Raw genomic sequence first — 72089 nt, forward strand, 5'->3', positions numbered from 1 at the left:
CAAAACAAAAAATGGTCAAAATGATGAACTAGGGGTACAGTTGAGTCAGGTGTTCTGTCTTTTCCCCATTGTCAACATACTTGCCAGAAAGGGCACTCTACCTGCCAGAAAAGGGCACAACTGAAGCTAACAGCAAAGGGCCGAAAGCTCTCTCATCCTCCGAGCAGTGAGGTATTAAGTCAAGTGCGAAGCACGAACTGGAAAGGGAGCAGGATATTCCACTCCCTTATCTGAAAAGGTCTGGTCACATCCAAACTGGCCAAAGGCATCATCAACCGATGTCAGCTGTAGATTTGCTACACACCCACTTGTAGCGCAACCCTTCTGTGGGAAAGTTCACTGTTGTAAGCAAAAGAAGAAGAATCTAGCAGAATGCTAGGGGCAAAAGCCTGTAACTTCCTGTTTATCCATCAATTATCCAGGGAAAGGATAAAAAAAAAAAAAAAAAAATTTGAAGAATAGAGAGATGTGCGCTGAGAGAAAAAGTGAGAAAAGGGCTTTTTAAGAAAACAAGAGATTGAGTGCCAGAGTGATGTGATAATCACAAATAAGAAAGGGTGGGAAACAATACCCGAAGAAACAAGCTCCTCGTGAACTGAGAGGTCTCCCACTGGTGGTACACATCCAAGTGTTGTGTCTGTTTTTTTTTTTTTTTTGTCTCGATTCTTGTTTTGAGTCGTTTCGAGTGTCAATAGATGTGTTTAGATTGTTTTATCTTTATTTTCCTTTGTTGAGTAACATTCCAAAAAAGTTGTGGGATTCTTCAAACCGTTTTAAAAGGAGTACAAAAATTTCTTAGCAAGTTTTGAGCAAATATATAATTTGAAACTGTGAGTATTACATTTGGAAAAAAAAAAAAAAACTAAAGAGTCTTTAGTATTTTTGTGTTACATTGGAGTGTTACATTTGAGATTATATTAATTAGAGTGTTATGTTTGGGAAAAGTACACTAAGAAGTTTTTTTTGAGTATTATGCTGTTATGTTTAGATTAAGTATACTATAGAGTTTTTTAGTATGTTACATTAGAGTGTTATGTTCTTGTTCGTAATGTGAGATTTGTCCTTGTTAAAAAAAATGTGAGATTTGTTTCAAAATGAGGGAAAATCTAAACCTTTGTGATTGTTCAAATGTGTATTTTTACATTTAGAGAAATCAATTTTTATCCCTCAAAAATTAAACTTAAACATTTAAGTGACTACTATTTTATGTAATTTCCACTTAATGGGACTTTTGGGCTAATAAGAAAAAAAATGACTAAACAGTTCATAAAATCACATTTTAAGATTTATTTGTGTTTCACCCAAAATATTTTACTTTTAAATTATTTTATTTACTTTTTAACCAACCAAATAATGAAAAATAAATAAAATATTATATTTTACTGTAAAACAAACCTGGCCGTTAAGAAGTAAAATATAGCACTTTGTTTGAAAAAGTAACAGAAAAAATTAAAAAATTACTGAAAGTTATTATATTATTTTCTCTATTTTTTTATATATTATTTTATAAAAAAAATTTAAAAATTTAAAAAATAAAATTCAAATCACCTTTATTTAGGTAATTATCAATAGATTTTAATGATTGGGCTTAATTCCCATCAGGTCTTGTTGAAAATAAGGCCTCGTTCGGAGACAAACTATTTTAATAACTTTTTTATTTTTTGGCTAAAATATGAGATAAAAAAAACTAGTATGTTTAGGTAACTTTTTTAGTTTTTACGAAAAGATGTGCAAAAAATATAGAGAATATAAAATTTTTGACTTTTTGGTATAGGTTGTTGGCTTTTTAATTTTTTTTGTGACTTTTTGACTTTTATGGTAAAAAGTGATGTTGCCAAACAAAACCTAAGTTATAATCAAATCGTCGCTAAAAATAATTTTTTATGACAATTTTTTTGTATCTGTCTAAAAATTAACGTAGTAATTTTTTTGTTATTGTTTTTATAAATTGTACCTAAAACTTATAATTAGTGACTTTTTTGTTATCAATTTTTTGAACTGTTGTTGAAACTTGAAAATTAGTGACTTTTTTGTGATGATTCTTTTAAACTGTAGCTAAAACTTATCATTAGTGATATTTTTTGTGATAAAATTTTTAAATTATGGTTAAAAATTAACAATTAATGATATTTTTAATAATAGTTGATAAAAAAATACCATTAATTTTTACAAAAACTATTAAATAATAAATTCATTTATTAAGATCTGATCCGCTTTATTTATCACTTACAAGTATCAAAATTTGATACCACCGCCAATATGAACCCAACTTCCTTATGGAAGTATCCGTGTCTCATGCATCCAAACTTATTTTGTCGGGGTGAAGTGTTGTCACTTCAGTGGTATTGTTGTACGATGCAAACCAAAAACTAATATTAATTCTCAAAGGGAAATATTTGGTTCGTTTGGTTTGTATTTTTAAAAAATTTTTAGAAAATTTTTTCTATAAATAAGTTTTTAAAAGTAATCAAATCAAACAAATTTTTCAAAAAAATTTTCTCAAAACTTGTAAACCAAACAAGTTTTCCAAACAAATCTTTCTCTCACACACATCAAATCAATCACTTTTTCCAAAACTCTCTGTCTAAATAATTTTGTAAAACATCTTTTAAAAAAAATCAAACCAAACAACTTTTCGTACTTTTTATCTCTAAAACACATCTCTCAAACACAAACCAAACATACCTGAGAGGGTAATTTTTGGGAAAAATTGGGCCGAGCTTCGAGTTGGGCTTTGAAGCCCAAAACGCAAAGGACTAAGTAAAAAGGTCGTAATGGATACTCCGGCCTAGGGGGCAAGGTTACTTCGGCCCAAGGAGGTGAGATTACTCCGGTCCGGAGGCAACTCGGAGTCAGGCCGGTCTCAGAGTTAGTCCGGTCGCAGTATGTTCTGGGAAGGCCGGTTTCTGAATTAGTCCGGTCGTGACATACAATGGTTAGGTCGGTCAGAACTTGTTACTTGGAAGTTTGATCTAAGCACACCAAGGTTGAACAGGGGCATCCGAAGTAAGGAGTTAGAGGAGAAGACCGAGCTAAGGATAATTCGGCCCTCTGTGGCTCGGTATAGCCAATTTTACTTCGGTCAAATGGAAGTTCGGCTATAAAGAAAACCATCCCACTTGGTTTAAGCAGTGGGGGAGGGTGTAAAAGGATAAGCATTATCCTTAGGAGAATGAATCCTAGGAGGACTCTGCATGGAGAAGTACAAGTCCTACTAGGATTGCGCCACGGGAAACTTATAAAAGCCCACAAGCATCACCTTGAAGGAGGTAATTGAACGTAATTCTTTCTGAGAGCATAAAACTTTGTCTATTTATCAAGTTTACTGACTTAGGCATCGGAGAGATTTCCGGCACACACCCGCCGGCTAGCTTACGTTTGTGTTTTCAGGTGACAAAGCGACGTCGTACGGAGAAGCGTGGACTTGGTCAACAGGATTATACGAGGAGGATTATTTCCTCCCCGTACAATTGGCGCCGTCTGTGGGAATAACAGACAAGAACAAAAACCTCTTGACTAAGCTTCTCCTTTTCTCATTCAATGGCACACATTGAAGACTTGCCGCAGTCCGCCGTCGACGGACTAACTCCAGAGGGGGGCGCAAGGCGTGAAGGATTACCCTCTGTCCCTCCTATGGCAGATCTGGAGCCCCAACAACATAATTCCAGGAGGAGTGGCAGGGGAAGGCGGAATAGCAGCCCTCGACATTCTCAAAGTCCTGACAGGCAGAGGAGGAGGATTGATCCTCAAGCCTTGGAAGACCGCGTGAAGGAACAAGATGAACTAATTCGAAAGATGGCGGCGGACATGGAGGCTTTGAAACGCCAGATGAAGACTAAAGATGTGGCGACAGGAGAGGGGCGCAAGCACAAGACGCCCCCTCGCCACTCAAAGAATCGTAGTAGGAATGCTACACCCTCCCAAGGAGAGAGCAGAAGCCTCAGGACAGGCGACACTCACTCCTTATCTTCAAGGACTCGTCACTCCAGGTCTGAGAGGACGAGATCCGAAAGATCGTACACAGAAGGAAGCACGTATTGGCCTTCACATTCACACCAAACCAGATCTAGACAAACAGAGCTGCCCAGGTCATCCGACTTACGAACCGTGCTCGAAGAAAAAGCGCGATGCAAGGAGGATGCCAGGGCAAGGGATCCACACCGAGTTTCGGCCTTACAACGGTTGGCTCCTCGGACGCATGGAAGCGTCGAGGTTGGAATGCCAATACCACGACCGGCCTACAAACCAACGGACAAGGCATTGGCAAGACTGCAGACTTCGCCGTTTGTCCCAGCGATCGAAAACGCGCCCCTGCCATCAGGCTTCCTTCAACCGAAATTCAATACATATGAAGGGAAGACGGACTCGTATTCACACCTGAGCCACTTTCGCCAAATCATGGCTGTGTACAGGCGAAACGAGGCCTTAATGTGCATACTCTTCCCGTCAAGTCTTGGCGACCTGGGCTTGACTTGGTTCAAGAAACTCCCAGAAGGCAGTATAGCCTCCTGGGCTCAACTGGCGGAAGCGTTCGTAACGAGGTTTCGGACAAATACTAAAACACCGGTGGAGATAGACCAGTTACTCTCCATCGACATGGGTGAAAAAGAGACCCTCAGATCTTACAACAGTCGCTACTGGGAGACATTCAACCAGATTGGAGACTGCCCCACCAATCTAGCCATTGCGCAATATAAAAGAGGCCTACCAGTAGGGAACCGACTAAGGGATTCGATTACCATGACGCCACCCCTCACCATGGAGGCCCTGATGGAGAGAGTGCACCAGCACATCAGGGTAGAAGAGGATGGCACACGTGCAAAAGCAAAATCTAGTGCAACCGTGGTACCAGAAAAGAAGACCTCAGCAAAGGTCAATACAGTAGATCGACAGAATAAAAACGGGCGTGGCAGACGAGATAACGGAGAAGACCCAGACAAAAGATGGTTGAGAATCCGCACTGCCATAACAACGGTATTCAAAAAACCAATATATCGGATTCTGAGCGAAATAAAAGACGAGCCATTTGTCAAATGGCCAGCCAAGCTAGGGGAAGCTCAGAAGAATTACGACGACAGATCACGGTGCACCTTCCACAAAGAAAAGGGGCACCGAACTGAGAATTGCACGCCACTGAGACAGCACTTGGAAGAATTGGTGGCAGCAGGCCACTTGGACAAATACATTGAAGGAGGAGCGCAACCGGCCCCCCAAGATCATAATGACCATCCCAATAGAATGCCAATCGATGCACTACCTCAAGGCATTATCAATGTAATTCATGGAGTTTTTGAACCTGAGCGCGTATGCGAGCTCAGAGGTTCAATCAAGAAGGCTGAGCACTTTAGGGAAGTATTAAGTGCCCAACCTGCCATCAAGAAGGGGAGGACAGAAGCAACAAACGTCATGTCCTTTTCGGATAAGGACTTAGAACGAATTTACTGCCCCCATAATGATGCCCTGGTTGTCACTCTCCGAGTCAAGGATTTTGACGTCAAGCGGATTCTGATTGACCAGGGTAGTTCATGTGAGATCATGTATTACGACACATTCAAACAACTAAAGCTACAAGACAAAGACTTGGCGCCTGCAGTTTCTCCCCTGATTGGATTCAACTCCATGCCAGAGTGGCCTGTTGGCAAAATAATCCTTCCAGTCAGAGCAGGAAGTGTAACAAAACAAGTGGAGTTCTGGGTATTGAAGGTCCCCTCCACCTACAACATCATCCTGGGCAGAACATGGCTGCATGCCATGCGTTCGGTAGCGTCATCATACCATCAGGTAATGCGGTTCCCCAATGACGCCGGCATAATTGAAGAAGTCTATGGCGATCAGATCATGTCAAAACAATGCTTCGCCACAGCGAATGGAAGCCGAGCGGCCAAAGGATACGTTCATTCGGTGGAAGAGCCAGAAAGTAATGAACTATTCGCAGACGTCGGCAAAGAGGCTGATCAGAAAGCGATGGAGGACTTGGTGGAGGTAAAGATAGATGAAAAGAACCCGGATAAGTTCTTCTTGCTTGGCTCATCGTTGTCCAGCGCTGAGAGATTAGAGGTCTTGGAATTCTTGACCTCTAACATCGAAGTGTTTGCCTGGACACCTTACGACATGCCAGGCATTGATCCAAACTTCATCAGTCACCAACTCAATGTCCACCCATCCGCCAGACCTGTCATTCAACGCACACGCAGATCGGCACTCCACCACGCCGAAATAGTGGCAGAAGAGGTAGGCAACCTGCTGGAGGCAGGAGCAATAAGGGAAGTGCACTACCCAAGATGGATCTCCAACACAGTCGTAGTGCCAAAAAAGAATGGTAAATGGCGTGTCTGCGTCGACTACAAAACAGTCAACAAGGCGTGCCCCAAAGATAGCTTCCCTCTACCAAGGATAGATCAATTGGTGGACCTAACGGCAGGGCATAACCGACTTAGCTTTTTGGATGCATACAGAGGCTACCACCAGATCGCCATGCATGAACCAGACCAGGAGGTCACATCCTTCACAACACCAAGGGGGTTATATGGCTATAAGGTCATGCCCTTTGGCCTAAAGAACGCAGGGGCGACATTCCAAAAGATGGTCACCAAGATGTTTGAACCATTGTTAGGCAGAACAATGGAGGCTTACATCGACGACATGGTGGTCAAAAGCAAGGATGAGAATGACCATCTAAAAGACCTAGGCGAGATGTTCCAGATCCTGAAGAAACACAAGCTGCGCCTCAATGCGTCCAAATGCGCATTCGGAGTTGGATCTGGCAAATTCTTGGGCTTCCTGGTGACCAACCGAGGTATAGAAGCCGACCCCTCTCAGATCAAAGCAATCCAGGAGTTGGAGAGACCAAACTCAGTCAAAGAAGTGCAGCATCTCACTGGTATGGCGGCTGCACTCAACCGGTTCATAAGCAGATCGTCGGACAGACTACGACCGTTCTTCCAAGCTTTAAAAGCCAAATTTGAGTGGGATGAAGAATGCGACCGAGCTCTGGAAAGCTTGAAGGAGTACATGTCTTCCCCACCACTACTCGTTACCCCAGTACCTGGCGAAGAACTCTTTTTGTACCTGGCAGTCTCTCAGCACGCAGTCAGCGCAGTGTTGGTTCGTGCAGAAGGAATACAACACTTGCCCATCTTCTATGTCAGCAAGACATTGTTGGGAGCCGAAACGAGGTACTTGCCCTTGGAGAAACTAGCATTAGCATTAATGATGGCATCCAGAAAATTGACACATTACTTTCACGACCACACCATAGTCGTCCTCACAGCCTTTCCACTAAAAGCTCTGTTTGAAAGGGCGAACTTTAGTGGGCGAATTTTGAAGTGGGCAGTAGAGTTGGGACAATTCGACATCAAGTTCCAACCCAAGACCGCAATAAAAGCCCAATCTTTGGCAGACTTCGTCGCAGAGTTTACTCCTGGAAGTCATCATATCTGCCCAGTCGACCTAACTGACTTAACCGAACTAGGGACGGAAGTTGACGCCGGAATAGCGCAACCCCTAGTAGAAGGTAATCAATCAAGCACCAAGGCAGACCATACTAAGGACAACAAGGAAGAGACAAACAAAGGCTCACCAACAGTTCAAACAGAGGACAAAGGACAGACAGCCAACATGGACCTCGAAGAAAACACTATTCTTGACCTCACGACATCGTCTGATCCTTCCACTTGCTGGAAACTATTCGTTGGAGAGATGTGGAAGCTCTTTGTGGATGGAGCATCCAACCGACATGGTGCAGGGCTTGGCATAGTCCTCATCTCTCCAGACGGCCTGGTTATAGAGCAAGCAATCAACCTTGGCTTCCCAGCATCCAACAACGAAGCGGAGTATGAGGCGCTTCTCGCAGGACTCAAGTCAGCACACATCATGAAAGCAACCGAAATACTGGTATACAGTGACTCTCTGCTGGTGGTAAACCAAATTTCTGGCGAATACGAAGCAAAGGACGACAGAATGGCCAAGTACCAAGAGTTAGTCAGAACGGAGATCAAGAAGTTTGATGTGGTAAGGATAGAACAAATTGGCAGGGAGGAAAACAACCGAGCGGACGAGCTAGCAGGCCTTGCCTCAATGGCAGACACATCAATCCCTCATCCATTACTCATCGACTTCTTACCAAGACCAAGCATAGAAGACCCCGAAGCAGAAGAAGTATGTTGCGCAGAATTAGGCCCTTCTTGGATGGATCCCATCATCCTATTCCTAAAAAACGGCATCCTACCAGAAGAGAAAAAAGAAGCCAACAGAATAAGGGCAAAGTCGCAGCGGTTTTGGCTATCTCCATCTTTGGCATTATACAAGAAGTCGTTCTCTGGGCCTTACCTCAAGTGCGTTCATCCCAGCAAAGTAGAAGCATTCCTGTTCGAAATACATGAAGGGGTATGTGGAAGTCATCAAGGGGGAAGGTCGCTCGCTTACAGGGCTATTTCACAAGGATATTGGTGGCCATATATGCAAGCAGACTCAGAGAAATATGTGAAGAAGTGTGAAAAATGCCAGAAATTCGCGCACCAAATACATCAACCAGCAAGAGAACTCCTACCCTTAACTAGCCCATGGCCTTTCGCAATGTGGGGCTTAGACATAGTAGGACCACTTCCAACAGCACCCGGGGGCAGAAAATTCTTTCTCGCAGCAACAGACTACTTCACAAAGTGGGTGGAAGCAGAAGCATTGGCGTCAATCAAAGAAAAAGATGTGAAAAAGTTTGTTTGGCAGAATATTATCACTCGGTTTGGCATACCAAAAGCACTGATCTCAGACAATGGAACTCAGTTCGACGGCAGAATCTTTAGAAACTTTTGTGAAGAATACAAGATAGAGTTCTACAATTCCACACCGGCATATCCTCAAGCAAATGGGCAGGCCGAAGCATCAAATAAAGTCGTCTTGGATGGACTAAAGAAAAGGCTAGAGAAAGCAAAAGGCAAGTGGGCAGATGAACTTCCTCACGTCTTATGGGCTTACCGCACCACGCCTCGGCGATCAACTGGAGAAACACCATTCTCCTTAGCCTATGGCATGGAAGCAGTAATCCCACTAGAAGTTGGCCTCCCCACAATTCGAAGCGAAAATTTTGATCCAGACCTAAATGGAGAAGCCATAGCCTTAGAACTCAACCTTGCAGAAGAAAGAAGAGAAAGAGCGTTAGTCCACATCGCCTCATACCAACGAGAGTTAATCAGAAAATACAGCAAAAAGGTGCATCCAAGGTAATTCAAGATTGGGGATTGGGTACTACGCAAAGTAATGGGAAACACCTTGATCCCAGGAGACGGCAAGTTAGGACCAAATTAGGAAGGTCCTTATAAGGTGGTTGGGTTAGCAGGCAAAGGGGCATACCACCTAGAAGACAAGGATGGCAAGGCAATCCCTAGGCCATGGAATACGGCCAATCTCAAGTTATTTTACTTTTAGCCTCTCTTTTTCAAACATATGTACTTTTCTCTTCCTTCAATAAAATAAGAAATTCTTTTTAGCACGAATTATTCTTTGTAAAAGTTAGCTTGAAAGACTAAGTATATTACAAGCATTCTATTCTAAGTTAGCTGGAAAAACTAACTTCGAGGTTGGCTGGATTAAACCAACACCCTTCCTAAGCCCAGGATAAGGATCCAGGCTGCAGGACATTTGGTTGGAATAACCAAATATTATAAATTAGCTGGAAAAACTAACTTCAATAGTTGGCTGGAATAAACCAACACTTGTTACTCTTCAGCCGAAGTAAGTGTATGGCTGAAGAGTGGTTGGCTGGAATAAACCAACACTTGTTACTCTTCAGCCGAAGTAAGTGTATGGCTGAAGAGTGGTTGGCTGGAATAAACCAACTCTTGTTACTCTTCGGCCGAAGTAAGTGTATGGCTGAAGAGTGGTTGGCTGGAATAAACCAACACTTGTTACTCTTCAGCCGAAGTAAGTGTATGGCTGAAGAGTGGTTGGCTGGAATAAACCAACTCTTGTTACTCTTCGGCCGAAGTAAGTGTATGGCTGAAGAGTGGTTGGCTGGAATAAACCAACACTTGTTACTCTTCAGCCGAAGTAAGTGAATGGCTGAAGAGTGGTTGGCTGGAATAAACCAACACTTGTTACTCTTCAGCCGAAGTAAGTGTATGGCTGAAGAGTGGTTGGCTGGAATAAACCAACACTTGTTACTCTTCAGCCGAAGTAGGTGTATGGCTGAAGAGTAGTTGGCTGGAATGAACCAACACTTTGTACTCCTCAGCCGAAGTGATTATATCGGCTAAGGAGTGGTTGGCTAGTAAGTATAGTTTAAAAAGACAAAAATGGAATAACAGTTGGACTAATAGAAGACATTACAAAGCACAGGCATACACATCAAAACCGGAGTAAGAGTTGCGTAAAATTTTCATTCAGAAAAAAGTCATTACAAGGGGGCTTAGTTCGGTTACAAAGAAAACAAAAAGTACAAAGTCAGGAAAAAAGATCTTCGATCTCGGCATCGAAGGCAGCATCGGCATCAACCTGAAGACCGGATTCAGGAGCAAGGACGTTTTCAGCAGGAAGAATGGTTTCGGCCGGAGCCACGGTTTCACTTGGTTGATCAATAGTTGGACCTTCCACCACGGGCTCCGACCGAACTACCTCATCTGCATTCACAACCGAAGTATCCTCAGGGGCAGAGTCTTCATCAGTGTCTTCATCATCTGAGCCCTCAAGGAACTGCTGTTGCATGGCCTTGGCATACTCCATCAGGGAGTTCGGTATAAAGTAGGCTGGAGGGTTGAAAACCTCGGTCTGAGGATCATGACCGAGCTGCTCAACGGCTCCCCTCCAGCCGCACTTAAAGAACAGCTCCTTGGCAGCATTGCATTGTTGGGCATAAGCATCCTCTGCCCTCTTGAAGCCTTGTTTGTCAGCCTCCTTTACCTTCTCCTTTATTTCGGCATCCTTCTTTCTTTCGAGCTTCACCAGCTCGCGCAGGTATTTGTCCTTAAGAGCTATGGCAGTCTTCTGCCTTTCTGCCTCAGCCGAACTAACTAGTCCGGTCAGCCTGCTGTTCTCAGCTTGAAGCTCGGCCATTTGCTTCTTGATTTCTTCTACTTCGGCCGACTTCACTTCGGCTTCTGCAACAGCATCCCTTGCAGTTTGTCTGAGTTCCAGCACCTTCTTGTGAGTATGGTAGTTTTTTTGAATTGCCTGGCAAAAGACGAGGACTTCTCATGAGCCGAGATAAAAGTTCACAAAATTATTAAGAAAAATGAACAGAGCGGCATACCAGGATCATGGACTTCGTTGCAGACCGAATGGACTTTAATTCGGTGTTTAGCTGCTTTCTGTGATGCTCCATATCCTTGGGGAGGCACACTCCCTTAGCCAGGTTAAAGGCCAACTCGTGATCTTTCTCGGCGACAACCGAATCAGCATCCTCGACATCTCGGTTTTTAAAAGTCAATTTTGGTACCCAACGGGTGGCAGTTCGGTTGGTAGGTTCCGGTTGGGGGCTCGGTGGCAAGATTGGTGGAGTAACAGTCTCATCTTCATCAACCAAATTTGGTTCGGACTCGCTGGTTCGGGTGCGCTTGGTGCGGCGCGATGAAGACGGTTGTTGAGTGGGGAGGGCCACGACGGCAGGCTGCGTTTGGCTTGGTGACGGTACTTCGGCCCTACTTGTTTCGGTCAGAAGCACCCTCACTCTGCTCTTCTTGGCCATTTCCTCTTCGGCAGTCAAAGGAACTAATCTTATTTGCGGCAAGTTTGGGTCCGGCTCTGGTGCTTCCTCAAGTAGGAAATCGGTTACTCTTGCTTTTCGGCGCCCGCTATATCGGTACGTCGGTTCAAAATTTAGAAGCTTGGCCCAACTTCTTTCTTTAATCCGTAGCGCGGCTCGCAAAATTGCAAGGTTTGGATAACTATACAAGGAGTGGAGATGGGCGAAGTCTGCAAGAAAGAGAAGTGTTAGTTCGGCTATTAACTAGCAAAAACCGAAATAAAATACAAATAAGAAGACCGAAGTCAGATTACCAGGCTCTCCCTTCTTCCAATTTATAGGTCGGCCAGGAATTTGGGCTTGAAAATCCTCGAAATTCCCAGAGACCCAGAAGAAGTCATCATCATTAAGGTCTTTGTCCGGTGTGTGCTTAACAATCTTCTCTCGGCGGCGGCGGATCCTAAGGTAGTAGACCCACCCAGCATCTTTCGAGCCGATGGAATATTGATGGAATATTTCGGCTAAGCCGAGGTTTAAACCAGTTTGGTGGTTTAGTGCGGCTATTCCCATAATAATACGGTATGTATTGGTGGACAGTTGGGTAGGGCATAACCTAGTTTGCCTAAGGAACTCACAGATCAACGGTTGTACGGGAAACCGTAGTCCGGTTTCTATTATGGATTGAAGGGTAAAGGGGACGAAGCCTTCGTTATCCCAGGGTGTGATGTCTTTTTCGGCCAAAGTCAAATGGACGTCATCCGGTATGTCATAGTCCTTCCTGAATTCAGCCATCCCACCAGGGGTCTCAACTAAATACCTATACTTACCCATTTGTTGTATAATTTAACGAATAAGTTATTTCGGTGCGATAATCGTGCTCAGAAGCTCGGTTGAGCGCACGCAGGAGTGCCTGGGTAACCTAAGTCTGCAAAGTAAAAAACAGAGGGGGTTAAAGCACTGATCAATGGACCGTGCTACAATTTGCAAGCAAGGTATAAAAGCCCTACTTCGGCCTCAAAGAACTGGTTCTTTCATCTGAAGGTCTGGTAGCTCGGTTGGAGCAGGTTGTTCGATAGACCGGTTTAACGTCTAGGGGCAGCTTTCTGAGTTCGGTCTAAAAAACTAAGAAAGCTGGTTTAGTCCAGAGGCCTAAATCGGTTGCAGTGTGAGGAAAGTTACTTCGGTTGAGCCCCTAGGGGCGGCTTTCTAAGTTCGGTTTAAGAACTAAGAAAGCCGGCTTGGCCCCGAAAGCTTAGCTCGGTTAAAGACCGAAGTACCTAGTTCGGTATGTGCACGTTTGTTCGGTGATCTTATCTTGGCTAGAGTGGTTCGGAAGAAACTACTGATATTCCTACAAGTTCTAGTTCGGTTATTGACTGAAGTGATCTACCAATATTGGACAAACAGTATCCTAGTCCGGTTGCTATGTGATTTTGGATCTAAGGCTGGTTTTCTACATAATAGTTCATACATACATGGGGTTCTACTGGTTTCTTCATAAAAGTAAAAAAGCAAAGCAGACAAATGGAGAAAAATGTTTGCAAAAAGCATACAAAACAGAAACGGATGGTAAAACAAATAAAAAAGAGCAAGAAGGGTAGGCTTACTTACCAGATTGGAGAACAAGAAGCTGAAGATGGAGCAGTAGCAGCGATGAAGAGCACAGATTTGGAAGCAAAAGAAATGAAGACAGAGAGAGAAGGTAGGGTATGTGAATACAGGTGAATGATTCAGTAAGGAAGGGGTGTTTTGTGAAATATGAGAGAGGGATGAGGAAAGAAAAAAGCGGGAACTGTTTCAAATTCACGAAGCACGAAGACGGCGTGACAGCCGTCCTTAGCCAACCAAAACATGCCACGTGTCATAAGAATGGGAAGCGTTACAGACACTATGATTGAAGAGACGTTTTTGACCGGACAAAATAGGGCCCGGAGTAAAATTAGCTCGGCTTAAAAGTTCAAGGGTTTTTAGCTCGGCTGAAAAAGCTTAATAAACTCTAGCTCGGCTAATAGACTGGTAATCCCAATCATGTTGCGCAGATGGAATTAAGGGGCAATTGAGAGGGTAATTTTTGGGAAAAATTGGGCCGAGCTTCGAGTTGGGCTTTGAGGCCCAAAACGCAAAGGACTAAGTAAAAAGGTCGTAATGGATACTCCGGCCTAGGGGGCAAGGTTACTTCGGCCCAAGGAGGTGAGATTACTCCGGTCCGGAGGCAACTCGGAGTCAGGCCGATCTCAGAGTTAGTCCGGTCGCAGTATGTTCTGGGAAGGCCGGTTTCTGAATTAGTCCGGTCGTGACATACAATGGTTAGGTCGGTCAGAACTTGTTACTTGGAAGTTTGATCTAAGCACACCAAGGTTGAACAGGGGCAGCCGAAGTAAGGAGTTAGAGGAGAAGACCGAGCTAAGGATAATTCGGCCCTCTGTGGCTCGGTATAGCCAATTTTACTTCGGTCAAATGGAAGTTCGGCCATAAAGAAAACCATCCCACTTGGTTTAAGCAGTGGGGGAGGGTGTAAAAGGATAAGCATTATCCTTAGGAGAATGAATCCTAGGAGGACTCTGCATGGAGAAGTACAAGTCCTACTAGGATTGCGCCACGGGAAACTTATAAAAGCCCACAAGCATCACCTTGAAGGAGGTAATTGAACGTAATTCTTTCTGAGAGCATAAAACTTTGTCTATTTGTCAAGCTTACTGACTTAGGCATCGGAGATGTTTCCGGCACACACCCGCCGGCTAGCTTACGTTTGTGTTTTCAGGTGACAAAGCGACGTCGTACGGAGAAGCGTGGACTTGGTCAACAGGATTATACGAGGAGAATTATTTCCTTCCCGTACAATACCCATTAATTCTCAAAGGAAAATATTACAAGTTTTAAATTTTTCATTAAATAAATAATCAAATATTGTACATGTGTGTAATGGTCTTGGACACCGCTACATGATGTCCCATGTATGGTATAATTGGTAAAGGTGTGGAATTTACAATTTTATATTAGATGATCGATGAATATTAAAAAATATGGTGATTTGTGATTATTAGAGACATAATCACATGGTGTCTCTTGACCAAGAAATAATTTTTCATGCCCAATAGTATTATTATTGATAAAATGAATAAAATTTATGATTTTGTGTTGAATTATAAGAAAATAAGAGAAGATATAATGTTTGATAATTGACAGGAGATATTGCGTGATGGCATCCTAGATCACTCAATAATTTTTCATGACATGAGAATGTTGATACGCTGTACTACCGCCCTTGAAGGTCTGGATAGCCAATTAGACCTTTTAATTTGGTCTATTGTGCGTCTATTTTCACAATTTAAATAGTTTAGTTTGACTGGGCAATTTGTTTATATAGAAAAATTAAATTTATTAAATATCAATTTTTTTGATTAAATTTTATTTGTTTAAAAAAATAAATAAATTATTTACTTTTAAAATTATACTATTCGTTAATTATTTTTCAAATGGATGAGATCAGTAATTTAAAATATAATGGGATTTTTATTAATAAATCCCATTTAGAAGTGTTGTAACCCAAGAAGTTCATGAAGAAATTTTTTAACTTACTTATGCCTCCTTTGGGAACAGGCTAACTTTTTGGCTATTTGGTTAAAATATGAGCTAAAAAAAACTAGTATGTTTGGGATGACTTTTTGGCTTTTTACGAAAAGATATGCAAAAAGGAGAGAGAAAAAAGAATCTTTGACTTTTTTATATGGGTTGTTGGTTTTTTGAATTTTTTAGTAACTTTTTAACTTTTTGGTTAAACCGGTCCTTCCCAAACGAGATGTATGTATACTTTTATTCCAATAAGTCCTTTTTTTTTTTGTTTACACTATTTTCTTAGACTCTTATATCCTTATATTGATATTTAATGTTACTATACCCTAAACCAAAAAAGTTCCATTTTCATCAAACTTTAATGTTGATATTTAATGTCCCTAAGTGCTAAACCAAAAAAGCTCCTTTTCATCAAACTTATTAAAAAATTTGATTATCTTATAAAATGGACAGGTTTCCGGAAAGTTCTTTATTGGCTTCAACGCCCTGAGAATTCTCTCTTATCTGATGTGAACGTTCACAACATCTTTTAAAAAAATTCTCTCTCATCTAATGTAGTGATATGAACGTTCATAACATGTGAACATTCTTATGTTTAAGCAATGATATTATATTATTTTCTCCCCTTTTGTGATTGTGCTTGCTATTAGTGTTGATGGTGTTCAAAGGATGTGAACCCTCTGTTTTTTTTTTTTTTTTCAAAAAATAATGGAGTGATTTGATATATTATTGTCTATGTGTGTAGTCAGTGTTTTGATGTGAGCATTCACATCATCTGTGCATTCTTATTCACATCATGTTTGATTATCCAAAAAAAAAAAATAGTAGTGTGTGATTAATGCATTGTTGATGTTGTCATGTTTTTGTACTTTCTCTTTCATCTTATGTGAACCTTCACAACACCTTTCCAGAAAATTCTCTCTTATCTAATGTAATGATGTGAACGTTCACAACATGTGAACATTCTTAATTTTAAGCAGCGATAATATATTATTTTTCTCTTTTTGTGATTGTGGTTGCTATTGGTGTTGATGGTGTTCAAAGGATGTGAACCTTTTTTTTTTTTTTCCAAAAAATAATGAAATGGTGGTTTGATATATTATTGTCTATGTATGTAGCTAGTGTTGTGATGTGAACATTCACATCATATGTACATTATTATTCACATCATGTTTGATTACCCAAAAAAAATAATGGTGTGTGGTTAATGTATTGTTGAAGCTGTCATATTTTTGTACTTTGTAAGCTACAATGTGAACATTAACATCATTCTTATATTCAAAACAGGGGTTGTTAATGTGAACCTCGATGTTACCATTGTGGACATTAACATTTGTATGTGGACATAATATGAAGATTACCATTGAAAAGTATCCATTCCTACTTAATATTGTCCATTTTTTTGCCCAATATGAACTTTCACACGTCACTATGATCATATTAATATAACACTGTGAACATTAACATTTATATGTGGATATAACATAAAGATTACCATTGAAAAGTATCTATTTCTACTTAATATTATCTATTTTTTTTGCCCCAATGCGAACTTTCACACATGTCACCATGATCATGATGTCTTTATCTATATTCCAAAATCCATGTGAACATTCACATTCGTATGTTTTATTATGAATATTCAAATCATGTAATTGACAACACAATGACTATGGACACCCATTTTTGACCGCCTTTAAGACTTGGGCGTTACTGATGGTTTACTTGGTGTTGAAAGCTATGCAGTGCAAAGGTTCGGTTTCTTCGGCAAGAGGAGAGTCAAATCCCAACCTTACACCTCGTTTTGGACCAAAGCTATTTTGAATGGTTTTTAGACCTTAAAACCCTCTCTTTCAAAACATTTTTGAAACAAAGTTCCTACGATGCTCCGAGGCTCGCATTTCGTTAAATGTTGCATTTTTCGGTAAACCGAGCAAGGACAAAGTGAAAATGAATGAAAGAGAGATAAAATCTCTGAAAAATCTTTCAAAACACCTTGTTTAGGGGTTTGGAGTTGAAGAAAATGAGAAAGAAGAGTAGAAAACTAGTTTGGGAGAAGTTTGGCACCAATCCGATTGGATTGAAACTGCGCGGCTTCACCAAAACAAGCATAACTTTTTGCACAGTTGGAATTTGATGCAAGGCTGGTGCCATTGGAAAGCTAACTTCTGGGGCTTGAATTTGGACACCTGGCCGACCACTTTTGGCCTTGCCAGCCATTGGCCGACCACTTTTCTTTTTGAGAGACCACTTTTTGTCTTGAAAAATCAGAAAAAGTAGCTGGCCGACTAGTAAAAGTAGCTGGCCGACCACTTCAACTGGTCGGCCACTTTTATCACATTTTTGGAGATACTTTCCTCCAGCTGGCATAGCTGAAGGGCACCAGAACCGTCCTCTATACACGTGTATGGAGGGATGGCCTTGAAGCTTAGCTTCCTTGAGAAGCTTTAGCTTTTGGTTCTCTATAAGAGGGAGGCTCCTCCTCCCTCCTCTAGGTTCAGAAAATTGGCTTGAGAGTTATACATATAGCTTTGTCTCTATATTGCTCTTCTTCTTTATTTTTGTGCCTTAAAGTGTAATTTTGTCTTACTTCAACACAAAAACACATACTCAAACACCATCCTTTGCTTAGGAGCTGGTTTTGGTGTTCTTGGGTTGGTTTGAGCTTGAAAAACCTGCTAGAGTTGCAGCCTTGAAGAGGGTCATCAAGGGTGAGTTTTTAACTCTTAAAACCCCCGTTTTTGCTTAAGATTTTAGCCCAACTTGCATGCTGTTTTAAGCTTAACTCTTAACTGAAAAAAGTTTTGTTTTTACATGATTAAAAAGTTTGTTTAAGGTCATTTTTTCATTGGGGGTGATCTACCCTCTCTTAGGCCTTGTTAGGTCTTGTTTTGAGCCATCCCTTTAGGCTCTTGTTGTAGCCTTTATATGACCTTTCTACCACTGAAATCCAGAGGATTTTCAGTGGTGGAAAGGTGGTTTTGGAGTCCTAAATAGAAGAGGGTCATCCCCTCTCCTTGTGTGTTGTTTACTTATCTTGAATGCCTCATGTGTGAGCATGTTTGTTAAGCTTGTGTTGGCTTGTTCTTAGCATGTATTTGTAGTTATTTTGCTGAGGCTTACCACTATTTTTGCTTGCTTTGGTCACTCCATGCGTGCCTAATACACTTGTAGTGTAAATCACACAAACTAGTCTTGTATGCTTCATGAAGTAGGATGTCATTCTAGCTTATGTTGAGTTCATTTCAGCATGTTCTTGTGCTTATTTTGCCATGTCATACCTCTGTTAGGGTTTGGTTTGGTTGGCCTTTGCATGCTCCTTGCACTTGTAGTGCAATTTCATGAAATAGCCTAACATGCATCATGTTGTAACATGTCATTTTAGCATGCTTTTGGCTTAACTTCATGAAGTTTTTGTCCATATTTTAACATGCTTTAGCTCTGATTTCGGTTGTTTTGGCCATGCATGACTTGCTTTGTATAGCTATAGTGCATTCTAGCTTGTTAGCTTTGTGCATCAAGTCCATTAGCTTGCTTTACTTGGACTATTTGAATGATTTGGCATCATTTGTTATGTTATTTCAGTCCATGTTTCATGCTCATGCACTTGCATTTATCACTTATTCAATGCGTTGGAGGGGTTTGCCCCTTTATGCCTTTACATGAACCATTGTGTATGCCTTCATGCCTTAGCTTGCAAGCCATCATTTCAATATGTTTTTGGGGTTATTATGCCATGATATAACTCTGATTTTTGTTGCTTAAGTCATTCCATGCTTGGTCTTAATAGGTGTAGTGTAATCCACCTTATTGGCCTTGAATGCATCATGCCTCATGCCCCTCATGCTAGCTTATTTTGGCTTCCTTCCATGCATGTTTTATGCTTATTTTAACGTATTCTAGGACTGTTTTGGGTTGCATTGATCACATGCTTCATGTCTTGCATACTTGTAGTACAAGTTCTCTTGCTTGCTTCAAGCTTTGAGCACCATTGCATGCTTCATTTATGTTGTGTACATGATTTGGCATCATCTAATATGACATTTCAGAGCTTTTAGCATTGCCATGTTCCCACTTCATTCACTCTTTAAGTGTCTTTGAGTGTTGTGCATTGTTACCTAGTTTATGGCTTAGCTTGTATGCTTGCATGCCTAGGTCTTTGAGCCCTCATCTCAGCATGTTTTGGTCCATGTTTAGACCTACTTGAGCTCTGTTTGTGGTTGGTTTATACATATTTGCCATGTATTACATGACTCTTTCGTAGTCCTCTTTATTAGCTTTCATGCTTTAGGACCTTTGCATGCCATGCTTGCTTTGTTTGAATGATTTGGCATCATTTCATACCTTATTTCAGTGCACTTAGTGTTGTTACACTTCTGCATTTGTCACTCCTTGAGCCTTCTTGAGGGTTGTGCTCTTAGGCCTACTTGTGTGGCCAATGCATTGTGCATGCATACCTTGCCTTTTGTGCCTTATTTTCATCATTATGGCCACTGATTCGGGCATGACTGAGGTCTACCCCCTTTTGGTTTAAGTCCATTTAGCATGTTTATTTCCATGTTGTTCGCATGCTTATTGTTCATTACATTAAGTATGCCATCTTACATTGCATTGTGCATGCCATGTGGTTATTTGCATTGTGTATGCCAAGTTGTTTCTTTGCATTGAGTATGCATGTTCCTAACATTGCTAAGTTGCCCTTGTAACATTGCATTGTGCATGCATGCATTAGCATTGTTCGCATGTCATTAGCTTTGTTAAGTTGCTCATGTCACATTGCATTGAGCATGCCAAATTGTTGTTTGCATTGTGTATGCCATGTAGTTGCATTGTTGTTTGGATTAGGTGTTAATCCGAGCACGAGAAACAAGGGACGTTTTATACTTGAAGTGATGAAACATGCCTCAATTCTCGGTCACCGATGCTCTTGATCATACATGAAAGAGTTTTAGGCCTTATGTGTTTACTTGTCCATTCATTTTATATTGAATTGTGCAACTTCTCCTCTCGGCCATCATGCATTGAAATGTGCGATTGGTGGCCCGAGGGTCAAAAACCGCACTCCCTTGAGTTCATGACATGATAGGGAGAGTGGTTGTGCACACATATCTTGCAAATACATTGCCATGCCTTTTCTTGCTTTTTGTTGCAGCAAATTGCAGTTCAGTAGCAACAACTGGTCGGCCAGCCAGAAAAACTAGTTGGTCGACCACTTTTTCTAGCTTTCAACAAAGAAAGTGGTCAGCAGATGGCTGCAGAGACCAAAAGTGGTCGGCCACCCTTCCACAGGACTCCCAAGGTGAAGTTTCAGCTTTCTGGAGCTTGGTGCAGTGTTCTGAGAACAAATGAAAATAGAGGCAAATTGGGGCATCGCATTAGATTTCCAAACGAGGCGACCAGGCATGCATGCATTCCTCTCCCTCTGAAGCTCTTGTTTTATTGCTTTCCTTAGCTGCCATGCTTAGATAGCTAGCTTACGCTATGGTTTGTACCTTTAATAGTTAATGCGTTAGCTATTTCAATTTGTTTTGTAATAATTAGTTAACTAGGATTAGTTAGTTAGTTTGTTTTGTAATAATTAGTTTAATTAGCTTAGATTAGCTAGTTAGCTTCGTATTTGGTCCCTCCCTCGAGAGGGCACACTGTTGTAATAAGCATACGTGTGTGTGATGCATGTCTTCCAACCCCCATTTCTTTCTCCCTTTTACTTAACCGCTTACGATGGTTAGTTTTGGGCATATTTCAATTAGCATACCTTATGCTTGCATATGTGCATTCATTCATCTGTATTGCATGCACCGGGCTCAGCGCTTCATACTAATTACATTGTATTTTCAATACACTTACTTAAATACGTATTCAATAGCATGTTACCAAGTTGCATTTCACATGACATTCTAAGTAGCTAAGCCTATCTTAGTTGCATTCTTGCATGTGTTGCATTAGCCATCTTAACATGAACTAGGATTATGCATGATTTCTAACTAGTTTTTTGTTTTGGCTTGGAGTACACTGTGAGTGTTTACGCTTTAGTATACTGCATGTGTGTTATTGACTGCCATGAAAGCATGCTTGCCATGAGGCTAACTACTTATGTGATATAACTGCTTGAATGCCTGTGGGTGAAGGTTAGATTACTTGAATTGGAACAATTCATCAAATCCCGAATTTAGCCTACTTGCGAGTAGCAAACTTCAAACCATTTTCACAAACAAACATGCAATGTTTTGTTCTAAATTAGGCGATTTAGTCTATACTTGTATGCTGTGCGCATCACGTAGTAAGATTAGCTAATTAACCGGAATAAGAACACATGTGTTTTCAAAAATAAAATATCATACTTAGTACAGGCCGATCTTTGATCGGGCGAGCGGGGGTGCTCATTGCATGACCTTCCTCTCACGTACCCACGTTCCCGAGCCGAGGCAACTTTGGTGATGACGGACACGTGGCCTTAGGCACGAGTCAGGGCTTCCTAAATTCTCCCAAAATAAAATATTTAGGTGGCGACTCTGTATCTGGCAAAGCAGTTCATGTTTGGCACTTCTTTCAAAAAATCAGTTTTCCAAAAAAATGATTTGCCGGATTTGGACTCTTTAGTGATTTATCGGTCTTACATCGCACATTGTAAGATTAGATTCAGAACTGTGACATTGAGTCCGAACTGTAGTAGCTCAGAACAAAGCGAGATTCGCGCCGCCTCGTCGCGTGCGCGGATGTCGGGGAGTTCGCCAGGAGCGCGTCTACAATGACAAAAATTTATTTTCAAAATAATGTGAATATAATGACAGTCAACATCCTGATATATGAGAACTACCAAAACATAATGACAATCAACATTAAATATCAACATTAATAGGGACATGAGAGATTGAGGATATTTTGGTCTTCTTACCTCAAATATGATCTAATGGAATAGTCAAAAACAATATGATGTTTTTTTTTAATCAAAACCTTAGAAAGGGGATGGAATAAAATCCTTAGAAAGGAGATTTATCAAAAAAGCTCCCGAAGATAAATTACATCAAATTGACGAATTTGTTTTTGTTTTTGTTTTGTTTTTTTTTTTTGGTCGACGACCAAATCTAGTGATATGTTTGTATATATATATATTGAAAAGTAGGAAAATTATTTAATAATCCTGGAACATCACATTGCCATATTTCAAGTCAATTACCAATTACTTAGCCCCATGTTGTTCTTCCATCCCCAACATAAATTGTGAACCCCTACCACTCTCTACTAATTAAAATCTTATGGAGCACCACGTATCCATACTCCAAAAATACTGAATAAGCACCCAAAAAAAGCATGCGTCTATGAAGGAGTTTGATGAAAAATTCCAAAAGTAGCGTCTAATCTGACATTTTCTGGCCAAAAGTAAAATTTTGTTATGGGACTTTTTGTAGCAGATTTTTATTTTAACATCTCTCGTATTAAATTTTTATAAGATAAAAAATAAGAAATTTGTATATATAGTTTTATATATGACGAGAAAAAAAAATAATTTATGAATTTTTTAAACGTAAATTGTCTTACACTTTATGTAGGGGTGTAAATTTTGCCTGGCTCACCCGGGCCCGAGCTGGAGTTGACCCATGTCGAGCCTCACGGGCTCCCGCCAAAATTCAGGTTGGGTTGGCCTACGGGCCAGAAAATTAGTCTCAAGCCCAAGGGGTATTCGGGTATTGGGTTGGTCGGTGGGCTGGGCCTAGGCTCGGGCTTGGGGCCAGCTTGGGCAGACTTGAACAATTTTTTTTGTTTTTTTTTTAATTTTTTTTTACCAAAATTTTATTATTTTTCACTAAAACAAAACTAGGCCTCGGGCCAGGCCTTGAATGTGTCTTAAGCGAGCCGATGGGCCGGGCCCACGGGCCGGGTCAGGCTGAACTTCAAAATGATGACCTAGGCCCTGGCCCAAGGTCTCGAGCTGGGCTCAGGCCTGGGCCCTAACGGGCCTAAACGAACCGGGCCCACCCCAAACAGCGGGCGAGTTTCAAGCCGCCCACAAGCCATGAGCCATTTTTACACTCCTAACTTTATGATATATATATGTTACTTCTAAATTATTTTAGTTGCTTTTTAACCAACTAAATAATGAAAAATAAATAAAATAAAATATTATATTTTGCTGTGAAACAAACCTAGCCTTTAAGAAGTAAAAAATAGCACCAATATTTAGACTTTGTTTGGAAAGTGATTGAAAAAATTAAAAAATCTTTAGAAGTTATTATATTATTCTTTCTATTTTTTTACATTATTTTATTAAAAAAAAATAAAAATTAATTAAAATAATCAATTTTTTGTTCATGCAAAAAAAAAATATATATATACTTTTGAACTAAAACCCAAATTTTGACTAAAACTAGGAAATTTTGCATGATTTGTGGACGTGTCAAGGCAACAGTGCCTAAGTTGTGGAAATGTATTTGGAAAAATTTAACTTCTAAATCAGGAGATTGGGTGAGACTTAAAGGATCAAAAACCTCCTAGTTCTTGTTTTGCCTCAATTAAGAGGATTTAAAATCTCCATGGAGATTTTAATGTTAGAAAGAGAGATAAATAAAGGGAAATGAACACCAAAAAATATACTCTCATGAATTCATTGGATTGAACAAATAAAAGTATAAAAACAAGTTTGAAAACATTAGATTGAGTTACAAATGGAATTGAAACACAATTTAAGTCTCAAATTAATGCCTATGAAAGCCAAAAACAATTAATTTGATAAAGATGTCATGATCAAAAGTTAAAATCTATGGCAAAGATGCTTTCCAAGTTTAATCTTAAGAGGGTGTTTGATAATATGATTCAGCACTTAAAACTGAATTGATTAAGTGATAATCAATTAAGCTCGTTTGATAACTATAATTGATATTACTTAAAAATTTAAGTGTCTCTTAAAATGTAGGCTAAAGTGTAAAAAACAAATTAAATTATATAAAATTACTTAATTCTGAATGAATTTATTTATAAATATTGATATATACTATTATAAACTTACTACCACCACCACTACCACTATTACCACCACAACCACCAAGCCACCGCCACCACTATCACCATGCACTGCCATCACCATCGCCATCGCCATCACCACCACTACCACCACCACCATCATTACTGCTATCACTACCACCATTATGCCATCACTACCACTACTACCACCACCACCACCACCACTACTACCATTACCACTACCACCATCACTTCCTCTATCACTACCACCACCACCACCACCACCACCGCTATTACCATCACCTTCATCACCATTGTCATTATTGCCATGAACATCACCATCAATTTACTACTACTATCATCGCTACCACCACCATCACGCCACTGTCACCACAATCACTACCACCACCACCACCACTATGCCACTCCACTACCACCACCACTAGCATCAATATAAAAATTAAAATAAATAATTTAAAAATAATAAATTTCAAATTTTATATTACACATATCAAAAACTTATTTTTAATTCAGCATTTAAATTTTTATCAAATAACTTTTCAACTTAAAAAATTTAACATTCAATTTTTAATACTTAATTTTCAGTTTTTAGTTTTTAATTTTTAATTTTATCAAACACCACCTAAGTTGAACTAGGATTGAACTAAGAATAAATAGTACTGGGTTATGTATTAAGTTGTATTGAATGTTGGATTGATTGGAGTTTCTTTTATTTTCAATTCTTGTATATATAGATGCTGAAGCTAGGGGTGTGCAAAAATTTGATTAACCCGATCAAACTGATCAAACTGACCAAAGACGGTTTCAAAGGTGATTTGGGTTTGTTGCGGTTTTGAAATCTCAACCCGTTTACATTTCAATTTGGGTAACGGGTACAATGTCTACAAAATCGAGAAACCTGACCTGACTGAATTTTATATAAATAAATCATCTGTATACCTTTCCAATCGGCATGACCTTGTTAGCATAGTTGGTGATCCTTATCCTTCATCTACCGACACAGTCACTCTTTTATTCATTCAATGCATTTGAGACTTTTCATCTATGTCTCTTCCTTATCTCCCAATATTCATTCAATGCTTATGAGATTTTTCCTCTCTCTCTCTCTCTTTTGGTTTTTTTCCCTTATCTCTTTTATTGTTTTTTTTTCCCCACTTTATGGACTTTTCTTTCCATCACTAGTAGGGGTGTGCGCGGTGCGGGTCGGTGCGGTTTGAGAGAAAAATAGAAACCGTATGGCGGGTGGCGGATTGATAAAAGTGTCACTAGAATTTACCATTTTCCTTATCAAAAATCGGTGGTTCGGTTGGCAAATAATGGCGGATTTGCCTTGGCAGTTCGAGCGGATTGGCGGTTTATAAAAAATATAATTCAAATTACAAAACTTAAATCAAAGAGTAAAAAAAAGACGAGAGATACCGTGATGTTAAGCATCTTGCGAAGCTTTCTTCTGATGCAGCAAGTGTAGCAGCAACATGATAATATCAACGATTATGCCATCAGTTCATTACAAGCATCTGTGGAAGGTACAATGATCAAATACAATACATAATATTTCCCTCAAGCAGTAATGCAATACTATATTCTAAGGTATAGAACAACAAGCAAACTTAAGTAAAAAAGAATTTTTTGAATCTTATAAAACATGATTTAATAGCGGTGCGGGTCGGTGCGGTTTGGAAGAAAAATAGAAACCGGCGGATTGATAAAAGTGTCACTAGAATTTGCCGTTTTTCTTACCGAAAATCGGCGGTTCAATTGGCAAATAATAACGAATTTGCCTTGGCGGTGCGGTTCGGTGCGATTTTGGCTGTTTCGGCGGTTTCAGCGGTATTATGCACACCCCTAATCACTAGTCTCTTACAATGGTTGTCTCCCCTTATCAATCTCTCCTCTTTTGATTATCTCCATTAACTAACGTCATGGTGTCGTCGATATTTTTGTCGATCTCATCACCGTCGGACACTCTTCATCATCAACGAACACAAGTGGAAGGTAGAGCATTAGATTTGTAACTGTTATGTAGAGGGAAGAGAATTATTTTGGTACTCTCTTAGATTTGTAACTATTTTGGTTATTTTTTTTAAGATTTGTAACTATTGGGGTTGATTTCTTTATGATCTGTAAATATTTTGATAAGATCTCTTAGATTTGTAACTATTTTGACCTATATTAGATCTGTATGTGTGCAATTTTTTTTTTTGGTGAAATTATCATCCACTCGTACTGATATGTTCTTCACTGCACCCGACCAACATCGACCAGCAAATCGAAGATTTGTTTTGGTCGATTTTGAAGAAATAAGTGGTCAAGAATGGATGTGAAGTTTTCCAACCTGAGAGATTTGGTTTAGTTGACTGGCCAATAACAAACCCGATCCAAACTGCCCGTGCACACCCCTAGCTGAAGCCTCTTGAAAATCACAAACAACCTTTTGGAAATCATCAACAACCTCCTTGAAATCTCCATAAAATCCTAAAACTTGTTTGTTGGACAGCCTCCTCCTTCTATGCAAATGGTTGGTTTGTTCCTTAAAGATAGGGCTGACCAGATCCTCTTGAAAATATGAGCCGTTGGATGGTGGGTAGGGATCTTGGATGGATGACAAGTGTCTAATGCTTGGTTAAAGTGAAGCCTTTATTTTAAAAGCAACAATGATTTAGACCACTAAAAACTACACCACTAATAGCGCTAATGCATTGGGAATGGTAAAAAAAATAAAAAAATAAAAACAACGCATAGAAAGTGGGCGTGGTCCACTGTCACATCATTAGTGCTCCCTTCAGTGATCCCTTTTTAGTGTTCTCAAGCATTTTTCTTTTAAGAGTTGTTAAGGCTTTCAAATTTTAGTTGTTGGATGATATAGATAGTGAAAATTTAGATGATTATCATGTGTCGCATGACTAAGTCTTTGTGCCCAAATATCTCAAAATATGCTGAATAATCTCCTGCATGTGTTGATTTACTAATTTGCAGTAGGTTCAATTGTTCACATTTTTCTAGCCATTGGATTATAGGGATTTGGACTCCAAGTGTGATGGATAACTGACACATGTTGTAACCACCAGGCTAGATACCAAGATTGTAGTTATATGGTGGTTCAAAAATGGAGATAATGGTCAACAACAATTTCCTTAAAATATATATATATATATATATTACAATTAAGGATTTAAAAATAATATTACAATCACTGCATGCATCATCTACATATTACAATCACAGCATGTCTTATTCATATAAAATATTACAATCTGTGATTCTTAAATTATAAAAACAATTCAAACTACTAAAATTACAAATAGAGCAATAGTAGAGATTGTATGTCTTTGTATTGTTACATCTATATCTGTTTTTGAAAATAAAAACCAATAAGCTTATATTATTTTATTTATTTATTATATATAGAGTTAGATTTAAAAATTAAAAAATATAGACAAATAATATATTTATTTTTTTAATTTAAAAAATATATTCAAGTTAAAAATTATTTTTTAACAAAATATTTAAACTCTTTTTCAATTGAAAAAACAAATAGAATATCTAAACAAATTGAAAACATAAAATTTTATAAATTATTAGGGGTGCTCGCGGTTTAGTGATTAGGTTGCGGCTAAAGGAATTTTAAATCTGCCATCGGTCCAAAATTAGGCGGATTGAAAAAAATCAATTCGTAACCGTCTGTTCGTCATCACACATCCGTCTAAAATGTGACGGATCGATTTGATTCGATCAATTTGAACGAATCGATATATCCACTGTTCACCCCTAATAAACACAACTTCCTTATGGAAATATCCGTGTCTCATGCATTTAAACTTGTTTTGTGCCATTGATTTTGGGGGTGGAGTGTTGTCACTTTATTATTATTATTATTATTTTATTTTTATTTTTTGTACATTGGAGAAGGAAGTGTTGTCACTTATAGGTGTTGTTTGTTTGTTTGTTTGTTTTTTTTAATATTTCGGTATATGGTAATTTTGATTTGGGTATTCTTTTCTCTTTATAGGTATTGTTGTACGATGCAAACCAAGCATTAATTCCCCAAAATACTTAAATTTTTGCCTTTTTTTTTTTTTTTTTTTTAGTTTTTTTTTTTTTTTTTTTTTTTCACAGAAGACAATAGCATGACGCCAAGCTACCTGTGGTACTAAGGACGGAACTGCGCGTTCTTGGCAACGCAAGTGTGGTATGATTGGTTGAAGGTGTAAAATTTGTGATTTTATATTAAATAATTAAGAAACATAAAAAGGTGTAGAAATTTGTCATAGGACAAGGACTTAATCATGTGATATCTTTGGATCAAGAAATAATTTTTGAGCTCAATAATATTATAATTGATAGAAAGAGTAAAACTTATAATTTGATGAATCATAAAAAACTTAAAAGAAATATAATATTTGATAATTGATGAGAGATATTGCTCGATGGTATCCTAGGCCACCAAATAATTTTTCATAACATGAAAATGTTGATATACTGTATTGCTGGCCTCCAAGGTTTGGATAGTTAATTAGACCTTTTAATTGTTGGAACAATCTTCTGTGTAAAATAAATAAATTGAAACATACAAACAAATAAAATAAATTACGTATCGAATTTATTTTAACGAACCGAATAAATAATTAAAAGATCAAGTCGAGTGTGTAACACTCTGTCCTTAAGACAGATTCGTCCCGTTACGGTGTTTACGGACAAATGGCGTCTATCTCCCAGGATACAATGATCTTCACAAATTGTATTAGTACTCCAAACAATTTGTTCGACAAACAAAACCTGTGTTCTAAACTCTCTGAATTTTTTCCTAAAATAATATGAAGAATAATTAATGCAAGAGAGCAAAAAGAAGGCAACAAAATGAATTTTTTCAGACTATTTTCGGATCCCAAACTGCTAGAAATGACCTATATTTATAGGCAAATAATATGCCCGAACAGGTATGAAACCAACCTGAACAGGTGTAATTTTGAATTGAACAGATGCAGTTTGAATTCAAACAGATTTGGAGGCAGATTCAAACAGAAAACTGCCGCTGGTTTAAATCTGTAACTGCTAGGCAATTTCTGGCAGTTTTATAACTGTAAAATAGTTTGAATCTATTATGAACATCGGACTGAAGGAGGTAAAATTTAGACAAAAAATTAAATTCAATTTTGGCACAAAATTGGAATTTAATTTCATTAAGAATTTCTGGAAAAAAATTCAAATAAATTTTGTTCAAAAAATTAATATTAGAGCCGACCCGTCCCATAACCTACACCCCCGCCCGGCTCAGCCAGATGGACAATGGCAACGGTGGCGGCACGCATGGTGGTTTGAGCTAAGGTTCACTTTATTCATAACTCCTCTTTTCTACAAACTTGGGATGCCTCTTAAGGCCCAACCCAAGTGTTGTCACCTAGAACTTATATACACACATAAATTCTCTTAAGTTTCCAATGTGAGACAAGCCTTACAAGGAAACCCATATTTAATTCTTTAAATGTCCATTCCACGAACCCGAAAAATGACGTCAAGTTCCCATTCACTCATAAATGGTTTTGACGAACCGTCTTTACCGTGTGACTTATTATGCGGCAAGGAACACGTCACCACTTTGGACCCACCCCAAAAAACGTTTGGGACCCACTCAAATTTGGACTTAAAGTTGGCCCAAAATAAGCCTATAAAAACCAATTTTCCAACAATCCCTACATGAATGGAATTTGACGGAGAGAAAATGCAACAACATGATCTAATTACAGAGAGTACAGAAATTGAAAATTTTCTGCAGAGGATGGGTAGCTTTTGGCTTTGAACCTTCCCTTATGAGACATTATTGGATTTACTAGCTAACCAGTAAACATGATATCTTGAACTGTTCAGTCATTTGTGTAAATCAAGACAATAGAACTCACACAGTATATCTCCAGACACAGTTTAGTTCTTATTATTGTGTTCACTTTGGCCCTGAACAACTTGGTGTTTCATGAGTACTTTAGAGAATTGTAGTCCTTTAAAAATCTCATAGAACCGACCCAATTCACACTCATATAGGTGATTCTTATGAAAAGTATCCTACCATACTCCACTAGGTATACCTAGATATAAGAATCATTAAAAGTATTACTCAACCTAAAACGCTGCAGACATCACTATTTTCATCATAGAAATGGGTAGGAGTTTGACTCTCCAATGATCCTTCTGAGTCATACACAACTCGATTGTCCCTTTGAACCTAGATCTTGGGATCTCCAGTCAACTAAGTTGGGTTGCCTTTGTGGTAACTCTTATTTAATAGGCTTACGTCCCATTCCCCTCGATGAATTCTCAACCAACTCTCTTGCTAGGTCTACTATGAATTATGATTCCATAGTAGACCTAGCAATGCAAGTCTGTTTGGAAGATTTCCAAGATACAGCCGCCCCACCAAGAGTAAATGCATACCCACTGATGGATTTTGACTTTTTAGTATCCGATATCTAGTTTGCATCACAGTATCCTTTAAGTACTACTGGATATCTAGTATAATTCAGCCTAAAGTTACGAGTAAATCGGAGATATCTTAGATCCCTTATAATTGTTTTCCAGTGTTCTACTCTTGGATTACTCATATATCTACTTAATTTACTTATTGCATAAGCTATATCCGGGCGAGTGCAGTTCATCAAGTATATTAAGCTTCTAATAATTTGGGCATATTCTAATTGAGAAATACTTTCCTGTATATTCTTAGAAAGAAACAAATTAAAATCCACATGTGTTCTAGCAAGATGATCATCATCTTTGCAGAATTTGTCAAGTATTTTCTCAATGTAATGAGATTGTGACAAAGCATAACCTTCTGATGTTTTGATAATTTTCATACCAAGAATTACATCAGCAATCCCCATGTCTTTCATGTCAAAATATTTATTCAACATTTTCTTAGTAGTTTTAATTATGTCATTATTACTACCTATGATGAACATATCATCCACATAAAAACATATAATGACATAACCTTTGTCTGTATTTTTAATATAAACACATTTGTCACATTAATTAATTTTAAATCCATTTGACATCATTGCCTTATCAAATTTCTTATGTCATTGCTTTGGCGCTTGTTTTAAACCATATAGTGATTTAACCAATTTATACACTTTCTTTTCTTTTCTTAAAACAGAAAATCCTTCTGGTTGTTTGATGTAAATTTCTTCATCTAACTCACCATTTAAGAAAGTGGTTTTCATATCCATTTGATAAATTTCTAGATTGTACAACAATGCAATAGCAATTAGCATTCTAATGGACGTTATTCTAGTAACCAGTGAGTATGTATCAAAGTAATCAAGACTTTCCTTTTGTCTAAAACCTTTGACTACAAGTCTTGCCTTGTATTTGTCAATTGATCCATCCGCTTTCATTTTTCTTTTGAAAATTCACTTTTACCCAAGAGGTTTACAACCTGGTGGCAAATCCGTCAATTTCCAAGTGTGATTTTGCAAGTTAGATTCAATTTCGCTGTATACAGCTTCTTTTCATAAATAAGCCTCAGGACTAGACATAGCTTCTTTAAAAGTTAAAGACTCATTTTCTAACAAAAATGTTGGAAAATCTGGACAATTTTTTTTTTGAGGTTCTAGCACATTTACTACGCTTAGGTTCCTCTTCCTCACTTTGATCTATCTCTTGCTCTTGCTCTTGCTCTTGTTATTGATCATGTTCTTGATCCTGACTAGTAATAGTATCATGAGATCTTTTGTTAGTACTAGTCTCTTGTCCAGTCTTGTTTGGAAATACATGTTCAAAGAATGATGCATTCCCAGATTTAATAATAGTATTTACATGCATTTCAGAATGTTCTAATTTATGAATCAAAAATCGATATACACTACTATTTTTGGCATAACCAATGAAAATGCAATCAATGGTTTTAGGACCTATCTTAGTCCTTTTAGGAATAGCCACTTTAGCCAAACATCCCCACACTTTTAAGTATTTGTGAAATGGTACTCTCCCATGCCACATTTTATAAGGTATTTGATTCACTTTCTTTCAGGGTACTTTATTAAGCATATAATTAGCATAAAATATTGCTTCCCCCCACAAGTTCTAAGATAATCCGAAACTGATTAACATGACATTCATCATTTCTTTTAAAATCCTATTTTTCCTTTCAGCAATTCCATTTTGCTAAGATGAGTAAGGAGCGGTGGTTTGATGAATTATTCTATATTCTTTACAAAACTCACCAAAAGGTGATTCATATCCACCACCCCTATCACTAAATTTTTTAATTTTCTTACCAAGTTGATTTTTAACTTCATTCTTATATTGAATGAAAGTTTCCAAAGCTTCATCTTTGGTTCGAATTAAATAAACATAACTATATCTAGTATAGTCATCTATAAAAGTGATAAAATATTTTTTCTCACCTCTAGTTTGAATTGATTTAAAATCACAAATGTTACTATGAATTAATTTAAGTGGTTCCGTATTTCTTTCAATTGAATGAAAAGGAGTTTCGGATAATTTTGCCTCAACACAAATTTCACATTTATGATTTGAATCAATGTCAAATTTAGGTAAACATTCCATATTAATTAATCTATGCAAAGATCCATAATTAACATGTCCAAGTCTACCATGCCATAAATTTGAAGACTCAAGCAAGAAAGAAGAAGATGCATTTTTATTAATAACAAAGGGTACAACAGTCATCACATTCATTTTGAAAAGGCCATCAGACATGTAACATTTTCCTACATACATCCTGTTTTTGATAAGTACAAACTTGTCACTTTCAAAAACTAGCCTAAACCTATTTTTACTCAACAAAGATCCGGAAACAAGGTTCTTGCGGATGTTCGGTACATGCAGCACATTGTTAAGAGTGAGTTCCTTTCCAGATGTCATCTTCAAAATAATCTTTCTTCGTCCTTCAACTTTGGAAGTTGAGGAGTTGCCTATAAAAAGTTATTCACTGTTGTCCACTATAGAATAAGATGTGATCATCTTTTTGTCGACTCAAATATGGTGAGTAGTACCAGTGTCCACCAACCATTCTTTAAGATTTCCGACAAGGTTTGGCTTAGAAACAACTGCAAAAAGATTTATGTCTTCAACACATTGAAAATTTTGTCCACTTTGGTCATATTGGCTTGAGCAGGCTTCTTGCTTGATCTTCCTTTGCATTTGCGTTTGCTATGGCAATCTTTGGCCCGATGTCCCTCTTTGTCACAAATATAACACTTGCCATTAAATTTGTACTTTTTAGTTTCACTTCCATTAGAGCCTTGTGAGGAACTTTCTCCAGAAAACTTCCGTTTCTTGGTTTTTGGAGCGTGAATTTGCCTTTGAGTCCATTGGATGCTTACCAACCCACTTCTCTGAATTGCGGTTTTCCTCCTCAATCTTCAAACGCACAATTAATTCCTCTAAAGACATTTCTTTCCGCTTGTGTTTGAGGTAATTCTTGAATTTCTTCCAACCTTGTGGTAATTTCTTAATTATGGCTGCAACTTGAAAGGATTCACTAAGAGATATGTCTTCTGCGTAAATGTCATACAGAATGAGTTGGAGATCTTGAACTTGGCTGATCACAGTTTTAGAATCAACCATCACAAAGTCCAAGAATTTGCCAATCACAAATTTCTTTGAATCAGCATTTTCTATTTTGTACTTTTTCTCCAAAGACTCCCAAAGTTCCTTTGCCGTGTTGATAGGACTGTAGACGTTGTATAATATGTTGTCAAGTTCGTTCAAGATGCAGTTCCGGCAAAGGAAATCAGCATGTTTCTAGGCATCGACCGCAACAACCACTTGCTGGTCAGTTTCATCCTCTTTCAAAGTAGGAGCATCCTCACGGAAAAAACGAGCTAGGTTGAGAGTAGTAAGATAGAACAACATTTTCTGTTACCATCTTTTAAAATGTTCATGAGAACTTCTCTAGCTTCTCACCGTGATTGACTGGCACAGTCACAACAGGAGGAGGGGTTGGAGCAATTGTAGCCATCACACTAGTACTTGTTTGAGCATTAGTTTGACCAGTTTCAATAACCATGAATTCTAAATTATGAAACAAAATTAGAATTAGAATTTTATACTACACAGAAAATTTAAACCAAAACCACATAATTAAATTCTGTAAAAAATAAAAGAAACAAGAATTGTAACTTTTATTTCCAATTAATTTGAAAATAAAATAAAATTTTATTTAAACAAATTAATTCCACACAGAAAATTAAATTTCTGTAACACTTCAATAATTAAAATACTGAAACGGAATTTTAATTAATAAACACTCAGAAATTATTTTTGAAAACCAAAATTAATTTCTGACAAACTTCACAAAAGAATATTCTGAATTGTTAATGACACTAGTATATTACTACTAGTTGTCAAAGAAAATAGACAGTATATTACTACTATCTGTCAAACAATATATTACTACTATTTATTTTTCCAACCAGAATATTATTTTGTAAAATCACAGAAAATAATTTATGTAAGAAGAAGAAAGAGAAAAGGAAACAAACGAAAAATTATGTAAATAGAATAATCCGAATCTGTCTAAAATTGTTGGAACAATCTTCTGTGTAAAATAAATAAATTGAAACAAATCAAACAAATAAAACAAATTACGTACCAAATTTATTTTACCGAACCGAATAAATAATTAAAAGATCAAATCGAGTGTGTGACACTCTGTCCTTAAGACAGATTCACCCCGCTACGGTGCTTACGGACAAATGGCGTCTATCTCCCAAGATACAATAATTTTCACAAATTGTAGTAGCACTTCAAACAATTTGTTCGGCAAACAAAACCTGTGTTCTAAACTCTCTAAATTTTTTCCTGAAATAATATAAAGAATAATTTATGCAAGAGAGCAAAAAGAAGGCAACAAAATGAATTTTTTCAAACTATTTTCGGATCTCAAGACTGCTAGAAATGGCCTCTATTTATAGGCAAATAATCTGCCCGAACAGGTATGAAAACCGACCTGAACAGGTGTAATTTTGTATTGAACAGATATAGTTTGAATTCAAACAGATCTGGAGGTAGATTTATATAGATAATTGCTACTGGTTAAAATCTGTAACTGCTGGGCAGTTTCTGGCAGTTTTATAACTGTAAAATAGTTTGAATCTGTTAGGAATATCGGATTGAATGAGGTAAAATTTGGACAGAAAATTAAATTCAATTTTGGCACAAAATTAGAATTTAATTTTATTAAGAATTTCTGAAAAAAATTCAAATAAATTTTGTCCAAAAAATTAATATTAGACCCTACCTGACGGCGACGGTGCACGTGTGGTGGTTTGAGCCAAGGTTCAATTTGTCCATAACTCCTCTCTTCTACAAACTTGGGGTGCCCCTTGGGGCCCAACCTAAGTGTTGCCACCTAAAACTTATATATATACATAAGTTCTTTTAAGTTTCCAATGTGGGACAAGCCTTATAAGGAAATTTACATTTAGTTCTTTAAATGTCCATTCCACGAACCCAAAAACGACGTCAAGTTTCCATTTACCTCATAAATAGTTTTGACGAACTGTCTTCACCATGTGACTTACCATGCGGTAAGGAACAAGTCACTTCTTTGAATCCACCCCAAAGACGTTTGGGACTCACTCAAATTTGGGCTCAAAATTGGCCCAAAATAACACTATTAGAAAAATGACTTTTTACGACTATTTTTTTACGATCGCTTGTTTGACCATCGCAAAAAAAAAAAAAAAAAAAAAAAAAAAAAAAAAAGCTCCCATTTATATTTAACATTTATTTCCCTTATTTTCTTTTATTTATTTGCTTTATTTCCTTAGTTTTGCCCTACCTTGGCTCACTCAACCTCCCTCTCTCGCTCTTGCTCACTGGTATGAAGCTCTCTATCCCTCTTGATCTCAATCGATTTATCTCTCTATCTCTCTCTCTCGTACACACACACACACACACACACACACACACTATCTCGCTCTCTTTGTATCTGCGTACAATTATCTACTCTCTCTCTGCAATTTGCGCGATTCGTCGCAGAGAAACCCTAACTCTGCCATGGAAAAGTTTTCTCAGAGCACTCAAATGCAGCAGAGTAAGCTCACCTCTCATGCGTTTCATCTACCTCAAAATTCACCTACATAACGCGCGCGCGCACACACACACACAAAGACTATCTTTGAGCTTCATTGTGTACATAGCGTCCTATCAATGCGTTTGAGAATCCTGATATGTGTTGGAACAAATCATTGTTGCGGTAGGTTTCAATGAGTTTCAGGTCATTTTGTTATGTTTTGATGAAAACAGTGGAATTTTGTTTTTTCTCTAATGATTTGTGTAGATTTTCTAGGAAACAGAAACATTTTGGCCATTTCGATGGAAAGGAAACTAAATTTTTTTGTCTGATCGCCTTTCCATCAGTGTTAGTTGTTTTACCAGTTTTCCACCTCCATCTCCTCTTCCTAAATTAATTGTTGAAGTAGGTTGGTGTTTCTAGTCATCTTTAAGCAACTCTTTATGTGAAACCTGCTTATTCCAGAAGTTGATAGATTTTTCCATGGTCTAACTAAAACCTGGTAATCTGAAATTTGGGAATAAGATGATCACGTTCTTATGATAGAATTTTCTATTGTATGATATAATGACCTTTAAGTGCCACCTATCAACTTTTGTAGCTTTTCGTTCATTGATAGCTTTTAAATTATCATGTTTGGCTTCATACAGATTAGATTATCTTGGCATGCCGGCCATGATGTTTATTCCTAGTACTTGTCTTGAATTACTTTCACTTTAATTTTTGATTGATGATTTGATAGTATTTCTAATTGTACGCAATATGGCCTTGGGAGTCCTTTCTGATATGATTTATTTATTTATTTGCTCTTATCACAGCAATTGATATCAAATTATTGATCATTGATAAATTAAAGCAAAGTTATCATTGGCTTTGGTTGCTATTCACTAGATTACAGGGTTCACCAAAGTAGTTTTTTTTTATTAACGTAATATTTTAATATTTAGCTTACCCTATTTGATGGGACTTAAGGCTTGGTTTGATTTGGTAATATTTTCATATTTCATATTTATTTTGGCTACAAAATATAGAAGGTATAACAGAACCATTGAAGATCGGTTTGGGACAATTTTACAAGTTTGTGTTTTTCGTAACAGAGTGATTTTTTACTTTGTTTTGAAGAACCTGATTGAGAAGCAATCTGCTCATAGCACCCCAAAATTGAAAGTTATTCTTATGTCTGGTTGCAGCTCATAAATAGTGCTTATTCTATATGTTTGTTCATAATTGCAAAGTTTGTTTTGCTCTTGTGTGTTTATCTATATCTCCAATGTTCAGGTCAGCAACTGTTGATTCAGATTTGTTTTCAAGATACTTCAGTCGCTGCGCAGTAATTACTACTCAAGGCCGAACACATCCTGTCTCAACACACTTTCTCAAGGATATATATGAAAGTATTAACTATCGTCTTGCTTCAGATTCTCCAGCTTATCTAAGAGATGATACATCTACAAAGAAGGTATCTTAATATGTGGATCTTAGATTATTACTTTTAAGATTTCAAGTTTGTCCTTTTTTTACCCCCAGATCTGCAGCTTTCACCCTCTCCCTTGTCAATAAGCATTTTGTAAGATAAAATGTGAAATATAAGATTTTGTACTTTGCTCTGGTACATGTTATCTTTACTTATTTTCTTTGGTACTCATGCAGAGTGTACAGAAGCTTATAGTGTTTTATTTCTGTGAGTTATTTCCTTTATTGATTTGTAGTTAATGAAGTATTATTTTGAAAATCAATCCTTATGAATTCTTGAATTTCATGGTTGTAGAATGATCCTATTAGCAACCACAGGGGGAAGAAAAATCTAGTTTTATCTGGATGGGGAGATGAATCAATTCTGTCTAAGGATTTCATAAACCCATACTATATTCCGAGTACTTATCAAACATATAGTGATCAAACTTGAAAGAATTTGGTAAACATCTTGGAGATGTACTTTTTAAGTGTTCATAACATATAACTGTTGCTTTATCTAGGATGGTGAACCTATAATTTTTCCTGATCTACCACAGAGAAGGTTGAATGAAGATGTTATTGATTATGATCTTCTTGAAGATCTGGTGCATTACATTGATGAAACACACCCAGAGGGCGCTATACTGGTTTTCTTACTAGTAAGTCCAATGAATGCTTTCATACGTGTCATTTATGTAGTTTTGATTTTATTGGAAAAACATAGTATGTGTCTTTGATTAATTGCTGAAGTAATTGTTGTTGCATAAATTGCATGACAGAGAGTTTCAGAGATCCACACATTATTTGATAAACTAGCTGCTTCTTACCAATTTGGTGGAAGATCTTCTGAGTGGCTTCTTCCTTTACATTCCTCAGTAGCGTCAGCTGATCAGAAAAAGGTGTTTCTACGACCTCCCGATAATATACGCAAGGTAAATCTTTCTGCGTCTAGTATTTAAAGACTTCATGTCTACTTATACAGGCCACGCTTTTTCTTCCTTGTTTTTTTTTTTTTTTTTTGTGGTAATTTTTTATGAGGTTGTCCTTTTCTTAGAGTGAGTTTTCGTCTATGTTTATCTTATGTGGTTTGCCATCCTCAACTTCCTCAACATCTTGAACTCTTCGACTCTGTTTTGCAATTTTGCTTCAAATCTCTACTCTTTTGTATATTTTATATGATTTATACTTGTCTATCAAAATATTTGCTTGCTAATTCTTCCTTTGTTTTCGAACTTATCTGTATCAAGTATTGGCATGAGTTCAATAATTTTCAGTTTCAGTTAATTTCACATCAGGTGTGCTGCTGTTAACCTTCTTCTTTAGGACTTCGTTTCCTCTAGTTATTACATGAATTTACATTATTTTGGAGTTTGGAGTTGTCAACTGGTGATAATTTCTGCTTGTTGAGTGCCATTGAAGTTACTTAAATTGCTCTTATGCAAATCTCCTGGTGTGGCAACTACAGTGTTGTAGTGAACCTGTTAATGTTGAAGGGAACTGTGGTTTTCTTTTCTTCTTATTTATTTATTTATTTATTTTTGGATACTCCTGAAGTGTGGATATATATATTAATGTTTTCATAAAATTGCCATTCGAGGAGAATCTTTTTCCTTTTTATGTTGTGCATGAAGTACATATTACTACCACCCACATTTTAACTTGATGTGGTAGTCCTAGCCAGATCTCTCATTCTCATCCATCAACCATTCTGACTATCTTCATTGGAGTTCTTTATTTTTTCCTTGATTGCTCTGTTTTTTATTTGCAAATGTCTTGCTGTGTTGTCAAAACATGTCTTTGAAATGTTAACTTGGTTTTGGTCAACAGGAAGAGAGAGATTCAATTTTGGCCAAAATTGAAGTTTCACAAGCACACAGAGTCATTTAGAGGCATGTGCTTGTATCATGGCTTATGAAAGGCACATTATGTAAATCTAGTTATATTATTTAGATTTTTTTAAAAATTATTTGTGACAACAAAAAATTCGTTGTTAAAAAGCTATTATTGTACTATTTATAAATGTCATTGAAAACTATTTGCGTCGGTAACAAAATGGTCGCCAAAAAACTTGTTAGTATTTTTTTTTTATTTTTTGCGACGGCAAAATAGCAGTCATTATAAGTAGTTTAGGTGGTCGCAAATAATTTGCGACCGCTGTTTTGCCGTCGCAAAAAATATTTGCCACCCCCACATTCGCGTCACCCATATGCGGTCGCATGAGTCGTCGCAAAAGGTCTTTTGCGACGGTATTTTTATTATTTGCGACGGCTTGTGACGGTCGCAAAAAGTGCTTTTTCTAGTAGTGAATAAGTTTATAAAAACTAATTTCCCAACATTAATTTGGTCTATCGGGGGTCTATTTTGACAATTTAAATAGTTTAGCTGGCTGAGCAATTTTTTAATATAAAAATTAAATTAATTGAATATTAATAGTTACTTGATTAAATTTTATTTGTCTAAAAAAATAAATAAATTATTTATTTTTAAAATTATACTATTCGTTAATTATTTTTCAGATAGATGAGATCCGTAAGTTAAAAGATTTTATAACATTTTGTAAATTAAAAATTAATAATTAAAAAGTAGAAATTAAAACTATTCATTTCTCAATAATTAAAAAAAGTTCTGTAAAAAAAAAAATAAAATAAAAACTATACTAAACAGTTTGATCCATATTAAAAATAATAAATAAATAAATAAAAATAAGCTATAAATGGCCTATAAATTACACCAAATTGACGCTCAATTAGGAATTTATTTTTTTTCCCGTCGTCGACTGCCAGATCTAGGAACAATTTGGGAATTTAGTAAAAAATTATTATTTTTTTATTTTTTTATCAAATTCTTTCAAAAAAAATCACAAAAAACACCAATTTTTCTTTTATCAAAAAAGCCATCTAAAAAAATTTAAAAATTTAAAAATTAATTTTTTACTGATTTTTCAAAACAATGCCTAGTGATATGTTTGTACATACATATGGAAAAGGATGCATCTACGAAGGAGTCGGGTGAAAAAGAAAAATGCTGGGGAGCACTAATGAGTGCTCCCACTAATTAGGTGGCAGTGGGTCTCGCCATTAATGATGTGATGTTTTGGTTTTGGAGTTGTATTTTTTTTTTTTTTACTTTTTTAATGCATTAGTGCTATTAGTGGTGGTGTTTTTAGTGGGATGAATTATTGTTGGATGAAAAATTCCAAAGTAGTGTCGGATCTGACATTTTCCGGCCAATAGTAAAATTTTGATATGGGACTTTTTGGTCGATATACCAAAAAAAAAAATTATATGGAACTTTTTATTGAAGATTTTTATTGAATAATATTATATGTACTCACTAGTATATTAATAGATAGTGTGAGATAATTTTAAAAGTTTTAAATATTTATAATTTATATAATAAAATGATAATAACATAACATTAGTTAATATATTAATGTGTAAACTAATTGATTCATGTAACATTATCATTTTTATTTTAAGATTTTTTATATTAAAATTTTATAAGATAAAAGATAATAAATATTATAGTAATAGTTAAAGTCCTTAGAAACAAGAAAGCAATTTTTGGATAACATTAGTTAGTATATTAATGTGTAAACTAATTGATTCATGTAACATTATCATTTTTATTTTAAGATTTTTTATATTAAAATTTTATAAGATAAAAGACAATAAATATTATAGTAATAGTTAATGTTAGATGTACTAGTTAGTGTATTAATAAATAATATAATATAATTTTAGAAGTTTTAAATATTTATAATTTTTATAATAAATATGGTTAATAATAATGATATAACACTAATTGGTACACTAATATGTACATTAATTAATACATGTAATATTATTATTTTTTTCAAAGATTTTTTATATTAAAATTTTATAAGATAAAAGATAATAAATATTGTAGTAGTAGTTAAAGTCCTTCGAAACAAGAAAGCAATTTTTGGATTTCAGTGCATACTGCTCATTCAATTTTTTTCACTTTTTGAAAATTTTCAAAACTTAAAATTTAATAACTTTTGATTTAAATATTCATTTTGAATAAAATTTATATTTTAAAAATGCTCTTGTCCATATCTATCAAATAAAATTCATGATGAATTTGAAATTCTAGGAAAAAAATTGACAAAATTTCACTAAGTTAGCTATCTTCAGTCAATGAAATTTTTGAAATTCCTCTGAGATAAAATATGCAATTTAGAAATTTCTCTGAGAGAAAATAAGAAATTTTAAAATTTATCTGAGAGAAAATAAGAAATTCTGAAATTTTTCTAAGCAATTCTAAAATTTCTCTGAGATAAAATAAGCGATTTTTAAAATTTTTTGAGCTATTATGAATGAAGGGCAAAAAAGGAACCAAAAAAAAAAAGTTAGCAAAAAGGATTTAGAATAACTGCCTTCGAAGCACTGAGGGATCTTACCTAATACAATTTTTCTTATAGTCCTTAAGCTTCTACCTAAAATGTGAGAGGGATTGACGCCTAATTTTCCCTTTATATTTAAAAAAATTTGTGATAAAAAAATTATGTTATGTTTTTAGATAAATTACAAATATACTCTTTGAGATTTATTTAAAATATAAATCTCTTTTAAATTATATTCCATCCCTTAAGGTTTCTAATTTCATAACAAATAACTCATTTTATTAATAAATTATCAAGTCAGTTAATAATTTTTAATGATATCAAAAATATATTTTAGTTAATAATTTTAGTAATTTTGTTATTGTACAGGAGAGTAGTTAGGATTTTTTTTTAATTAATTCTATTAAATAAAAAATTTTGACGATGGAATATTTATAATTTTTCAAATCATAATATGCAATTTATATTTTAAACAAACCTCAGGGTGTGTACCCTAAATTTTTATTGTGACATAGTTCATCAAATAAGTTAACTTTAAATTTGAAAAGTTTTTCTTTCCAGAAACAATTATCTATGTATAATTAATTGTGTTCTATACACAATTCATGAAATGAGAAATAATCATCTATTAATTTAGATAATTCACCATAGCAATTGAATTTTTAATTTTATCCCGTAATTTTTTTTCATTATTATTATTTAAAAAAAAATATTTTATCATATCAACCATCTATTAATTTTAAATTTTTATCAAACGTTGTTGAGGCCTTTCAAAGTTAGTTTAGTTTTTTATTATTTTTATTGTTTTTGTGGCTAGTATAATAGTTTTTAAAAAAAATCAAGGCTTTTTTTTTTTAATAATTATTTTTTGGGGTCCAAAGCAATGATTTTGCTAACTTTTGCCCACAGCCGCCCCTTACATTCACGCCCATAGCTTTAAATAATGGCATTAGAAAATGTATTAATACCGGTTATGGTCTAATAGTATTTAGAGTAATGCCTATTAGATATCGGGTGTTATGGTGATGATGTTTTAAATAAAAGAAAAAAAAAAAGTTATAACAATTGAACTGACTGTATCAATTATAAATTTAGTAAGAATCATTATGTATCAGGTACGCATGTGATTTTAATTCCAATCAATATACCAAAGTGAAAGAATAAAAACGTTTCTTTCGATATTTACAACTATGCTCACGCGGTGAATTATTTTATTTGTATTTGTGAATTAAATTTCCAAGTGAACATCCAATTGAGGCCTCTATCACTCAAAAAATAAATAAATAAAAATAATAAACTTGATGCAGCAATCCAAACTCCTAGCTATTGGAGTTTAGTTTAGCGGACAAAATTGATTTGTAATTCTCTGTCATAATAAACATCTACGGCTATCTTTGTTTGAATCGCTTAACCTCACATTCACTCTTTTTTTTTTCATAATAAACAACACCATTTTTTTTAATCGTTTAAACTTCGCTTACTTTCATAATAAACACCCTTTTTTCTTTTGCATGTTGAAAACATGTCACATGTTATTTTTTTAAAAAAATTCTTTTGTTTTAAGGGAAGTTGCTAAGGTTCTGTTTGATTTAATTTCTGAAATGATATTTGAGTTTTGAGTTTTGTTTTGAAAAATAAGTTTTAAAATGAGATTTAAAAAGAGAAAAATTATTTGGTTATAAGTTTTGAAAAGAATTTTAGTTTTGAATTATATTTTGAAATTATTTTAGGTTTATTTTTTAAAATATTTAAAAAAATTATTGTTATTTATTTAGGGTAAATAAACTTTTTTTTGATAAATTACAAGCACACCTCCTGATATTTATTTAAATTGCATATTATCCCCTGTGATTCTAGAAATTACATTATGCCCATAAGGTTTCTAATTTCATAACAAATAGGCCATTTTATTAATAATCATCAAGTTAGTTAACAATTTTTAATAATACTAAAATTTTATTTCAATTAATAATTTAAATAATTTTATTATTGTATAGATGAACAATTTAGAAATTTTATTTTTCAATTAATTTTGTTAAATAAAAATTCTGATAGGGAGATATTTGTAATTTTTCAAACTACAAGGGGCAATTCATATTTTAAACAAATCTCGGGGGTGTATTTGTAATTTATCCTTTTATTTATTTATTTATTTATTTATTTATTTATTTATGTGCGTTGTATTTAGGCACTATTTGACATCTCTTATATTAATACACTTTTTTTTTAATATCTTTTTATCTCTTTTGGATTACATCACTTCTCCATTTTTTTGGCATAATTTTTCTTAAAAAGTTAAAAAGTATATATATTTAGATCATCATAAACACTTTCTTACAACATTTGTGAGCGGTATTTTTTTGAATATTTACAAATTTAAAAAATTTATTTTTTATTTTAAACATATAATTTTTATTTTTCAAATAATTTTATTTATTTTATTTAAAATATTTTATTTGATTTTATAAATATTTTTTTTAATATTTTTTATTTTTATTTTAGATATTTAATTTTTTTAATTATTAAAAATTTTTGGATCATCCATATTGGGTTGTTTGGGATGATCTAAATAAGTGTATTTTTTGATTTTTTAGGAAAAAAACATGAAATATGAGTTTGATCTGCAGTGATATAGTAGAGAGATGATGTGATTTAAATAAGATGATGTGACTTAAATAGGATAATAAATTTTTGATTTTTTTAAATTATGCCAAACTAGGCCAAATTATAACAATTTATTTACCCAATACTTAAAAAAATAAAAAAAAAATTTTGAAAAAATAAAAAAAATATATTTGTTTTCCAAAAAATAAAAACAATAATTTTAAAGAACAAAATAAAAAAATATTTTTTTGATTTTGTTTTAAAAAAAATTAAAATTTAAAAAAGAGTTTGATTACGAGTTTTGAAAAAAAAAAATTTGAATTGAGTTTTAAAAAATTTATTTGATTATAAATTTTAAAAAATTCTTTTATTCAAATCTTGAAAATCAAACCAAACGGTATCTAAATTCAAATCTTGAAAATTTTTAAAAGTTTTCCATTTGTTTGTCATCTTTTTGAGCTTTGCTTGTTGTGAAGACATTTTTTATTTAGCTTTACGTTTTCAAAATTCAAGGGAGTTACGACATTTAAAAATATGGCTCTTTTCAGAAGAGTAAAAAAAAAAAAAAAAAAAAAAGTTAATTTTTAATTTATTTTAGTTCACATTATTTTTTTAAAAAAAATTTATACATTTTTTTAAAAAAAATTTAAAAAAATTAATTTTTATTCATCTTTTCAAAATAGGCCATAGATTAAGAAATTAAAAGGTGTTAGGAGATTCTCTTAAATTTTTAAAATTAAAAAAAGGGCAAGTTACATTGACACCTCTTGAGATTTATGTTTATTACAGTTCCCGCCTTACATTTTGAAAATTACATCTCTCCTTGAGGTTTAAAGTTTCATTATAGATTCCCTTCCTAAGCAATTTAATTTTTTTAAATACTAATTTTGCCCTCACTAGGTAAATTACATTGACACCCCTCACATTTTAGAAATTACAATCTCCTCCCTAAAATTTAAAGTAGCATTACCAATTGCCTCATCGGTTAGTATTAGTTGGAAAAAAAAATTAATTGGAAAAAAAATTATTTGAAAAAAAAAGAAAATTGAAAATAAATTTTGTTAGTAAAATTTTTAAATTTCTATTTAAAAACCAACATAAACTCATTTTTTGAATTTACGTTTTTTTTCTCAAATTTACAAACTGAAACAACCATTTATAGACCAAAAAAGTCATCAAACAAGTTTTTATGACAGTTTTTTAAATTTTTGTAAATATAAAGTGAAAACTGAAAGCGAAATAGTTACCAAACAGGCTTCGGATAATAAAAATGTCGTAAAATTAACAAATAATTAAATAAGTTACCAACGTAGGAATTGATTTATCAAAAGATTCTTAGGCTATGTATGGTTTGATTTTTAGAATTTTTTTTTTAAATTAAAAATTAATATGGTTAAGAAATAAAAAATAAAAAATAATTTTGTAAGTGATCCAAAAAATATACGTAAACAGTACACAAAATATGAAAAAAATGAAAAACAAATGTAATAAATATGAAACTTTTAAATGTACAGTGAATATAAATCAGAAAAGCAGTTTTAAAATATTTACAAAGTACATTTAGATAGCGTAGGTAAAAGAAGTAAACAAAATAAAAATATATAGAGATAAATAAAGAAAAAAAAATTGATGATAATATTGTAAAAAATTTTGCCTACAAGACGGAAAAAGGAAAAAAAAAAACAACCCACAAGGCTCATAAAAACTCTAATTAAAAACTCGTTTTGAAAGCTTCTAACTAAACAAGTTTTTAATTTGAAATTTCTAAAAATTACTTTCAAAATATACCACTCAAAAATTAGTTTCAAAACTCATAATTAAATAAGTTTTAAATTTTTAAATCTCTTTTAGAAAACTTATCCTTCAAAATAAATTTCAAAACCAAACCAAATGGAGCCAAGACTTTGGGGATACAAAAATAATCTTGACATATCTTAAGTTTCGCTTGGGAAGTGGATTGGCTTTTTAACTATTTTAGTTTAGAACTAAAAAGTTCATTTGGGTTGACTGTTGTGAGAGAAAAAGTGAAATGATTATGATTTGAATGCGACATTTTGTCTTATTTGTTTTTTAGGACTAAAAAGTATGTGGGTTGACTTTTTGACTATTTTTAACCTGGGACTAAAAAGTATCGTTTGGGATAGGTTTTTTGACTTTTTTAACTTTTGTAAAAATGAAATGTTTATGATTTGGATATGACATTTTATCATATTTAGTTAAAATAGTCAATTTTTTCTTATATAGCTAATTTAACCCAAATGGACATGCCAAACATAGCTAATTTTTGTGGACTAAATTAGTCTCCAACCTCAAAAAAAACCTCATGCCAGATTTGAAACCAAATTTACTGAGGGTAACCAAAACTCAAAAGAGAGCAGTTGGGCTAAGTGGGTTCATTTTGGGCTAATTTTAATAATTCAATTTGTTTACTTTTTATGACATGTTGAGTAAAATATTAATACAAAAAATTAAGATTATCGGATATAAATAGGTATATATTTGAATCATATTTGTTTTAAAAAATGAATGACAAATATAATTTCAATAATTGTCATCCATTTTCTATAATACAAATGTGATTTAAACACATAACTACCAATATCCGATTATGTTATGTTTTATATGAATATTCTACTTGGATTGGGATGATGTAAATAAATATACTTTTTGACTTTTTATAAAATATGAATTGGGTATGGTTTGTGCTTGAAGTAATATGATAGAAAGGTAATGTGATTTAAATAAGATAATGTGACTTAAATAGAATAGTGATTTTTTAATTTTTTTAAGTTATGACAAATAAAACTTTAATAACCTTACAAAATAAACCATTCCTATTATTGAAATAGACTTGACATGGGTAAGCCCATAACGATTATAGCCCACCATTTAGGGCCCAATACACAACTCAAATATTAAGGCCCAGCACTGCCGAAGCCCAATGTAGCAATAAGAACCAATGACATCAAGACACATGTCAAGAGAAGGGCAAGCCACATAAGCAGACAAAGATCTGCAAAGTTATTGTCACTGCACATCGCTATTAATGAAGCCCCTCACAGCATTTATTGCGACAAACCCTCTCCGTCGGGACAGAACGTCTTCACCATGAACAAGGTAAGCTAGAGCATAGACTTTCGGCCAAAGGGACAGGTCGGAAAGGACAACGAAATGATTACCAGAGGATATAAGTAGACGTCGAAGACAGGAAGAAGGTTAAGCTTTTTATCTCTAATCCATCACCACTCTCCACTTCTCTTTCTAACTTGTTCGTCGGAGGGTTCGCTGGGGGACTCCTCGTTTCCCGTTGAACTCGTGTGCAGGTCTTCCGGTGGGCTTGGTCATTCAGACGTACGATTGAGGAGCGTGGATCAGTCCGACCCGTTCCGTGGAACGAACTGTGTCATCAGTTGGCACTGTCTGTGGGAACTCTCTTACTCCGCACGCCAGTTGTGCTCATTGTCGCCAGAGGCCCTTTCCTAATAACCCCTTTTTGCCACCTGCAAAGGTGAATGGTCACAACTAGATCCATGGCTTCTCATCCCAATGTTGCCGACCATCAAGCTGACCCTCCCAATCCAAACAACCCACCACAGTATTTAACCAAGCTCACCAACAGCATTAACCGCCTGGCCGAGCAAACCCAAGTCCTAATTAACGCTCTACTCCAAAGAAACCTCCCTATGCCTCCTCCACCACCTCCAGATATCCCACCCAACCAAGAGCGAGCTCCAAGCCATACTATCCAACAGCCTAATCCACCCAACTTGGAAGGCTTGCGACCCCCTCTCCCAGATATAAATCCACCACCCCGAGCCCCATATCCATCGATCCTGGCACCGACCCCTGAAGGAGAGGCCAGCAGCGTCCAGCCCCCGCTGCCCTCCGGTGGTAACAACATTCCTCTCTGGGATGCAGAACTCTGAGCCATGAAGCTCCAACTCCAAGGAGTCATGCAGAACATACAGCACAAACCCTCTACCATAGCCAACTCACCATTCGTCGCCTCCATTCGGGACAAACCTCTACCTCCCAAGTTCAAAATGCCCATTATCGACACTTTTGACGGTACGACGGATCTAGTCGACCGCTTAGAGACCTACAGAACCCTCATGATCCTCCATGCATTCCCTGACGAAATCATGTGTCGGGCTTTCCCCGTGACACTCAAGGGGTCAGCTCAACTTTGGTTTAGTCAATTGCCAGCAGACTCTGTCTCCACTTTCCAGCACCTCAGCGACTCCTTCTTCAGCCATTTCATTGGAGCCCAACGCCAACGGCGTCTGGCAACCCAACTCCTCAACATCCATCAGACCGAGGGGGAGTCGCTGCACAGTTTCGTTACCCACTTCAATACCGAAGCCTCGCAGATAACGAAAAACGATGACAAGGTCATCCTTACGGCTTTCATGGCCGATCTACGACATCTGACTTCCTTTTCTCCCTCTCTAAAAACCCCTCGACCTTCATGGCAACCCTACTCTCCAAAGTCCAAAAATACATGAATGCCGAAGATTTCCTAGCCGCTCGCCAAGACCCTACAGTAAAAAACCTAACCCCTCAAGAAAAACGAAAAGACTCAGAAACCAGAAACACCTTGTATAATAACCCAATAAGTCAATATACCGACCGACCCCCCCGAGCCGATCGGTCGGCACCAGCCCAACCGCCCGGTCGGATCGAGCAGTACACACCCCTCAATTCCCCCATGGAACAAGTCCTTAATCAGATTCAGCAGGACTACCCCCTAAAATGGCCCCAACCATAACGGACTCCTTCTAGTCGGAGAGACCAGTCTAAATATTGCCGTTTTCACCAAGACCATGGCCATAATACCGAGGAGTGTGCTAACTTCAAAGATTAGGTCAAGGGCTTGATTCGTCAAGGACGTCTCAGTCGATTCACGGATACTGGCCCTCAGCAGAGGCAACAGACTGAACCTATCAGAAACAACCGTCGGCGCACCCCTCCCGACAACCAGCACAACCTAACCAAGGTCATGATCGCCCTCCACAGCAACCTCGGGCACAAGACAACCCCGCCCCACCTGTTGGAGAAATCAGAGTTATTTTCGGTGGGCTTGCTTGTGGAGGACCATCCGGCTCGGCTCAGCGGGCAGAACTCAGAAAAATAAGGCAAGGCTCAGACAAAGAAGTTGCCACATTGGACCGACCCCCCAAACAGCCCCGGCAGTGGACCGAGCCTATCACCTTTACGGACGCCGACTGCACAGGCATCCATTACCCCCATGACGACTCTCTCGTCATTTCCGCTCGCCTTTCCAATTACAAGGTCAGACGGGTTCTCGTCGACAACGGCAGTTCTTCAAGCATCATCTTCCTCAATTGCTTCCGCAAGCTCAAGATCGGGGAAGAAAGTCTGTCTCCTCTCCAAACCCCTTTGGTCGGTTTTACTGGAGACCGGGTGACCTCTATCGGCTCCATTGATCTTCCCATCACAGTCGGCGAGTACCCGCGTCAGATCACCAAGTTACTCACCTTCCTTGTTGTTGACTACCTCTCTGTCTACAACATCATTCTAGGCCGCACCGCCCTAAATGCTTTCTAAGCTATCACATCCACTTACCACCTTGCCATCAAGTTCCCCACTGATCTTGGGGTCGGGACAGTAAAGGGAGAGCAGACCGTGGCTAGAGAATGTTATGTCGCCTCACTTAAAGAAGTCAAGCTGAAGGAGGCTATGATCATTGAAGGACTCGATGTCAGAGACGAGGACGAGCTAGTTAGGGGGAAACCAGTGGAAGAACTTGTCGAGGTCCTCATCGATCCCACCAACCCAGCAAAAACTGCCAGGATCGACAGCGAACTATCCATCCAGGCAAAAGCCGACCTTACCGCCCTCCTGATCGAGCACAAAGACGTATTTGCCTGGACCCACTCAGATATACCGGGTATCGACCCCTCCTTCATAACCCATCGCCTTAGCATTGAACCCCATTTTCGACCCTTCTACCAAAAGCAACGCATCTTTCATCCAGAGCGTAACACACTCATTGCCGCGGAAGTAGATAAGCTCCTTGAGTCACAATTCCTCAAGAACGTGAACTACCCTAGATGGTTGTCAAACTGGTCCTAGTCCGTAAGAACAACGGTAAATGGCGACTCTGTGTCGACTACTCCGACCTCAACTGAGCTTGCCCCAAAGACAGCTATCCCCTTCCTCGCATAGATTTACTGGTTAACGCCATGGCCGGTCATCAAATGCTCAGCTTCATGGATGCTTTCTCCGGGTACAACCAAATTCTGATGCACCCGTCTGATCGGGAACACACATCCTTCAACACCGACCGTGGTACCTACCATTACCGTGTGATGCCATTTGGATTGAAGAATGCTGGGGCCACCTACCAACGGTTGGTCAATGCTGTCTTTCATCATCAGATAGGCCGAAACATGGAAGTATATGTCAACGACATGCTAGTCAAGAGCAAACTCTCCACTGATCATCTGGCCGACCTGCGGGAGACCTTCGTCGCCCTACGAAAGTACCAAATGAAGCTCAATCTGGAGAAATGCACCTTCGGCGCAGGATCTGGGAAGTTTTTGGGTTTCATGGTCAGTCAGCGTGGTATTGAAGCTAACCCCGAAAAGATCAAGGCCTTGATTGAAATGCAGTCACCCAGAATGGTTAAGGAGGTTCAGAGACTTACTGGCCGAGTTGCTACCCTCAACCGCGTCATTTCTCGTGTAACGGATAAGTGCCTCCCCTTCTTCAAAGTTCTTCGACAAACTTTTGAGTGGACGGCCGAGTCCGAAGAGGCCTTTCAACAATTGAAATAGTGCATGGCTAACCCCTCCACCTTTCTCAGGCAATCACGGGTAAACCCCTCTTCCTCTATTTAGACGTGTCAAACACCGCAGTCAGTGCAGCTCTCATTAGGGAAGACAGCTCCGTCCAACGGCCGGTCTACTACATCAGTCGGGCTCTCAAGGAAGCGGAACAGAATTACCCATTGTTAGAAAAAATGTCCTTGGCCTTGGTCACCGCCTCCAGACGACTCCGTCCTTACTTCCAAGCCCACTCCATAGTAGTCCTCACTGACCAACCATTGAAAAAGATCATGCAACAACCAGAGCTCTCCGGCAGACTTATGCAATGGTCGGTTGAACTCAGCCAGTTTAATATCTCTTACCGACCTCGGACGGCCATTAAGGGGCAGGCTGTTGCCGATTTCATCCTGGAATTCACTAATCTCATCCTAACCACAGCTCCTCCATCCCCACCAACCCCTACCGAACTAGAAGACCCCTACTCCTGGACCCTTAATGTCGACGGATCATCCCGCAAGGAAGGTAGTGGGGCTGGTCTTATCCTCACCACCCCTGAGGGTGGTTATTTCAAATGTGCCCTCCGTTTCTTGTTCGATGCAAGCAATAATGAAGCCGAATATGAGGCGTTGATTGCAGGTCTCTGCCTCGCCAGAGACATTGGTGTTAGCCATATCCAAGTGTTCAGCGATTCCCAGCTCATTGTCAGTCAAATCACGGGGGAATTCGATGCCAAAGAAGACAAAATGCGGGCTTATTGGGATATTGCACTCCCTCTCGCTCGCCTCTTCACTAGGTTCCATATCAAGCACATCCCTCGGACCGAAAACTCCAAGGCAGATGAAATGGCTCATCTGGTTTCGGCAGACCAGTCAAACCTCAGCCACGGTGTCCGCCTCGAGTACTTTACTCACCCAGCCATTTCCCCAAACCAGCAGCAAGTCTACTTCCTCCAAAATGAACCCATTCCTTGGGCGGCCGACATCTTTTTATTTCTGACAACGAGGGAACTACCAGCCGACAAACAGTAGGTCGCCAAAGTGAGGGCCTAGTCATCCAACTACATTCTTGTCAGCAGCCTTGTGTATAAACACGGCTTTTCACGCCCATATCTGCGATGCCTTAATCCAGCTCAAGCAACCTACGTGATGAGGGAAGTCCATGAGGGTATCTGTGGTAATCATTCGGGCGCCCCGTCCCTAGCCCACAAAATACTTCGCACTGGTTATTTCTAGCCTACTCTCAATCAAGATGCGACTGACTTTGTGGTCAAATGTGATAAGTGCCAAAGTTTTGCCAACATCCCCCATGCTCCTCCTACGGAACTGATCACACTTTGCAGTCCTTACCCATTCGCCAAATGGGGAATCGACCTAGTTAGCCCATTGCCCACTGGCTGAGGCCAAACCAAATTCGCCATCGTCGCCATTGATTACTTCACTAAATGGGTGGAGGTAGAGCCCCTTGACACAATTACCAAGCGGAACACTACCAGATTCATTTGGCAGTTGATCGTCTATAGATTTGGCATCCCTCAAGCCATCATCTCCGACAACGGCAAATAATTTGACAATGCCAACTTCAGGAAATTCTGTGCAGAGCTTCGAATCCAGCCATGTTTCTCTTCCCCAAATCATCCCCAAGCCAATGGCTAAGTTAAAGTCACCAACTGTTCTCTTCTGAAGATCATCAAAACCTAGTTGGAAGCTGCTAAGGGACTCTAGGCTGAGGAACTACTGAATGTACTCTGGGCCTACCGCACTACCGCTCGAACTCCCACTGGGGAGACCCCTTTTCGCTTAACATACGGCGCTGAGGCGGTCATCCCAGTAAAAATCGGTCTTCCTACCCCAAGGGTTCTACATCCGAATCCAGAACTAATTGAAGAGCTGCGTTGGGCAGACCTGGACCTAATTGAAGAGCTCCGAGAAACCACTGCAGTCAGACGGGCCTCATACCAACAGAAAATGAGAACACACCACAACCGCAAAGTCAGACCGAGGTAATTCGCAGTGGGGGATCTTGTTTTGCAAGAAACAACTTTTGCCACCAAAAATCCGACTGAGAGTAAACTGACAGCCAAGTGGGAAGGACCTTACGTTGTGAAAGCCAGACCTCGTCCGGGTACTTACCGACTTCAGGATATGGAAGGTCGAGACCTTCCCCATCCTTGGAACACTAAGCATTTGAAGCGTTATTTTCAATAAAAGTTGTATTTTTGTATTGATCAATCGCTGTATTTTCTTTTTGACAATTTACACATTTGCATGCTCTCGTTCTCTCCTCATATGGTGTACATTTATGATCAAATGGGCTGCACTTTATATGACAACAAGATTCTATCTCAGTTATTTGTGTGGTATTTCAATAATGTCTTGATTGCAGCCTCAGCCAAACTGAGCATGAAGAGCTCGGCCAGACCGAGTTACTTAAAGCCTCAGCCAGTCTGAGCATGAAGAGCTCAGCCAGACCGAGTTACTTAAAGCCTCAGCCAGACTGAGCATGAAGAGCTCGGCCAGACCGAGTTACTTAAAACCTCAGCCAGATCGAGCTACTTAAAGCCTCAGCCAGACTGAGCATGAAGAGCTCGGCCAGACCGAGTTACCTAAAGCCTCAGCCAGACTGAGCATGAAGAGCTCAGCCAGATCGAGTTACCTAAAGCCTTAGCCAGTCTAAGCCACCATTACAACTTTATGATCGTGGCATAGTTGTCATACTTAGCCAAATTCCGGTTCAACATTTTCTAAGTCAGACTGGCTCCTTGCTGGGTCATGATTCACAACTTCACTTTGCATTGAGGTTTTCTTACATTTTAAACTCCACTCTACATTGAGGTTTTCTTATATTTTAAACTCCACTCTGCATTGAGGTTTTCTTACATTTTAAACTTCACTCTGCGTTGAGGTTTTTTTACATCTTATACTTCACAATGATTTACATAAACATAAGTTGAGGTTCATTGCAGAATCACAAACATAAAAACAACAGTATGCCAAACGCAAGTCAAAATTTTATTCATTCAAAAACTTGTATATGAGTTTATTACAGCAATTCAAAAAAAAAATAAAAACAAACAAACAAAACACAAAACAACCAAAATCCTAAGTTCAATTTTTCCCCACACCACTCACTCCTTTTCACTTGAGGCGAGATATTCTTCTTCAAAGCCTTCGTCTAGGGGGGTCTGGGCCACGTCGTCTTCATCAATCCTGACCCTGCTGAAGTCTAAGTCTGGGAACAGCTCTTCTGCTTTACGCCTGAACATCTTCCACCCGCTGTCCCAGAACTCAGCTATCTCGTGTTTGTAGAAGTCTGACAATTGGAAGCTCTGGATTACTTCTTCTTCACTCCTGCTCCCAGCGATCGCTCCCGACGGACCAGCCCTCCCAGATGCCTCCCTTGCCAAGTTACTGGCGATCGCAGCATCGATCGCCATTTGGAAGTCAGCAGACCCATTGAACTGCTCCACTGCAGCGATGCACATGTCGGCGTATGTTGCCCTCTCAAAGGCTGCCTTGGTCTTCTCTTACCCTAACTCCTTCTCCAACCTCGCCTTCTCCTCCATTGACTTGGCCCGCTCGTCCGCCAATGCCCTCTCCAGCTCAGCAACCTTCCGATCCAACTCTTCTTTCTCTTTGATTGACTGAGCTCGAAGATCTTCGTTGCTAGACATGGCCTCCTTCCACCGATCGTTGGCGACGGTGCAGGCTGCCTGGGCCTCTTCTAGCTTCTTCTACTCGCTCTCCAATTGGAACTCGAGCGACGCCACCTTGCGGCGTTCCGCTTCCAGCTCCAACTTGGTCGCGAGCAGTTCAGCATTGGCTCGCTCAGCTGAGTACCCCTGCACTATCGCCAACACTTGCATCTTCTTGGACTTCTGGACCTCTTCCAACACCCTAGCGCACACACTTCGCGCGGTCTCCCTCCATCCAGCAGTTTCTCTCCTCAAACTTGCAAGTTGGGTCTTCGCCTCCTCTAACGTTGCCTTCACAGGTTTCACCTCACCTTTTGCAGCCGACGCCTTTCTCAACAGAGCCCTTGCTAAGGTGGTCACCTTCATTTGGGTAGAGCATAGCCCCCTGAATAGCTCAACCTCATTGAACCTGGCCACTGAGCGCACGGCTGCTTCGTCCACCGCCCCCACAAGACAATCTGCAACCGCCCTGGCTGGGCCTTCTTCTCCCTCCAGTCGCCCAGCCACTACGCGAGCATGATAGATGGCAGCCGTCAGCCTGACCCCTTCTCCTTGGGGCGCAGGACCCCCCTTGGGCTGTTGCTCCATCCCCTCTTCAGGACCAGCTGACCCACTCTCCACTTGCATCTTGGGGCCCATGGCACTCATGCGTTCTCTTTCACTTTGAACTTTGTCCCCTTGCGCCTCTGGGACAGCCACCCCTTTTGGAGTAGCCTCCATCATCACCTCCTTCCTCCTCTTCAGGGCTGGCCCCTCCTCCCTCTCCCTTACCCTTCTCTTCTTCTTCGCCACAGCCTCCACCTCCTTGTTGGCTCTTTCCTTCAAAGGATCAATTGGGGGCGGTCGTGGCTCAAATTCACCCAAGTCCTTTTCCCCCAGCGGTTTGGGGCGCGGTTGGATCCTCTCCCTCGCGATCGGCTTCGGCGGCCGGTCTGCTTGTGACTCTTTGAATTTATTGGCCTTTGCGAGAATGGTCCTATCCTCCACCTCTTGCGCCTTCCTTCTCGCCTTTAATTCCGCCGGTTCCAGGTCTCCACCGGTCGGTTGGGGGCCCAACCTTGCGGCAAACAAGGCCGACAGCTGAACGAGCTTGTTTCATTTGACACCTCCTTCTCCCTCCATGCCTTCACTTTCTTTACCCTCTCCTCAGCCGCCGCTCCCAGCTTTGGCTCTACAGACTTGGTGGGCACTCTCCACACCGTGCGCACTCCAACTCCTTCATTTACGGACACGTAGAATCACCGCGGCCTCCACCCCTTTATTGATGATGGCAACCCCGCCACCAGGCCCCTTCCCGCCACCGCCTGCAAAGTGACCCACGTTTCTTGTTGCCCGAGGCCTTGTAGCATGTAAAAAACTTGTCCACCATCATAGCCGCTCCCTCGTTCGCCCTTGGCCATGCACTTGCACAGGCCAGTACAATCTTCCACGCGTTAGGCATTAGTTGACCCGGCGCCACTTCCAACCGGTTTAAGACATCCACTACCACCTGCGGGAGTGGCAACCTCAACCCTCTGTAGACGCGCCCGAACGTCCCGGGAAAATCCCGTTTTGTTCATTGGGCTCACTACAGTTCAGACTCGATATCACGATTCTGAATCTAATCTCACAAAGTGTAATGCAAGATCGATAAATCACCAAAGAGTCCAAATCCGGCAAATCGTTTTGAAAAATTGATTTTTAAAAAGAAGTGCCAAACATGGACTGCTTTGCCAGATATAGAGTCGCCACCTAAATATTTTATTTTGGGGGAATTTAGGAAACCCTGACTCGTGCCTAAGGCGACGTGTCCGTCATCACCAAAGTTGCCTCGGCTCGGGAACTTGGGTTCGATTGGGGAAGGTCATGCAATGAGCACCCCTGCTCGCCCGATCAAAGATCGACCACTACTAAACATGATATCTTATTTTTGAAAACATATGTGCTCTTATTTCGATTATTAACCTAGAATTACTATGTGATGCGCACAGCATACAAGCATAGACTAGATTGCCTAAGCTGGAACAAAGAATCGCATATCCGTTTGTTTTGAAAATGGATTGAAGTTTGCTACTCGCAAGTAGGCTAAAACACGGGTTTCGACGAATTATTTCAATTCAAGCAACCCAACCTTCACCCACAGGGATTCAGGCAGTTATATCACATAAGTACATAGCCTCATGGTAAGCATGCTATCATGGCAGTCACTCACACGCATGCAAGGATGCTAAAGCATCAACACTTACCGAGTACTCCGAGCCAAAGAAAGAAGCTAATTAGAAAACATACATGAATCCTAACTATGTTGAGATGCCTAATGCAACACATGCAAGAATGCAACTAAGATAGACTCGGCTATTCTAAGATGGCATATGAGATGCTACAAGTAATATGTATTCAACTTGGAATTGAAATACGATGCAGTTAGTATGATGCGCCGAGCCCGGTGCATGCAAGACAGATGAATGGATGCAAACATACGAGCATAAGGATGCTAATTGAAACGTGCCCTAAAACTAACCATCATAAGCTAGTAAATAAAAGGGAGAAAGACGTGGGATTGGAAGACATACATCACACACACGTACACTTATTACAACATTGCCCTCTCTCGGAGGGTCCGAATAAATAATACAGAATCAAATTAACTAGTTATTACATAACACTAGCTAATTAACAAATTAACTAAACTAGCATACAAACTATGTAAAATGGGCTGCCTCAGCTCTGCTTTGAATGATAAAGGATTCATGCATGCTCGAGGCGCCTTGTCGGGAAATCCATCACGATGCCCCGGCTTGCCTTTGTTTACAATTGATTTCAGAACACTGCACAAGGCTCCAGAAGGCTGAAACTCCACCCTGGGAATCTGTGGGAAGGCTGCCGACCAGCTATTGTCCTTGGAGACCACCTGCTGACCACCTTTTGGGGGAGAAACCAAAAGGGGTGGTCGGCCTGCCAGAAAAGCTAGTCAAGCAAGAGAGAGGCATAGCAAGGTATTTTCAACATATGTGTGCACGACCACTCCCCCCATCATTGTACAAGCTCAAGGGAATGTAGGTCTCGATCCTCGGGCCACCAATCATGTATCTCGATGCATGATGGCCGAGGAACCAAATTGCACAACTTAATATAGAATGAATGCACATATGAACACATAAATGCCTAAACTCCATCATGTGTAGTCAAGAGTGTCGACGACCGGGAATCGAGGCACGTTTCATCACTTCGAGTATGAAACGTCCCTCGTTTCCCGTGTTTGGGCTAACTCCTATCCCAAACACAATGCAACAAACAATGGTATGCGCAATGCGACTTCAAGTATGCAACCTAAATGCTATGCAACTAAGTGATGCAAACATGCAAAGGATGACATGCAAACACGCAACTAGCATACACAATGCTATGAACTAAAAACGGCATACTAAATGCACGTGGTACTTAGCATATATAATGCACATAAGAACTAACATACACAATGAGATGAACAAGGCAGGCACAATGCAATGATTAATCATGCGACAACATGGCATACTCAATGCTATGAACTACAATGGCATACTCAATGCAAAATGGACTTAAACCAAAATGGATGGGCCTTAGCCATACCCAAATCAGTGGCCAAACATGATGAAAACAAGACTCCAAAACTCATGCTAGCATACACAATGCAAGGACCTAAACCTAAGGGCACCAAATGCAACTCTACAAAAGCATTGAAAGGATGAAATATGGCATACAATGACACATGTTCCAGCTCTGAAATGACATACAAAATGGCTCCGAATTATGCACACAACTCACACAATACATGTTGAAAGGCTCAAGTACCGAAGCTAGTGACGCACGTTACATTAGAGGCATGCAAGGCGATACTCAAATGACAAAACCAACTCCGAACAGACCTTAAGTAGGCCCAAAACAGTGGCAAAATGAGCCAACACGGTGGCTTGAAAGGCATAAGAGTGAAGCTCAATGCAAAGGCTCACAAATGGGATATAATGATGCAACTCTCAAACACATTGAAAGAGTGACAAACATGAGAATATGGCCAAGAAACAAACTCTGAAATATCATGCTTAATGATGCTAAAACATGTAAATAGCTCAAGTTAAGCATGCAAGGAACCTCCAAACTCAAAGCTAGTCAATGCTATTACAAAACAAGTATGCATGGCAAGCATTTTTCGACCAAGAGGCCTCAAGACAAAGCTAAGGCAGCCCAAAATATGAACAAAATCAATTTGAAGTATGGCCAAAATATGCTAGAATGGAGGGCCAAAACAACATGCATTGTGAGCTAGTGAACATAGGTTACACTACAAGCATATGAAGCATGTGAAGGACTACCAAACCAAGCAAAAACAGAGTCATGGCATGCCAAATGATGGCCAAAAACCCACTGAAACAAGATCAATACATGCAAGAATGACATGCTCCTTTGATAAGCCATGAAAGGGATTACTCTACGCATGCAAGAAGCAAGCAAAAGGGGACCAAACCAGCCATGGTCAGAGCCTAGGAAGGTCCCAGAAGTCACCAAAAAGTGCCTGAACTAGGCCTCCAAATGGTATAAATATATGCTCCTTTGGTAGGCCGAAAATGCTAGTAAACAAGACAACAAGAGAGAGGGTCACCCCTCTCTGATTTAGGCCCTCAAACCCACATTCTCACCACTGAAAATCCACTGGATTTTAGTGGTAGGAAGGCCAAGCAAAGACTAGCTCAAATGCCTTATGGCATGGCACAAAACAAGGCTAAATAGAGCATGTAAGAGGGTAGATGACCCCCAACACCAAAAGAGCCTTAAATAAAAATAAAAATCACTTAAATATGGACCTTTTTTCAGTTGACAACAAAGCTCAAATAAGCATGCAAATGAGGCTAAGAGAAGGATCAAAATAATATTTAAAAGAGGGAAAAGTGATTACCCTTGAAGCTCAGTAAAATCAGCAAACTTTGGGACCAAAAACCAGCTCTTTAACCTCTGAAAACAACCTCTAAGAACCTCAAATCAATGGTGGAAGTGTATGGCTATGAGGTGTAAAGTAAAAGGGTCAAGAACCATGCACACTATGAGCCAAAATGGAGAGATATAGAGGGAGACATATATTTTTGCCTTAGACCAATTTCAGAACCTGTGCAAAGGAGGGGGAGGGTCTCTCTTATAGGAAAACCAAAGGTTCAAGAGGTTCAAGCTTCTTAGAGAAGCTCAACATGGATGCAATCCCTCCATACACGTGTATGGAGGATACAGTCTGTGCCCTCCAGCTGGCACAGCTGGCATCCACTCAGTCAGACAAAATAGGAGGAAAGGGGCCGACCACCTAAAGTGGTCTCCCAAAAAAAAGTGGTCTCCAGGGGTATTTGGTGGTCTTCACACTGAAAGAAAGCCAGTGGTGTGGTGAGAGACCAGTAAATGTGGCCCAAAGATCAAGGAGACCAATTTCCCCACAAGAAAAATCGGCTGGCGGGAAAAAGTGGCCTCCAAGGAGAAAAGGTGGTCTCCCACCCTTGTACCACCTCCCAAATAAGGAAAACAAGGTTCATGCCAAAAATGAACCAACACGGATGCAAAACGAGAGTTCGGGAGGTAAAGTGCGCGGCCGGGTGCCTCGAAAACTGGCTGTTGAGCACCGAAAATGGCGTGCGACCACAAAAGTGGTCTCTCGAGCCACAGTGTCCCTCTAGACAGAGGAAACAAGGTGTGTTCCAAAAATCGTGCCAAACGGAGAATGTTAAGCGGTCCCAAACCGAGGCGCATGGCCGACGGCTTCGAAAATCAGAACTAGTCTCCAAACGGGAACAGTGGCCTACGACCACAAAAAGTAGTCCATGACCACTGAGAGATGGTCTACAAGACCTCTCCCTCCCTCTGAGAAGAGAAAACAAGACTTGGTCTGCAGACCGAGTCAAAGTACAAAGAATCTCGAGGTCCGGGGGTAAGGCTCTCAACCAAAATTCTGAAACCTCGAAACGAGCACAATATGCGCAATCACCGAGCGCTCAATCGATGACGTCTGAGTCTTAACGTCGGTCAAAAATGGGGTGTCTACACCCTCCATTCAACGCCTCCTCATAGAGGGCAAACTCCCCCGGTCGGGCGTCGGATGGTCTCTCCTTCGTTGTTGGCAGCTTTAACTCTATTTCTGCGGGAATCTAGTATTTCTCGCGTATACCTGCCAACTCCTCCGCGGTCACGATCGACTTATCGGCCTTCATATGCCAATGATCTGGCTCAACCTGGCTGATTGGCTGCGCAGCAACTATCATCGTGGACGAACGAGGTCGCCCCACTAGCTCCCCCTCGCTTCCCACTCGCCTCTCCGTCCGGTATTGTTTCGCCAACTCTATCGCATCATCGTCACCCAATGGATCAACTCTTGCTTCCTCTTAGGCCATCTCTCTTGAATGTCTGCGAATCGCTTCGGATGCGGGCGCAAGAAAATTCAAAAAATGTTGCAGGGGTGTATCGTTAGCAACGAAGGAGTTTACACTTGGAATGTTTTGATTTTTTGCAAAAAAGAAGGTAAAACGAATAATACCAAAAGCCCAAGGCTTGCCTGTATTCCAAGGGTCACAATTAATTTCACCAGTTTGAAAATTTTCAACAATTCGCCAAAACTGTTTTTTCAAACACCCTATAATGACATATCGTTTCACTTCTTGCCCAACGTCTAACCTTCCCCACTCCAGGATTCTGCCACGTGTACGACCACGATTCAATGCCCCCTTCCCCTACCCTGTCTTTTCCATTTCAAATCACCATGTGCCCCGTCGTCCCTCGAGCCCCGCGCACCAGCACCAACCCTTCGCAATCGGCCCTCATCGTGGTCGGCCCTTCTCACGGTCGGCCCTCCTTGCAGTCGGCCCTTTCTCTCGGCCACCCTTCGCAGTCGGCCCTCCTCGTGGTCAGCCCTCCTCACGGTCGGCCTTCCTTGCAGTCGGCCCCTCTTCTCAGCCACCCTTCGCAGTCGGCCCTCCTCACGGTCGGCCCCTCCACCCGACCACCCTTCGCGGTCGGCCCTCCTCATGGTCGGCCACTCCTCTCGGTTGAGCTTCACCCTGCCGGTCTCTCACTACCCTCATTTTCTTGATTATTTCCTTCGTTGGACTAAAGCTACACTTGGGAATGGAGGACTACTGACATGGGTAAGCCCATAAAGATTATAACCCACCATTTAGGGTCCAATACACAACTCAAATACTAAGGCCCAGCACTGCCGAAGCCCCATGTAGCAATAAGAACCAATGATATCAAGACACATGTTAAGAGAAGGGCAAGCCACATAAGCAGACAAAGATCTGCAAAGTTATTGCCGCTGCACATCGTCATTAATGAAGCTCCTCACAGCAGTTATTGTGACAAGCACTCTCCGTCGGGACAGAACGTCTTCACCATGAACAAGGTAAGTTAGAGCATAGACTTTCGGCCAAGGGGACAGGTCGGAAGGGACAACGAAATGATTACTAGAGGATATAAGCAGACGACGAAGACAGGAAGAAGGTTGAGCTTTTTATCTCTAATCTATCACTACTTTCCACTTCTCTTTCTAACTTGCTCGTTGGAGGGTTCGCTGGGGGACTCTCCGTTCCCCGTTGAACTCGTGTGCAGGTCTTCCGGTGGGCTTGGTCATTCGGACGTACGATTGAGGAGTATGGATCAATCCGACCGTTCCGTGGAACGAACTGTATCATCAAGACTAAAAAATGTGCAGACTAAGGCCAAGTTTGGCATGATTGAAAAAAGACAAAAAGTCAAAAAGTCACTATCCTATTTAAGTCACATTATCTTATTTAAGTAATATCACCTCTCTAACACATCGCTTCAAACCCAACCCAAACCCAGCTCATATTTTATAAAAAATCAAAAAATACACTTATTTAGTCTTCCCAAACTAGGCCTAAATTCAAACCATTATCTCAAATTAGAGAGGCAACTTGAGATCTGCACTCTAATAATAATATATTAGAACATGTGAATATACATGTAGATATGCACTAAAAAATGTCAAAATAATACACATTAACTTTTAATATAGTACACAAAATATTTGTCTCGAGATTGGATCTCCATAACTTTCGTCGTCGACTGCCAGATCTAGTGATATGGTTGTATATACATGTTGAAAAGGATGCATCTAGGAAGGGTCTGATGAAAAATTCCAAAAGTAGTGTCGGATCTGACATATTCCGGCCAAAGGTAAAATTTTGGAGTAAGGATTCTCTAGAGTGATTTTTTTTTAAAGTTTCTTAAAGTGTTACAGTGTATGGTTGAGATTTACTGGCAAGTCACATTAATTTTTCTGATGTGACTTGCCAATAAATCTCAACCATACACTGTAGCACTTTAGGAAACTTTAAGAAAATTTCACTCTAGAGGATCCTTGGTGAAAATATTTTGATATGAGACTTTTTGTCGATATACCAAAAAATAAAGGTATGGGACTTTTTATTGAAGATTTTTATTTAAATAATGTTATATATATTAATTAATGTATTAATAAATGATGTGAAATAATTTTAAAAATTTTAAATATTTATAATTTATATAATAAATATGGTCAATAATAATGATATAACACTAATTAGTATACTAATATATATATTACTCCACCATTTTTATTTTAGAATTTTTTATATTAAAATTTTGTTTTATTTTAGAATTTTTTATATTAAAATTTTGTAAGATAAAAGATAATAAATTTTGTAGCAGTAGTTGAAGTCCTTGGAAACAAGAAAGCAATTTTTGGATTTCAGACTGCTTATTCAATTTCTTTCACTTTTTGAAAAATTTCAAAACTTAAACATTCAATAATTCTTTATTTAGATATTCATTTTCAATAAAATTTATATTTTAAGAATGCTTTCGTTGAGATCTATCAAACAAGATTCATGATGAATTTGAAATTCTAGGAAAAAAATTGACAAAATTTCATTAAGTTAGCTATTTTCAGTCAATGAAATTTCTGAAATTTCTCTTAGATAAAATATGCAATTTAGAAATTTTTCTGAGCAATTCTAAAATTTCTCTGAGATAAAATGAGCGATTTTGAAATTTTTCTGAGCTATTATGAATGAAAGGCAAAAAAAGAACCCAAAAAAAAAAAAAACAAAAAAAAAATTGTCAGCCAAAAGGATTTAAATAACCACCTTCAAAGCACTAAGGGATCTTACCTAATACAATTCTTCTTATATTCTTAAGCTTCTACGTAAAATGTGAGAGGGATTGACCCCTAATTTTCCCTTTATATTTAAAAAAATTTGTGATAAAAAAATTATATTATGTTTTTAAATAAATTATAAATACATTCTTTGAGATTTATTTAAAATACAAATCTCCCATTTTGTGATTTTTTAAATTATATTTCACCCTTTAAGGTTTCTAATTTCATAACAAATAACTAATTTTATTAATAAATTATCAACTCAATTAATAATTTTTAATCATATCATAAATATATTTTAATTAATAATTTTAGTAATTCTGTTATTGTATAAGAGAGTAGTAAGGATTTTTTTTTAATTAATTCTATTAAATAAAAAATTCTGACGATGTGAGATTTATAATTTTTCAAGTTACAATATGTAATTTATATTTTAAACAAATCTTAAGGGTGTGTACCCTAAATTTTTATTGTGACATAGTTCATCAAATAAGTTAACTTTAAATTTGAAAAGTTTATCTTTCTAGAAACAATTTTCTATGTATAATTAATTATATTTTATACACAATTCACTACAAGAAAAAACACATTTGGCGATTAAATTTTTAGTCGCCAAAAGTCAACTTTTAGACGCTAAAAGTCTGTTTTTAAGTTTCCTCGACTAAATTTTTTAGTCACCGGTTTGACGGTCAGGAAAGGTATTGGCGACTAAAAAATTTTTAGTCGCCAAAAAGCAAGTCTTTAGCTACCAAAACTTTGGTCGCCAATAGTCAATTATATTTTTTTAATTATACATTTACCGACCAATGTTTTAGTTGCCAATAGTCAATTATATTTTTTTAAATTATACATTCATGAAATGAGAAATAATCATCTATTAATTTTAGATAATTCACCATATCAATTGAATTTTTAATTTTATCCCATAATTTTTTCATTACTAGTTTTTTTAAAAAATAATAATTTACCATATCAAACATCTGTTAATTTTAAATTTTCACCAAACTTTGTTGAGTCCTTTCAAAGTTATTTATTTATTTATTTATTATTTTATTTTTTAAAATTTTTGGCTAGTATAATAGTTTTAAAAAAAATTCAGGGATTTTTTTTTAATAATTATTTTTCGGGGTCCAAAGCGATGATTTTGCTAACTTTTGCCCAAAGCCGACCCTTACGTTCACGCCCATAGCTTTAAATAATCGCATTAGAAAATGTATTAAAATCGGCTATGGTCAAATAGTATTTAGAGCAATGCGTATTATATATCGGGTGTCATGGTGATGATGTTTTAAATATATTAAGAGCAAAAAAAAAGTTTTAACAATTGAACTGATGGTATCAATTATAAATTCACTAAGAATCAATACGTATCAGGTACGCATGTGATTTTTATTCCAATTAATATACCAAAGTAAAAGAATAAAAACGTTTCTTTGAACATTTACAACTATGTTCACGCGATGAATTATTTTGTTTGTATTGTGAATTAAATTTCGAAGTGAACATCCAATTGAGGCCTCTATCTCTCAAAAAATTAAATAAATAAATAAAAATAATAAAGTTGATGCAGCAATCCAAACTACTAGCAATTGGAGTTTAGTTTAGTGGACAAAATTGATTTGTAATTCTCTGTCATAATAAACATCTACGGCTATCTTTGTTTGAATCGCTTAACCTCACGTTCACTTTTTTTTCATAATAAACACCATTTTTTTAAAATCGCCTAAACATCGCTTATTTTCATAATAAACACCATTTTTTCTTTTCATGTTGAAAACATGTCACATGTTATTTTTTTTTAAAAATTCTTTTGTTTTAAGGGAAGTTGCTAGGGTTCCGTTTGATTTAGTTTTGAAATGATATTTGAGTTTTGAGTTACGTTTTGAAAAATAAGTTTTAAAATGAGATTTGAAAAAAGAAAAATTATTTGGTTAAAAGTTTTAAAATGAGTTTTGAGAAGAATTTTAGTTTTGAATTGTATTTTGGAATTATTTTACGTTTTTTTAAAAATATTTTTAAATAAATGATTTTTATTTATTTAGGATAAATATTTTTTTTTTAATGTGCATTGTATTTAGGCACTATTTGGCATCCTTTATATTAATACACTTTTTTTTTAATATCTTTTTACATATTTTGGGTCACATCACTTCTTTATTTTTATTTTTATTTTTATTTTTTGCATAATTTTTCATAAAAAGTTAAAGAGTATACATAGTTAGATCATCCTAAACACTTTCTTACAACATTTATGCGTTGTATTTTTTTGAATATTTTAAATATTTACAAATTTAAAAATTTTATTTTTTTATTTTAAACATTTAATTTTTATTTTTCAAATAATTTTATTTATTTTATTTTATTTTAAATATTTTATTTTATTTTATAAATATTTTTTATTTTTATTTTAGATATTTAATTTTTTAAAATATTAAAAAAAATTGAATCATCCATATTTATCTAACTTTTAACAAATTATTTAGCCAATACTTAAAAAAAATAACAAAATATTTTTTTTGAAAAAATAAAAAATTCTTCAAAAAATTAAAAATATATATATTTTCAAAAAAAAAATTAAAGAGCAAAATAAAAAATATTTTTTTGATTTTGTTTTTAAAAAAATAGAATTTTGAAAAGAGTTTGATTATGAATTTGAAAATAAATAATTGAATTGAGTTTTAAGAAATCTATTTGATTATAAATTTTAAAAATTTCTTTTATTCAAGGGAGTTATGACTTTTAAAAATATGGCTCTTTTCAGAAGAGTTAAAAAAATTAAAAGTTAACTTGTAAGGTCACAATATCTTTTATATTTTTTATACATTTTTTTTAAAAAAAATTAACTTTTAATCAATTTTTCAAAATAGACATTGATGTTAAGAAATAAAAAGGTGTTACGAGATTCTCTTAAAATTTTAAAATTAAAAAAATATAGTAACACCCTTTATTTAGACTTTTTCAAAAAACGATTTAGACAAATAAGTAAATAAATATATAAAGACTCTTACTTTACAAATCATACCGTCCAAAATCTAAAAACTTATTTCAAAAAGAAAAATACTACAGACCTTAAAAGATTTATTAAATTTTTTACAAAATGTCTCTTATGTGAGTCTTATATGGATCTCACACTCATTTGAGACATTTAGTAAAAAAAATTGATGAAATTTTTAGAATCTTTAACATTACCCTTTCAAAAAAAAAAAAAATTTGATTTAGACAAGACATTTGGAATTAGACTTTATATATATATATATATATATAACGATTTAGAAAAAATAAACAAGAAAGCAAATTAGACTTTTTCAAAAATAAACATTTTGCTTTCACATTCGTGATTATTTAGAAAAAAATAAACAATTCGCTTTCTAGGAATTAGGGGTATTTAAAATGATCTATATTTTTTGACTTTTTATAAAAGTTGTACAAAAAAAAAAAAAAAAATTGATATAACTCAAATAAATACACTTACATTTGGACAAGACATTTGGAAGGCATCAAAACAATTTAGACAAGACATTTGGAAGGCATCAAAAAACAATTTAGGTTGTGCCAAACACTCGCTAGACTTTTCAAAAAACAAGACATTTGGAAGGCATCAAAAATAAATAAATAAATAAATAAGACTCTTACTTTTCAAATCACAATTTGATAGTTAAAAACTCAAAACCTATTTGATTTTGAATTTTTGAACATATATTTAACTCAACTATTTGAAATTTTTTTTCAAAATTCATAACTAAATAAATTTTAAAATTTCAAAACGCATAACTAAACTAGTTTTAAATTTTCAAACTTTTTTCGCAATTCATAACCAAATAAATTTTAAATTTGGCCTAATTTGATTTGTGTTTTGAGATATTATTTCAAAAATAATTTTATGGAGAGAGTTTAGAAAATTTAAAAATTTGTTTGATAGTATATTTTGAAAATAGTTTTGGAGTTTGAGAGATTTGATATATATTTTTTAGTTAAATAGATGGATGTGAGAAACAAAAGTGATTGATGTGTAATAGAAAGATAAGTGATTTTGAATTTTTTTTTCTTAATATATATGAGCGATCCAAAAATATACGTAAACAGTAAACAAAATATGAAAAAGTGAAAAACAAATGTAATAAATATGAAAATTTTAAATGTATAGCGGATATAAATCAGAAAAGCAATTTTAAAATATTTACAAAGTACATTTAGATTGCGTAAGTAAAAGAAGTAAACAAAATAAAAATAAAAGTATACAACAATAAATAATAAAAATAAAAATAAAATTGACTATAATATTATAAAAAGCTTTGACTACAAGACCAAAAAAAAACCACAAGAGTTAGAAAAATTCTAATTAAAAACTAGTTTTGAAAGCTCCTAATTAAACAAGTTTTTAATTTGAAAATTTCTAAAAATTACTTTCAAAAATATACCACTCAAAAACTAGTTTCAAAACTCATAATCAAATAAGTTTTAAATTTTTAAAACTCTTTTAAAAAACTTATTCTTCAAAATAAATTTCAAAGCCAAACCAAACGGAGCCAAAACTTTATGTATACAAAAATAACCTTGACATATCTTAGGCTTTGCTTGGGATGTAGATTAGCTTTTTGGCTATTTGTCTAGAGCTAAAAAGTTTATTTGGGTTGATTTTTGTGAAAAGTGAAATGATTATGATTTGAATGTGATATTTTGTCTTATTAATTTTTTAGCCTATTTTTGTTTGAGATGTGAGTTGACTTTTTGACTTTTTAACTATTTTAACCTAGGGCTAAAAAGTTTGGTTTGTGATAGGCTTTTTGACTTTTTTTAACTTTTATGAGACAAAAAAATGAAATAATTATAATTTAGATGTGACAATTTGTCCTATTTAATTAAAATAGTCAATTTTGTCCTATATGACTATTTTAGCCCAAATGAGCATGCCAAACATAACAAATTTTTGTGGCTAAATTAGGCCCCCAACCTGAAAAAAGCCTCATGTCAGATTTGAAACGAAATTTATTAGGGGTAACCAAAACTTAAAAGAGAGCAGTTGAGCTAAGTGGATTCATTTTGGGACTGATTTTAGTAATTTAAATTGTTTACTTTTTATGAAACGTTGAATAAAATATTAATGCAAAAAATTAATATTATCGGATATAAATAGGTATATGTTTGAAACATATTTGTCTTAAACAATAAACGGTAAATATAATTTCAATAATTGCCATCGTTTTCTATAATACAAATGTGATGTAGAGCTGGTTTGACATACTTTAAAAAAGTTAACAAGTCAAAAAATTACTAAAAAAGTAAAAAAGTTATCATTATTTACCAAAAAAAAATTTAAAAAATTAATTTTACAAAAAAATGGTACAACCCACATGTGACATGAGTTATATTTTAGCTACCCACCGTTTGTACAAAGAGAACAAGCAGAGAAGCAAACAAGACAGTGTTGTTCAGCCTGTGGGGGCCCATTACGGGTCCCATTTTGATAATCTGAACCGTTCAATGTGTAGAACTCGTCAAGTAATATATGTTTTTAAAAAATCACATTGATCGGATATCACTAACTAGATGATCAAATCAATTTTGTATAAAAAATGAATGGTGTTATAGTTAACGGTTGATAAAAAAACTATACCGATTAGATAACTATTGATATCCGATTAACGTGATTTTTTACAAGTAAATAGTACTCAATGAGTTCTATACATTGAACGGTTCCGATTAGCAAAATGGGACCCGTGATGGGCCCCCACAAGCCGAACAGCACCGTCCAATTCAATACCCGAAAAGGAGGCAAGCTTCTCCTATGTACTACTATGTCCGTCGTACTGCCTACTCTGCCCAAGCTTCTCCTATACTCTAATTTATACAATTTTTTGATACACATTTTTTCGTAAAAAGTCAAAAAGTTATCCCAAACAACCATATTTTTTTTCCTCAACTTTTTAGTCTAAAAAGTAAAAAAGTGCACTTATTCAGAATACTCAAAACAACACCTTAAACACATAACTATCAATATCTGATTATGTTATGTTTTACATGAATATTCTACTTAATAATCCTACAAAATAAACAATTCATTACCGAAATATACTCAAAAATGTGCAGACCAAATCCAAACTATTATCTCAAATTAGATAGGCAGCTTGAGATCTACACTCTAATAATAACATACTAGAACATGTGAGTATACATGTAGATATGAACTTATAAGTTCATAGTACTAGTTAGATATGAACTAAAAAATGTCAAAATAGTACACATTAATCTTTGATATAGTACATAAAATAGATTTCTGGAGATTTGATCAGCATAATCTCAAGATTATTAGGTCAAAATTTTACCATTTAACTAATAACACAATTAAAATATATTTATGTATTTATGCACTATTAAAAATTATGCATTACAATTCTCGAAAAAATAAAACGCTAAAAGAGAGTATTATTTAAGAAACTTATCAATTGTGTCTTTGGTTACTAATTTCCTAAATTAGTTTTTTAAAAAAATGTAACTTAGCTTGAGTCCGCAGCTCTAAAAGAATTGGAGGATCCAATTTGCGGCTTTGCAAGCTAGAAAAAGTTAATTTTTAGCTTTTTTACTCAAGTCACTATCCAAAAAGTTAGTTTTTTTTTTGTTAAAAAAATTAAAAACTAGCTTTTTACTAATATCTCAAAACACCACTATAAGTCTTATTTTGATAATTCGATTGTTAATATTTTTGAATTTTCGTGTAAATTATTCATAACAAAAATTAGACTGTTATGATAATTATAACCACACGTTTCAATCACATTTGTATTTTAAAAAAATGAATAATTTTTTTTTTAAATATATTTGTTGTATAAGTTTTTGAAGACTTGAATCTCAATTGCTAAGAATAAAATACAAATATGAATTAATAGTCAACAATTCAACATGATCTCAGATCAAAATTAAACTTTTAGATGAATTGATAGTTAACAATTCAATATGACATCATAGCAAGTTTAAACTTTTGAATGAATTAGTGATCAACAATTCAATATCAGTACTTGAAAGCATAGACACTTACGCCATGAATTTGTTTATATTTGTAAACTAAATTTGGGGAAAAAAATAAAAAAATCAGTTAATGTGAGCTACCCAAACTCATAGCTGTTGGAGTTTAGTTATGACAAAAAATTATTTGTAGCTTCTTGTTAACCTGTTAAAAATTTATTATTAAATTATATTTGTTGTATAATTTTTTGAAGACCTGAATCTCAATTGTTGAGAATAAAATATAAATAATAAATTTACACCTATCTAATATTTAGATGAGTTGGTTGTCAACAATTCAATAGGATCTTAGATCAAGTTTAAATTTTAGATGAATTGATAGTTAACAATTCAATATAGTATTATAGCAAGTTTAAACTTTTAATTCATGGCTGAAGTGTCTATGCTTTCGAGTACTGATATTGAATTAGTAATCAACAATTCAATATCAGTACTCGAAAGCATAGACACTTCAGCCATGAATTTGTTTATATTTGTAAACTAAATTTTGGTAAAAAAATATTAAAAAAAACCGTTAATGTAAGCTATCCAAACTCGAAGACAAAGTCACAAAAGAAGAAAGAAATAGCAAATGAGATGCCTATAAGTTGTGGGAAATCACTGGGAAGAGATTAGAGAGCTTGAGGAGTTGGGAGAACCAAGCGATCCAAGAGGATGGATGCTGGCCACAACAATGCTGGCCACAACAGTGAAGATACCGAACATGACTGGACAACCGTCTCTAGAAAGCATAGAAAACCTAGAGCATCTCCCA

The 72089-nt window shown here is 36.8% G+C and overlaps 1 protein-coding gene across 1 annotated transcript; it reads right to left on the reverse strand.

Annotated features, from left to right (window-relative positions):
- Positions 1-10337: 10337 nt before the first annotated feature.
- LOC145797243 (uncharacterized) lies at positions 10338-12505 on the reverse strand. Its single transcript, XM_082883910.1, has 3 exons — positions 12502-12505; positions 11243-11904; positions 10338-11163 (listed from the first exon to the last, which is right to left on the reverse strand). Exons 1-3 carry the CDS (start codon positions 12503-12505, stop codon positions 10438-10440), a joined length of 1392 nt encoding a protein of 463 aa, XP_082740036.1. The 3' UTR covers positions 10338-10437.
- Between the last annotated feature and the right edge of the window lie 59584 nt (positions 12506-72089).

Source organism: Camellia sinensis, chromosome 1 (genome assembly GCF_055761805.1).
Source record: "Camellia sinensis isolate YWXY chromosome 1, ASM5576180v1, whole genome shotgun sequence".
NCBI lineage: Eukaryota > Viridiplantae > Streptophyta > Magnoliopsida > Ericales > Theaceae > Camellia > Camellia sinensis.

What these genes read in the sequence shown, in the direction of transcription:
- LOC145797243 (XM_082883910.1), bottom strand. An exon ending in CAACGAAGTCCATGATCCTG is followed by an intron (nt 11,164 to 11,242) that starts GTATGCCGCTCT and finishes GTCTTTTGCCAG; the next exon opens with GCAATTCAAAAAAACTACCA.